The sequence below is a fragment of the Nylanderia fulva genome, unplaced genomic scaffold, assembly GCF_048542155.1.
Source record: "Nylanderia fulva isolate GAGA-0341 unplaced genomic scaffold, ASM4854215v1 Scaffold198, whole genome shotgun sequence".
Taxonomy (NCBI): domain Eukaryota; kingdom Metazoa; phylum Arthropoda; class Insecta; order Hymenoptera; family Formicidae; genus Nylanderia; species Nylanderia fulva.
In genome coordinates this window covers 114,245-186,333 of record NW_028190249.1, presented here as the reverse complement: position 1 = coordinate 186,333, position 72,089 = coordinate 114,245, and the positions used below count along the sequence as shown (strand labels likewise).

Sequence of the window (72,089 nt, the reverse complement as noted above, 5' to 3'; positions counted from 1 at the left end):
GAGTGGGAAGCAAAATTAAGAGACGTCTAATACGTATTAAATAATACACACCACAAGTCTGTAAACACTTCTCCGAGTAATCTGTTATTAGGATATAGTCAGCAAAATCATAGCGATAGGGATCTGTGCGAAATTATTGATACACTAACAAAAATTGATACCAATCTAGTGGAAAAGCGAGCGGCGATGCGAGACAGAGCGAAATTAGCAAATCAAGCGATCCAGGAGTTATAAATAAATCTTACTATGATAAGCGACACAAAAAACCGTCGCTGTATAACGTGGGTGATCTCGTGATGATTAAGAGATTGACAGTTAAATCAAGGACGAATTCGAAGTTGCTCCCAAAATATAAAGGTCCTTACAAAATTAAAGCCGTGTTAAAGAAAAATCGGTACGTGGTAGCCGACAAAGAGGGGTATAATAGAACCCAGAAACCGTACAATGCAATATTGTCTGCGGATAAATTAAAACCGTGGATCCGAATAGGTGATTGCTCTGAGCCGACAGAAAACGAAGACGAGGACAATAATAAAGACAAGGATAGTGATAAGAATAACGAGGAGAATTGTGACGCATGATTGTAAATACCGAAGTTATTGTAAATCAAGATTTATTGTGTAGTTACAAGGAATAATTATAAGTATACTTTATTTATTCTCTTTTTGAAAAATATATATACATCTAAATTGTATTTGTATCAATATGTATGCGAGCGTTGTTCAGGGTCGAACACGAGGTCAGGCTGGCCAAACTGTAAGGGTTCCCGAAAATTTGAAGACCGAAATATAAAGCGTATAGATACGTGATTGATAAGTAGAATTGAGAGGGATGAGAATCCGCGAATTAAGCGAAGCGCTCCCTTTCGAGAGAGGGGGATAAGAGAATCGAGGCCTCGAGGTAACGCGGTATTCGAGAGAGCGGGCGTTCTGTTGAGAGTGTCGACCAAGTCGGGTCACAGTTAGTAAAGCGAGAAAAATTTCTGAGAAAGGTCAAGTCGGACCATCGAAGATCCTTGAGCTGAGTTTACTCCAACGCCGTATCGGAGCAATTTGTCTGTTAAGCAAAATATATTACTTTGCATTTCAAACACGGAAACTGATTAGTAACCAGATCATATCCCGGACAAGCCCTTCCTTACATATTTAAAACGTATATGAAACATTTTTGAATAAATTTGAATGTCTCTGAAATATTTTGTGCTGTGTGGGACCTACTGCGTCCTCGAGTGCGCCCCAATTACAATGAAAAGTTGAAAGCATATCCTAACATTAAGTTGGGTGTAACGCCAGAGCAGATCTGTCACTAACAGTGTGACGACAGATTGACGCAACAAAACTGAGAACAGATTTGTCAATCGTAAACGGAAAACAGATTTGCACGAAATGTTCAGCAAATCGAAGAAAAATCCCAGTAGCACATATATATATATTCGTTTCAGAAACGTTTATATTTAGTTAAAATGTCCAAGTTGCCACAGGGCGGTCGACGTGTTCAGACGTATTTTGTCAAAAAATTTTTTTCTTCTTCGGTCCGTTGTATATACAGACCATTAAGCTCAAAACTATTACTGAAGATAATCTGGCAGCCTGAAACCACGAACAAAAACTGTGCGTTTTATTACCATAAAAAGAAGGTTAAAATTTTAAAATGTCCACTCAAAAAACGTTTAAAAAACGTTTATTTTCGAATTTAAGAAATGTTCAAAATATCACTTTTTACCGTTTTATATACTTTATTCGTGAATTTGCAATAATATAGATATATCCGCTATGTCTGCTCCTAAATCGCATATTGTGCAATAATTTTTAATGCTGATATATTTTCTGTTTACCCATACAACACAACAAGATTGCAGCAGCATTGTGGCAACATTTTATTGCAATATTACAACATTGCATAAACATTGTAAAATGTTGCAGCAATCTTGTTGCAAGATTGCAGCAATGGTAAAATGTCCGCTTTCAGAAACATTGTTCTATAACATTGCAGTAATAATGCAATAAAATATATATGTAATATTACTATTGGATTATTGGAAATGTGCCAAATACATGATCGGATTGAATGGTCTGTACCTAATACTTTTTGCGTGAATTTTATTTTTATAATATTTCTGAAATATTGCTGCAACGTTGTTTAAACTATATTGCAAATTCATGCCTATATAATATTTCTGCAATATTGCTATGCAATGTACAATATTATTACAATGTTGTTGCAATATTGCTGCAAACTTGTGTGCTGTATGGGTAATATATGACATTTATGAAATATTGCAAATTGCAAAATATTTCTTATTTTTTATTTTTTTTATTTATTCGGACCTTTATTTGACCAATTTTTAAATAATCAGTTTAATCTGTTAAGATTGTCAAAAGAATTAAACTGATAAAAATTATTGATTGTAATAGCTATATATAATTCTCTGACTAAAATTTAATAGCGAGCTATATATATATATATATATATATATATAGCTCATCGAGTTCCTTTTAAAATCAATGAGTGATTAGCGGAAATTTTTCACTTTTCACGTTTCCACTTTAAAAAAAGTTACACAATCGACCCCCAGCTTACGGCGCACAGCGGTCCCAGCAAACACAGTATATAAATGTTATATACTTAAGCATGTTACATGTAACGTATATGTTAGTTGTAATTTCCCACTCATAGATGTAACATTTTTAATATTACATATATTACATTGTAGTTGGATTGTCATTATATCCCAAGATAGCACTGACTTATCAGTATACATATCTGCAGCAGATCCTGCAGATTTGTCGAAACGTTATAAATTGACAACAAAAAGCACACAGATGTGCCAAAAGTATAGTTTAAAAGATTATATACGTTTTTTTTTCATAATATGATTTGACTAACAAAAATATACATTTATATATTATAATAGATTATTTTCACTTTTTTCAATTATTATGAATTAATAATTAATATTAAATGTTTTCTTATTTGCTTTTAATAATATTTTATAGGAAACATTGCAAAATTTTATTGCTTTATTATAATGCAATCACATATATAGTTCCTTTATATTTACCCCAGCAAACACTGATATATAATTGTTACATTGCTATAATAAAACGGAATATAACAGGTAATATAACGTGTACGTTACATGTAACATCCATGTTAGTTGTAATTTCCCACTCATAGATGTAACATTTTAATATAACATATATTACATTGTATATAGTTATATTGTAATTATATACCAAATAGCACATTGATGTATTGATAAGTCAGTGCTATCTTGGGATATAATGACAATATAACTACAATGTAATATTAAAAATGTTACCTCTATGAGTGGGAAATTACAACTAACATATACGTTACATGTTAACATGCTTGAGTATATACAGGTAACATTTATATACTGTGTTTGTTGGGTACATGAGATCATAGATGTAACATTTTTAATATTACATATTTTACATTGTAGTTATATATTGTCATTATATCCCAAGATAGCACTGACTTATCAATATATCAATGTGCTATTTGGTATATAATTACAATATAACTACAATGTAATATATGTTATATTAAAATGTTACATCTATGAGTGGGAAATTACAACTAACATGTTATGTTACATGTAACGTAGACGTTATATTACCTGTTATATTCCGTTTTATTATAGCAATGTAACAATTATATATCGGTGTTTGCTGGGTATATATATATATATAACAGAACTTTAATCTAACCTAACCTAACCTAACCTCAAATCCAATCTAACCTAATATAAAACTCGAATTCTATCGAGCTCGTTCTTCGCCTCTCTCGCTTCTTACTTCTCGCCTAACTTTGAACAATTTTGACAGTTCTACTCGACTCACATTGTACATATATTGTAATAATATTGCATCAACAAGGATTGAAAAACCAGAATGGAATCCACATCTAGCAAGGTGAAGTATCATCACGATTTAATAATCCTTTCTCTTTTATTTCATGTACGTATTGTTCAATGCAGATTTTATTGTCAAGTACTAATTTTTGCATTAAAAAAATTTTTTTATTTATATTTAATTTTTTAGATTTTAAATAGTTGTTATTTATCTTTCATTTTTTAAAATTTTGTCTAATGTTTTTAACGTAAACAGTACTAGTAAACAAATATATATACATATATATAGATGAATAATTATAAAAAGCTAATTTATAGGAGGATCAGAATAATCCGGAAGATTCAGATTCTTCAGAAATGGATGAGATAGAACCAAGGCTAAAATATGTAAGGATACGCAATGATTTGGAACATATTCTACAAAACGATGCGGCTAGTTGTATCGCTGTACATCCAAAGGTGAGAATTATGTACAATAATAAAATTTTAATTTTAAAGAATTTAAAGTATTTAATAAAATAGTTTTTTTTAATTTTAAAAGTTAAATAAATAAGAAAAAAAAATTTTTTCTATACTTATTAATTTTTTCTTCTTAGTTTCTTTGTTTAGGATCACACTGGGGAATGATCCATCTTTTAGATCATCAGGGCAATAATGTAAAATCGAAAACACTACAAGCACACACGGTGGCAGTTAATCAGATCTCCATAGATGATAATGGAGACTTTATCGCTTCTTGCAGCGATGATGGGAAAGTTTTTATTTATGGCTTATATAGCACAGAAAATAATCACAATATGAGCATGGGCAGGCTGGTTAAAAGTATAGCAATTGATCCAAATTATTACAAAAGTGGCAGTGGTAGAAGATTCATTACAGGTTTTATCCATATATATATATATATATATATATATTAATTTTTAAAGTATTAGTATGTATTTTTAATTATACATAATAAAAGTATTTAAAATTCATAGGCGATGACAAGTTGATGCTCTATGAGAAGACTTTTTTGGCCAGGTTGAAGTCGACAGTACTTTGTGAAGCGGAAGGTGGAGTGAAATCTGTTGCATGGTCTGGTCGCTTTGTGGCATGGGCCTCAGACACCGGTGTGAGAGTCTACGATCTTGATGCTAAGTGTTCTCTGGGACTTATCAAATGGTCTCGCACTCCAGAGTAAGTATTTATAAAAATTAGCAGGTATAATATTTTGCATGCTGCAAAATCGAAGAATTTTTAATGTTAAAAAAGATGCTAAAAAAAATTGTGAATAAAAGAAAACTTTATTTTTATGTTATCTCATATAGAACATTGCCAGAACATTACAGATGCAATCTGCAGTGGTCAGATGACAAGACATTGTTGATTGGATGGGTGGACATTGTACGCATTTGCCACATCAGAAAGCGTACCATGCAGGAAATGGTAAACCGAGATTTGCCAGAGTTTGTGGTAGATCCAGGTAATTATGTTCCAGATAGCAAGTATATGTCAGTTTAACGTTTGATGATGTCATTAGACATCCAAGTAACGTTATTTCGATATTTGATGATGTCATTTCAATGTTTAATGACGTCATTTCGACGTTTAATGACGTCAAGTTGCCACTTGGGGTTCATCTGTTTTTTTCTTGAACATGCTTCAATACACAAATGTTAAAGAATCACTGCATGGCTCAATTTGATTGAATTATCAAAGTATTCTGAACACTATGAGGTATGTTAAATTATTCACTTAATGAATCACATTTTGCTTTTCAGTTTCAACGTTTCAAGTAGATTTTTATATATCTGGTATAGCACCGTTGAAAAATCAATTGGTATTGTTGGGGTGTCTCAAAGAGTTAGACGACGATGGAAAGAATCAACGTCCAACTCTGCATGTGGTTGAACCAAAATATCAAGATTTTTCAGTGCTATGTGCAAACTCACTTACTTTACGCGGCTACAAAGAGTACAGCTGTAATGATTATCATTTAGATTGTTTGAAGGAGGAAAATAGGTGAGTAATAATAAAATTAATTTAATATACATCGGCCATTAGAATTTATTTTCAATTATAGTTTTGTTCAATTTTAAACGATTTTTTCGCAATAAAATTATCGAGAGTATTAAAGAGTCAAAATAAAAGATATATTTTTTATGTTATATAATTTTATAATTTTATAATAATGCTCTATTAATAATGTTGATAAAATTTAATTAATTAATACATATAATAATACTCGTATATAATATTATAATAGTATAATATAATATAATATAATATTTAATATTATAATATATAATATTATATTATTTAAAATGCAAAAGAAAAATAACTTTGAATACACAGACATATTTTCTTATTTTTTGAAATTTTTGAATAATTTTTAAAATTGATTACATTTTCTTATTTTGATCTATTTCTTACATAAACATTTTTTATAGGTTTTTTATTGTAAGTCCAAAGGATATCGTGGTAGCCAGTTTATATGATACAGATGACAGAATCGAGTGGTTATTGAGTCATGGAAAATTTGAGCAAGCTTTGGAAGCAGTAACAACGAATAATGGCAAGGATTGCAAAAGGCATACCGTATTAGACGTGGGACGAATTTATTTGGATCATTTGTTGGCATATGAGAAGTACGATGAGGCTGGAAAACTTTGCCTTAAAGTTTTAGGGCGAAATAAAAAGTTGTGGGAAGAGGAGGTAAGGATTTACATTTGAATGTCACAAAAGAAATTTTTTAACATGACTCGAATTTTTCTGAGACAGGTTTACAAATTTGCCAGAATGCATCAGTTACGTTCCATCTCATCCTATTTGCCAAGAGGTGACGTTACTCTTGATCCGCTGATATATGAGATGGTGCTGTACGAGTATCTGAAGATGGATCCCGATGGTTTCTTGCAGCTGGTCAAAGAATGGTCCCCGAGCTTGTATACAGTCGCCGCGGTGGTTAACGGCGTGTTGGAGCATTTATTAGTCCACAATCAACGGCAGAACGTATTATTAGAAGCGTTAGCCATTTTATACATCCACGATGGCAAGTACGATAAAGCGCTCGCCATGTATTTGAAGCTGCGGCACAAAGACGTTTTCCAGCTGATTCAGAAGTATCAGTTGTACAATTCCGTTTACGACATGATCGAAGGCCTGATGGATCTGGATACGGAACGTGCCATACAATTTTTTCTGGAAAAAGATAGGGTACCGTCTGATGTGATCGTACAGAAATTGCAGCACAATCATCGTTATTTATATCTGGTAATGGCATAATTTATATTATTCATATAAAAAATATAGGAAGGGATAAAAGTTCCGGAACGGCGAAATATCTCAGAAAATATTGATTTAATAAAAAAATGTTTTAAACAAAAAGAGTAAGGCTTAAAAGAAGCTATTTGATGGTTTTATCTGGTTGACCTTTAGATGACCTTGAAAAGCCCAGTCAAGGTCAACATGAAAATTTTAAATAAAACCCTCTATTTTTTATTACATATTCTTGTAGCTGATGTCGAGACTTTTCCAAAACGCGCACTTTTCGAGTTATGAGAGTTTGAAATTATATAACTATTTCTTCTTAGTATCTAGACGCCCTAGACAAAAGAGACACTAAGGATTCCAAGGGCAAATATCACGGTTTATTAGTGCCATTATACGCTGATTATTCAAGAGATAAGTTATTGCCGCTTCTACGTCGCTCTGATAATTATCCAATACAACAAGCCCTGGATATCTGCAGCCAACATCAGTTTTATCCAGAAATGGTGTATTTGCTGGGCAGAATAGGAAACACTTCTGAAGCTTTAGCGCTCATGACGAGAGAGCTCGACGATATGGAGAGCGCGATTGCGTTCTGCCAAGAACACGATGACGAGGAACTGTGGAACGATCTAGTTAATTACTCACTCGACAAACCTAGTACGTATCATATTGTTGCGCGTGTCGGGATTTTAAGAGAGAATCTTTCTTAACAAATTATAGATGTGCAGATAATACAAATTTTAGATGGGCAAATCCAATTTTCACTATTATAAGAAAATAATTTCACGGATTTTAGCGGCAATTACGTTTCTCCTTCAAAAGATTGGTACCTACGTTGATCCCCGACTTATGGTACAAAGGATAGAACCTACTCTGGAGATTCCAGGGCTGAAGAAAGCATTGGTCAAAATGATGTGTGACTATAATCTGCAAGTTTCCGTGCAGGAAGGTTGCAAAAAGATATTATCTAATGATTATTTTAATCTCCACGAACGACTTGTTCGTTGTCAGCAGAAAGGCATATTTATTGATGGTAATATATGATTTCAAAATTAAAAAATCTAAAATTATTGATACAGTAATGCATATAAAAATTATGTATTTTTACTGTAAAACCCCTAAATTTGAGTAAAGAACTGAGCATATGATTAAATATTTTAAACATCTTAATAGATTGCATTCTGTAGGAGACACATTAATAAATAAATTCAAATTTAATGTAATAATTTTTTAATATAAAATAATAATTTAATAAATTAATAAACTGCTGTTTATTATATAAAATTGTTATCAGTTTCTTTTTCTTTCTGCAGATGATCAAATGTGTGGAGCTTGTCATAGGAAGATAATTGTAAGAGGTAATTATAAATAAAAGTGTTAGTAACTAGTTATAATATAAATATACAATTATATATAATTCTATTTTTAATTATTTTCTTCAGAGTTGCGGAATATAGTTGTATTTTATTGTAAGCATTGTTTTCACGAAGATTGTCTACCTAACTTTGAATTTATTGTATGTATAATGTTTTCTCTTCTACATATTTATATTATTCTATTGTTAATGTATCAACATTCACCTTTCAATTATCGTCATGCTTTCCATTTTATAGGAAAATTGTGTGATATGCAACTCGCAGGAAGTGACGCTCGGCAGAAAATGATAAAGGTAATTCTTATGTGACATGTGCAATATCCAAAGTTTAAAATGGATTATAATGTCATATGTTATTGTGCGACAAAAATTATGTTGCACACACTAATGTATAAACAAATTTTTTATATAATAAATAAGTTGAAATTATTTATAAAACAGATAGGTTTTAATTGAAAAATTATAATTTTGAATGAAGATCTAAAATAAAACTTTTTCTCACAATTCATGTAACCAACTTTAATAGATTTTGAGAAGAGAAAATATTGTTTTTTTTATTATATTTTTGTTTTTTATTTTTGTTAATGTATATCTTACAAAACTTCTCATGGGTTCAGAAAGTTTGTAGTGTTTTCGAATAAAACAGATTAAAAGTAAACCATTGTTTTCCCAAAAATGGAACCTAAATCAATCATTGGAAATCTTTTGTAATCTTCTAGAAGCAAAAAATAATTATTTATCCAAGTAAAGTTATGAAATGTAAAATTTATTATCGATTATTGAAACAGTTATAAAGATTTTTAAATTTTATACCCTGGATATATTTTCAAAATAAAATATTGTATTTTTATATATTGAAAAATAAGTAGAGAATTTAATGTGTTGATTTTATATAATTTACATTACACATACAAGATGTGCCAAAAGTCTGGAAACGGTTAAATATTTTATAAACTACGCATTTTAGAAAATAATATTTTAAATAAAAGTTGTAGCGCTTCTACAAACTATCTATTTACTAGTCTTATCAATTTGATCATAGGTAGCAATATAATTTACAATTAGTAGTTATATATTTTTTCTTAAAAACTACTATCCATTTTTTCTTTATACCAATTAATTCCTTTTATTATTTTATGCATAAAAGTATTAAAATAACCTAATCAAAAAATGAATATTTTACAAGATATTTCATAGTTTATGTAAGATTATGTCAAAAAAAGTGTAAATATAAAATATCTTAAACTATTCACTTTTTGACTTTCAACTTTTTATGGTGAATATTGCGAGAAATCGATATATATTTATATAAAAAAATTATATACTAATATCACTAATAAAAAGAAGAATCTTTCTCGCAAAGGTCCAGTAAATTTTTTTAATAATAATCTTAAGTACGATATTTTTTATACTCTTATTAATAAATTTTTTTGAAACTTAAAACTATATCTATCAGTTGATAATAAAGTTTGCCAAATTAAATTATAAAATATTTCATAAAGTATTCACTTTTGATAATTTTATCCTTATAACTTTTTATGCAGAATATTGCGAGATCTATTTATACAAAAAAATAGTGATTTCATTTAAAAAATTCAAAATAACCTTGCCTTGACCTCGGCATCGTCATTTATAATCAATTCAATTCAAACAATTATTACTCTCAATTGAATCTTTTGAGAACAACTATTGAGGAGAAACGTTCTGAATTAGTTTTCAATCGAAAAGGTGTTATCTTTCAACAGGGGGTCGATTGTGTATCTTAGATGAGTTGCTCACGAGGAGAAAATTACAAAAGTGAGGAAATTCATTAGAGTATATACTATAATACATTAATACAGGAAATTCATTAAAGTATATACTATAATACATTTGTCGAAATATATAGTAAATCTGTTCACTTTTATAATTTTCATCTCGTAAACAAACCCAAGATATACAATAATCGACCTCCAGATCTCACGTTTCTATAATGACTCAAAACTTTATGATTAATTTTATTTACTTATAATGTATACTTATAATTAATTTCATTTTATTTTAGTGCAACAATTTATTAAAGTTTAGCACACTGGCTGAATTAAACAAATTGTTAGTTGTTTTTAAAATCTTCTACTTGTTGAAAAATAATATATCAATTGATTAGCTTCACAAATCACTTAACACACTATTTTAAAGCAAAATGTTAGATCTATCTAAGTAGAATATAAAACTTATAATGATGTTATCATGGTTTTATTCATCACTTAAAAGTTATCTGGAGTAGTTTAAGATGACAAAAGTGGTTTAAAGATGACAAAAGGATATGAATCATAGATTTAAATATTTACCCTTTTCCCTTGTAGAAATTTATACTTAAATACTGATATATAGTAATTTAAGTACTCAAACTAAGTGATTAAATACTCGAAATAAGTGATAAATTATGGCGTAACTATAGTGATAAATTTCTATAAGGGTTGTCGAATCATTTTTAAATTATTAAATCTAATATAAGATATATTAATTTTTATATAATTTTCAAGAAATTTATGTTGCTTGAATATTGTTAGAATATGTGTGAACAAATAGAATAAATAAATAATTTTAATATATAAATTTTTTTTCCAAAATGACTTTTATTATAAGTGACGTTATTTCATGATCACAATACAAAAGTGCAGACAATAGAAAATATTCACCAAAGAATAATATCTATTTGCAGGAATAATATCTATTTTCTGCTCCTACTCCTAATTGATGAATAATTTTTCACTTGAACGATTATACCTGTATGTATACATGACCGAACTATAATGGTCAACTTCTATATAGATATCATGGAAACTTACATAGTTTGAAAAATTCGCCGTATACTAACGCCCTCTCAGAAAATCTAACAACCGAAAAAGCATAGTCGATAACGATAAAAATACAATCATTTGAAAAAACTATTTATTATGTCACTGTCGTATTATGACACTGCTAGAGATATTAATTTGATTTTTTTTTTAATTAAATGAGACAAGGTGCCTGAAAATTTGAGGGATAAAAAATGTTGGGGGTTTTTAAGGAATAAAAGGAGGGCCTCGCATTTTTTTTAAATGAAACTACTATAATTTTTTCATATAAAATCGATTCCTTGCAATTTTAGACAGAAAAAATTATAAAGATAAAAGATAAAATAATCAAAAAATGAATACGAGATATTTTTTTGTATGACATATAAATATTTTACATAAACTATAAAATATTTCGTGAATTATTTATTTTCTGGTGATGTTACCTCAATATAATTTTTATGCACAAAATAATTTTAAAAATCTGATAATAAAAAAATAATTTTTGTTTTTAAGAAAAAGTATGTAATTTGCAACTTACAAATTTTTTCTTTTACAATAATGTAAACATAAAAATTATATAAAAAATTAATTACTTATTAATATTTAATTTTTATACCTTACATATATTATATTTATAAAAATCACAACAAAATCACAGAAAAGAAAAACACGCTAAGTATATTTATTTAACATTGCATGCAAATATATCTTTATAAAATTTTTTTAAGTTTAAAAAAAAATTAAAAATATATTAGAAACATATAGCTCAAAAATAAATATAAAATCAAAGCTACTCAGTCAAATATAGATGGTGTATTAATTTTGTAGATTATTAGCTGAAAAGAATAATACGAAAAGAATAATTTTAAAACATTTTATTTTATTTCTTAATATCAATTTTATATATAAAGAACTGTTACTTTATATATATTTTGACAGAATTATTTTCGACAAAACTAGCAACTTTATTCAATAATATCACAACGTTTCGACCATTGGTTTTGGTTCTTTTTACATGAACAAAATTATCAAATAAATATATTTCTTTATAAAAATAACAAAATTAAGAAATATATATATATATATATATATATATATATATATATAAATTAAACTCTTTCAAACGCTAGTCGTAAAATAAATTGACAGAATTATTTTCGACAAAACTAGCAACTTTATTTAATAATATCACAACGTTTCGACCATTGGTTCTAGTCCTTTTTACGTGAACAAAATTATCAAATAAAACATGCAATTATCACAATAAATTGACCATAGTTCCAAGAAACCGATATAATTTTGGATATGAAAGACAAACGTCAGGTGACGAATCGTTCTATCGAGGAGACGTTTGTCTTTCATATTTAAAATTATATCGGTTTCTTGGAACTATGGTCAATTTATTGTGATAATCATGTTTTATTTGATAATTTTGTTCACGTAAAAAGGATCAAAACCAATGGTCAAAACGTTGTGATATTATTAAATAAAGTTGCTAGTTCTGTCGAAAATAATTCTGTCAATTTATTTTACGACTAGCGTTTGAAAGAGTTTAATTTATATATATATATATATATATATATATATATATATATATATATATATTTCTTAATTTTGTTATTTTTATAAAGAAATATAATTATTTTTAAATTTTGTTATTTTTAAAGAATTTTTATTTTGAATGGTCTATCTTTTTAATCCTTTTATTTTTATGACATTTTAAATATATGATACAATACTTATTGTATTCGTCTTGTGATTTTAATTATTTTTTCATGTCATTAATTTATATTTCTTGTTTAAATTTTATAATTAAGAACTAAATGCGAGAAGATATATTTGATGTTTATTTTATGTTTAAATTAAGTAAGTAAAGATAGAGCATCAATAGAATATAAGTTTAATGTAACGAGAGCGTAATGTGGTATAAAAGCTCCGTTTTCGTTTCCTACTGGCCTAGTAAAATCGACGTGCATCCGAGGTCGCTCGAAATAGCATCACCATTTGAAGACCAACAGCTAATAGCTAATAGCAGTGAGTTAGGAACTAGGAACGGCAACGAGAGAAATATATATGTATATGTATACATATATAGAAGGATATCTATACATAGGAAAAAAAAATGAAAAGCCGGAAATTGCGATTGATCGAGATTAAATGGGTTCGAATAAAACGTATATGCTAACTTTTATCGCATTTCATGGATATTTGCCATGTCAGTGTATCATCGTAGAAAATAATTACACAGGAAAAATAAGCTTCTGAAATAACAGTGGAACTTGATATTTCTCACATTTTTGTCTCGATTTCTATTTTCATAAATGTGTGTGTGTAATAATTAAATAAATTTATATTTAATTGCTACTTTTATATAACACACTAGAATGACAAAGTGAAATATAAGTAAACATGTCATTATTTAAATCGAATATGACCTATATTTTAATTATTATTTCTTCGTGTAATTATATGTTTGAAAGTAAAAAAAGTTTTTTTTTGTTAAAAAAACTTTTGACATTAGTTATATCATGAATTATCCAATTTCGTTAAAAAAATATATAACTTCTAAAATTTCAAAAGTTTTATTTTAAATAAAATGATTCGTTTTTTATATAGGTAAATCGATTTTCTTCATTACTCCGCATTTAAAGTACAAAGTTAAATTTATCAAAAAATAGATAATTTAATAAGCTTCAAAGATAATCATAATAAGCTGAAAATTTTATATCAATAAAATATATTTTAATTCTAAATATTTTTATGATAACCCAGCGAGAAATGATGGTCGAATCGACATTAATTCGATGTCGTTTCGATCAATTTGACATCGATATTCGACGTCGAACCGACGTCGATTTGACCATTATTTTTCTCTGGATAAATGTATCAAATGTGTAAAAAATTTGTTCGAAATTTGTAATAAATATGATCAATAAATATAATATGATAAATAATATGATCAATATGATCTAACTGCTTATATGATCAATAAACTTTACAAAATGAAGAATATTGCATATATGATACATTTTAACTCTATATTATTATCAAATTGAATACTTAAAACGTCGCTAGTGGTATTTAAAATAGGAACGATATATTAAATTCGACCCAAACTAGCCAAAGAAAATTTTTATTTTATTTCCACAACGTTTCGACCATCTGTTTTTGGTCCTTTTCAAGTGAGAAATTTTTTAATAAAAGTGCAGTTAATTGACACTGTTGTCATTATTAAACAATGTGATTATATCGATCTATATTATATATTAATAGCCGTAATTTATTATAGTAGATCTGAAGATTGCGTTTATTATTGTCTATTATAATATATAGAATATAATAAAATTTCTGAATCTTAACGCTTAATCAAAATTATGTAAATTTCCCTTACTATGAAATATTTCAATGACACATAAAAAGATGCCATTTGGATACTCTTTCATAACATTTTCAATTTACGCAAATCCCAGATAGTCAAATCCATCAACAGCACATGCAGTATGTAAATTTAATATATTACATATATTATATTGGCAAAATTCCAGCAGCAGCCGAGTATATATATAGTGTTCCATTTCATATAGTTAGTGTCGACAGAAATGCAATAGAAAACGAGCAAACCTTGCATCGTGATATAATAAAACGCAAAAATTGAGAGAGTAGAACTTGCTAATAGAATTTATAAATATTGCGTGTTTGTATAAATAAATATATAATAAAAATGTGTAAAAAAATTAAATACGCATATATATGATATTATATAATTAATGGAATGTATACTCAAATAGCAAAGTGACGTCGTTAAACGTCAAAATAATGTCGCTTTGACGTCTAATGACATCGTTTTGACGTTTAATGACGTCAAATTTTTCTACCTGAGTAGGTCATCATCTCAAGGTCATACTTTAAGACGATCTTAAATATAAAGCGGGATCTATAATGACAGCTTGAGTATAGAGTACAAGAGTAAGCAGTAAACAAGACGAAATGGGATTTGTTCATTTTGTTACTCCCGACGAAATGAACGAATCCCATTTCGTACTGCTTACTGCTTACTCTTGTACTTTGTACTCCTGCTGCCATTATAGACCCGCATAAGATATTAGACTATAAATATCGTCCTTATAATCAAGTCGTGTCCAATATGGACGCGGGATCAGACGCATATGCGTACCCATACAGCACCGATAGATTGCAAAAACATTACAACAATCTTTCACCGCAATATTGCAATATTGCAAATTCACTGCAAAATGTTGCTACATCATTGCTGTTGAATTGCAGCAATGTTAAAATGTCCGCTTTTTGGAAGATTGCAACAAAATATTACAACAATATTGCAATGTTATGAATTTGCAATATTGCATTGTTATTGCAACCATAATCTAATGTTGCATATACAGGTATATACATGTAAATAAATCATTAATAAAAATACGTTGTAGTTAATTTATATATATTACAATATATAAATTATAGAATTTGGATTACATGCAATATTTCCGAAATATTAATGTCATGTTGCTACAAGTGTGCTGGAACTTTGTGCACCTATATTTCTGCAATGTCTTTATAATGTTGCATTGCAACTTGCAACATTACAACGTTGCTGCAATATAATTGCAATAATCTGTGCTGTATGGGTATAGTTACGCATCATATTTTTTGAAAATCATACGCATACACTTACATCTACACTGACACTTTTACACACGCTTACATTTACACGGAGTTACTTTTAAATCTGAAGAAGAGTGAAATATCAATTTTGTTGAATATTAATTATAACCCGTTGATGGCTATAAGGTTTTTCCCTAAAAAAAGAGGTAAAATTCGAATATATGCGCACGGATATATATATATATATATATATATATATATATATATATATATATATATATATATATAGTATCATGTTTATATATATTTATAACCTCCAATTTATTTTTTTCTCTCTTAGTTATAGTCTCTTTTATTTATTAATTTTCTTGTCATATACTGTATTTCCACAAATAGCAAAATATATGCATTCTGCCCTTATAGAAATTTATCACTAGTAACGCCAATTTATCACTTATTTCGAGTACTTAAATTATTGTATAGCAGTATTTTAAGTATGTACTCGAAATAAAGCGGGGAGCACACACTCTTACATAAGCGCATAAGCATATGCATAAGAAATTCGATTGGTTGAATTTCTTATGCATATATGTTTATAGACCAATCAAGATTCTCATGTTTACGCTTATACGCCTATGCAAAAATGTGTGCTCCCCGCTTAAGTGATTAATTGGCGTTACTAGTGATAAATTTCTACAAGGGTGTACTCATATTTCTTAAAACATGATGACAAAATTAAATAGACACAGATGCAGGCTTATATGCTATTCAAACCACGGATATATTATATCTTTAAAATTTTTGCAAAAAAATGTCATTATAAAGTATATAAATATGCTCAAATTAATATGAGCTCACATTTTTCATCATATGTATGTAACTTGTGCTCATGATATCTATCATTATTATATGATTACAAGACATATACAACACATTTCAATCATATCAGAAGATCATGACTCATCATGGCATGATGAAATCTGATCATCAGGCATTTCTATCTTTATCATTATTAGTACACAATATCCGTAAATTGCAGTATATAAACAGGTAATATCGTCTATTTCTACATATATTGTCTGTACATTTTATTGCTAGATAAAAAATTTATCAAAATAATTGTTTCGATGAAACACTATTTTGCAGATGGTTTAGCCATACTAATGACTAATATATATAGCTAACAGAAAGTTTTATTAGCACATTTGGATATGAAATTAAATTTTCGCAAAATAAACAAAAAACTTTCCGATTATTGTTCTGAAGGATAAAAATATAAATTATAATGTATAATCAATAAAAGAATATATCATATCTAAGTCTAAAAAATTAGAGCTATTGCATATATGTATATATATATATATATACATATATATGTATATATATATATATATATATATATACAGGGTTTACCAAAAGTGTGGCAACCCCTAAATATCTCGGAAAATATACGTTTTACAGAAAAGTGTTTCCAACAAAAGTTGTAGGGTTTAAAAAGATCCACATACTGATTCTATCAGATTGACCTTGGATGGCGTCGTCAAGGTCAGGTCAAGGTCACGTTGATTTTTTTAAATGGCACCCCCTACATTTGATTGCATATTCTTATAGCTTAATTCAAGAGCTTTCCAAAGCACTATAATAATGTTCATTTTTATTACGTACTTTGCGAGTTATGAGGGTTTAACGTTAGAGTACCGCCGGTTTTAACATTATTCAAGGTATACCACATGGAGGTTATTCGCTCGGATTTGCATCTGTTGTGTGTGTGATCCAGTCAACTATAAGGCAAGATCGGTCATGGATCCAGCCAACTAGGACAAGATCGGTCGTGGATCCAGTCAGCAAAAGCAAAGACCCAACCAAATTACAATGGAGCATTTAAAGACCTGGAAAGTAATCGACATAGTAAACATAGTAAACAAATTTGTGGATGCTTATTTATCATAATAATTGTTCGAAATGCGTGTGCGTGCGTGCGGTGCGTGTATACAGAGATTAGGTTAGGTTGCACCAGACAATTGCAGATGTGTTTTAATGTGTTAAAGTAAATGCTGAAAGTGGCTGCCATTGACTTCCTGACAATATGCTAATCTTTGGTAGAATGTAGAAATGGCTTTACGATTCGTTTCAAAAGGTATCAAAGCCATTTCATTCTTTATTCGCTGTATCAATTCGTTAATGGTTTTAGGTTTTGTTCTGTAAACCTTACTCTTCAGGTATCCCCATAGATAATAATCAAGAGGAGTTAGATCTGGTGACCGAGGTGGCCAATCCTCTCCTCCCTCATTTCTGTTCACTCCTCATCTCCGTTTTGCAATTCTTGAACGTATTGCAATTTATATGGATGGAACTTATTCTTCTTTAAAATTCTCCAAACCGACATGGGAGCAATATCGTGAGTTTGAGCGACTCTCGGAACACTAGAATTGGGATCTTCAACAAATGTCTGCAGAACATCAAGTTGTTTTTTTTCGTCGGTTGCAGACAATGATCTTCCTGATTTAGAGCGATTTCTTACGCTACCAGTTTGTCTAAAACGTTCTATTGTTCTTAACACAGTGGACTTATTAATTCGACGGTTCGGATACGTGTCATTAAATAATCGAACGACATCAGAGAACGATCTTTCGTTATCACCCCATCCACGCATCATGAGGATAGTGATTCTTTCACGTTCCGACAACTCGCGAGCCATTTTTAAAACGTTTAATTTTAATTAATCGTACGTTGTATTTGGACGATAACAATTAATTTCTGCTTGCTCAAAGCTGCAGTTAGAAGGTGCTCGTTCTTTGATAGCTTTATACATTCTTAGTTGAATGTTAAATGCGAGTTAGACTGCATGTATCGTGCGTCACATAGCGGTAAATAAAGGAACTAACGAGATGTTTTATACACGTTTTATGGAGTAGTTTTTTTGGTAATTTGACTTCAGCGAAATATGAGGATATGTTGAGGAATCAGATACTTTCAGCAATACAAGCAATAACAGGTGAAAACTTCGATCAGATATGGTTTCAGTTGGGTCTTTGCTTTTGCTGACTGGATCCACGACCGATCTTGTCCTAGTTGGCTGGATCCACGACCGATCTTGTCTTATAGTTGACTGGATCACACACACAACAGATGCAAATCCGAGCGAGTAACCTCCATGTGGTATACCTTGAATAATGTTAAAACCGGCGGTACTCTAACATTAAACCCTCATAACTCGCAAAGTACGTAATAAAAATGAACATTATTATAGTGCTTTGAAAAGCTCTTGAATTAAGCTATAAGAATATGCAATCAAATGTAGGGGGTGCTATTTAAAAAAATCAACGTGACCTTGACCTGACCTTGACGACGCCATCCAAGGTCAATCTGATAGAATCAGTATGTGGATCTTTTTAAACCCTACAACTTTTGTTCGAAACACTTTTCTGTAAAACGTATATTTTCCGAGATATTTAGGGATTGCCACACTTTTGGTAAACCCTGTATATATATATATATATATATATCACATTTAGAAGTCTAAAATTAAATTTTTCAAACCTTAAAATACCTCGAAAACTATAATACTTTTTTTTCTTGACAGTCAATTACAATAACACGTAAAATGATCGTGATATCAGACTTTGTCATATGCAGAAATGTGCAAAATACTATTTTATAGTTGTTGATTGATTATAAAGGGAAAAGATATAGTTTTCGAGGTATTTTAAATGTGTGCTAAAGCCATCCCCAAGGTGTTTCATCGAAATCTTTTTATTTCAAAATTGCATCTAAGAATTTTATAGTGTTTTCTCGCCTCTGATGAGATCTCATTATTCCAAACATGGTCGGATCGAAGAGCTAGGATGAGCTTTAAAGTTTAAATTGTTTCGTTTTCACAAAGTGTCAAATTTGTGAAAAAATATTCATATTTTTTTCAAAATTTCAATTTTGAAAATCTAAAAAATATTTAAACAACATTTTACAGTGATATTTAACGTACTGTCTATGTGAAGACTGTTTTATTTTTTTGTAACTCGTAACTATGCGTAATAGACAAATATTTTAGATAAATAAAATTATTTCTTAATAAAAACTATTCGAATATTTAAAATTTTATACTCCATCTTATTTAAAAAAATGAAGAGTCCTCTCATACGCACATATTTTTATCTCTCAAATGTTTAGGCAAAACAGCCTGTCACATTTAATTTTAAAAAATTGAAGCTGCAATGATGGAGAAAATTGCAGCTTGTAATACTTTGAGGCGTTTTCCATCAATGAGTCACAAATATAGACACAGTATCAGACACTGGAAAGTTGTGTTAAAGTTGCTTGTTGGAACACCAAGCTTGTTTAATTCTCAGTATAGTAATATATCGAAAATTCAATCAATCATGCGGATCCGATTATCTATCAGACTCGTACTGATACTTGTATATATGTACAAGTTGTATTTACAACTTGAAATTTCCCTATGTTCGTCAAATAATTGGCAGTCATGAATTAAACACGAAATCTCTCAACTCACCTTTTTAGCTGTGTATACTTGTGTCGAGGTGTGTCGTTGTTGAAAAAGCATTGTCTGTGTCTCTTGCTGGAAAACAACCTTTATGTAGGATCCTGTATATGAGCATGGAAATATTTATTCATTGCATACCGCATTTAAATATATATACTTCAACGATAACTTTTTTTGCAAAATGCATCTTCTTAATCTTGATGTGGCAATATGATGCAGAAAAATCCTTGTGTTAACATACGATGTATTACGTGTACGCTTAATTTATGTCGGTCGCGGGATGAAGCAGACCGTGATGAGGAGGGAGAGAGAGAAGGAACGGGGTATTATTGCGTAATACAGAGTCTGTGCAACAACATTGCATCCCGTTGATGTAACTCTCAAAAATACCTACGGTGCGTGCACTTACAGCATTTACACTTAACGATGATTGTACATATATACGCATCAATATGTACATCATATGCGTGAGCATTTGAATTTGCATGAGAATCACGTCGTGCGTTGTTTGCGGGAAACTCAAGGTAATTCTTTCAATGTCTATATAACGTGTTTGTGTTACCTTCAAGGTTTTCCTGCAACTCTGAAGATAAATAGATGAAATTAGGTTATCTGCACTCTAACTGTCGACAGATGAAGGACTATGAACTCATTGAACATTTACACATGTTTTCGTTGTATTACATATTGATGTTGTTTTGTAAATAAATATTGTACATTTATATATTTAGAGAAATAGAGAATTCTGTTATTTTTTTTCATCGAAGATAATAGGGTAGAAAATCACAGAAGGTAAAAACATAATAACATATATAATATGCACATAAAAACATGCAATTTACAAATTATACAGAGTGGTTCAAAAGTCCGGCAATAATCAATATTATCTCCGAAAATAGTGGTCCTATGAAAAAATGTTAAATTGTAGGGCTCAAAATAAGGCACTTGATGGTGACCTTGACTTTGATCTAGGAGTCCAATTTAAAGGTTATTTAAAGGTCAACTTAATTTTTTTTTAATAAAACCCTCTTTTTTCATTACATATTCTAGTAGCTTACTTCGAGAGCTTTCAAAACATATAATAAAACATTTTTTTATTAAGTACTTTTTGAGTTATAAAGGTTGGAAGTTTACAATTTTTTACATAAAATGTAAAATATCTTGCAAAATATTCAGTTTTTATCACAAAATGCTATTTTTTTTCAAATATAATATATGTAAAGTGCATAAGGCTAAATATTTAATCTGCTTTAGCTTCTCTAATTTTATTAATTTTTAAAATATAATTTCTTTAAAAAGATCATTCAATTTATATTTTAGCTTCTCTATATTTTGATTAATTTTTCCCGATATTTTGATTTTATTGATAGCAATTATAAATATCATAGACGATATGAAGAATATAAAACCCAGAATATCCAATAAATGTTCAGTTTTGGTTTTTGTTTAATCCAAAAAAGTTCATATTGATATAAGATAAACTTTTTAAGAATATATGCATAATTGAATGTTCAAAGTACATTTAGACGTTTTAAATATTTAAAAATATCTTATCTATACCTACCTACTTTAAAAAAATACGTTCAATGTTTGAAATAATTCCAATTCTAACAGTTTCAGAACAACGTTCCAATTTTAGTCCTTAAAATAGACATTTTTCGATTGCTCAGAAAAGTAACACTGCGGACATTTTTAAAATATCTCTAGATATTTCTAATACGTATAAAACGTCTAATTTTCGATATATGTTTTTAAAATGTCATTGTGATGTCTTGCGCCTCTATTATGGGATATAAAAAATAAAAATAAAATAAAATAAAATAAATAAAGTAAAAATCAGTAAAATATTAGAAAAGACCCTCCTATTATTTTCACGAGATTATCATTAAACCGCGAAAATTCGTGGCGTGTAGTTCACAAAATTTGCAGCGATTTACATCTCCGCGTCACTTTGCTACCTACGTAAGCTACTCGGTATAATGTGTGACGTCTTCCCCTCATCTCCGCGTGCAAATACATCAAACGAAAGGGGGGAGGAGGAGAGGGGGGGGGGGGATCGACATCTCCCTAACCCAACGACGTTGGCGAAGGCGTCGTGAATCAGTCTGTCGTGCATCGTCAAATTGTGATCGTCGTTGCGTGGCCATTTAACGTTGCACTCGGTGTATACAAACGTATATATATAATCATCTATACGTACGAAAATAATTTCTCTCTCTATCAAAAATCGAGCACAGAATTCTTTCTTCCGAAAAATAAACAAAAACAAGTTAAAGCAAGATAATAAAAATTGTTTTGGCCAGTTTTAACGATTCTTCTACAAAAATTTGAAGGAAAAGTATTTTTTTACTCTTATTTTTATTTTATATTAAATAAATTTTTCAATACCTTTGACATATAAACCTAACTGAAAGTTAAATTATATGTTTAATTGTGTGTGAAAAATAAGAGAACTAAACGCACAATTGTTTAGTATTCTATTATTGGATTTGGAAAAAGAAGTGAGGAAAGACAGTTCTATCGAACGTATATTTTTCGTGTATTCGTGATACATACATCAATATTATTGAACTGATTGTGACATCTTTAAAATGAAACGATTACTATTGCTCGCCCTTTTGGCCGTCGTAGTATTGTGCCATGAACCATTCCAAGTGATATTCGAGTGGAAGTCGCTCGACTTCGAGTGGCCATCGGAGGAAGAACGGACAGCCGCGTTGGTGCAGGGTGATTATATAGCGGCGAACAATATCCTCACCACCGTGAAATTCTGGCGGGGGAAGATGTATCTGACAATACCGCGGTGGAAGGACGGCGTGCCGGTGACGTTGGGCGTGACTTCCGCGAAACCAGTGAACGGAATGACGGCCCCGAAATTGGAGCCCTTTCCCAACTGGGACATGCAGAAGTTAGGCGATTGTTCGGCGTTCCAACTGGTCCACAGCGTGGAGATCGATCCTAAGGGTCGCATGTGGGTGCTGGATACCGGCCGGGCCAGATTCCAACAGGGAACCAAGTACGACTGCCCAGCACGACTGGTGATCCTCGATCTGGAGGACAACGGTAAGGTTCTCCGTAGCTACGAGTTTCCCAATCAAGTGGCTCGCCGCGGCGTGACGTATCTCAACGACATCGTTTTGGATCATGAGAACGGAGGCATGGCGTACATCACCGACAACGGCCACGACGATCCCGGCATCATCGTGTACTCCTTGCAGAACAATACCTCGTGGAAAATTCGACACGAGTCCATGAAGGCGGACTCAGACGCGATCGGATTTATGGTGGGGAAGACTCACGTGCACGATGCTGTGCATGTAGACGGCATAGCGCTTTCACCGGCAAGCAATGACAATAGGTACTGTCTGCTAAAGCCAAGTTTTTTCTTAGGGAAAGTTAATCCAAAATCGTAACGAATACTAAAAAGTGTGTAAATTACACAAATTGCTTCCTCATTATTTTATTTTTCTGTTATTAAACTTCCTCCGCAGAAGCAAGCTGGTTTTTCAATTTTGGCTTCCTCATAGAATTTCCTATACAGCACAGAACATTGCAATTACATTGCAGCAATGTTGCAATCTTGCAGCAATGTTGCCCAATCTTGCTGATTTTTCAATTTTAACTTCCTCATAAAAAAGGTAAGAATCTTCTCTCGACCGTACTGGCAAATATTATTTATTCAATCACAACGTTTTGACCCTTCTTTGAGTCCTTATCAAGTGATCTAGATATACATAGACAGAGATTAATACAATAAAAAACAAAATTACTTTACTAACAATATTACAAAATGATAAAAAGAAGCAAAACATACTTGTAAAAATAAAAATAAAATTATAATTTTAAGATGTCAAGAACGAACATAGTGTCGGTTTGACAACACGTCAAGATTCTTAGACGAGTTATTGGAGACTAAACGATCTTTATTATTTTGTCGTAGATATTACTTAGATTGTCGGTATCCTTTTGTCCATTAATAGCGTTATTATTTTTCTTAATAAAAAACATTTCAGCGATTTCTCTTTTTCTTACGTGTTTTTCACTATGCAAAATAACAGGCGAAGTCCAGTCAAAATCGTGATCGAATTCAATTTTATGTTTGCTGATAACTGATAAATTACTCGAATGCATTTTGATGTTGCTGAAAACATAAAATTGAATTCGATCACGATTTTGACTGGACTTTGCCTGTTATTTTACATAGTGAAAAACACGTAAGAAAAAGAGAAATCGCTGAAATGTTTTTTATTAAGAAAAATAATAACGCTATTAATTTACAAAAGGATACCGACAATCTAAGTAATATCTACGACAAAATAATAAAGGTCGTTTAGTCTCCAATAACTCGTCTAAGAGTCTTGATGTGTTGTCAAACCGACACTATGTTCGTTCTTGACATCTTAAAATTATAATTTTATTTTTATTTTTACAAGTATGTTTCGCTTCTTTTTATCATTTTGTAATATTGTTATTGTAGTAAAGTAATTTTGTTTTTTATTGTATTAATCTCTGTCTATGTATATCTAGATTACTTGATAAGGACTCAAAGAAGGGTCAAAACGTTGTGATTAAATAAATAATATTTGCCAGTACGGTCGAGAGACGATTCTTACCTTTTTTAAATTCTGTCTGGCGATTCTCAAATATCTACGTTTTTATTTCCTCATAAAACTTCCAATACTCCAAAGAACATTGCAATTACATTGCAGCAATGTTGCAATCTTGTAGCAATGTTGCAATCTTGCAGGTTTTTCAATTTTGGCTTTCTCATAGAACTTTCCATACAGCACATTGCAGTAATGTTGCAATCTTGCAAGTTGCAATGTAACATTGTAGAGATATTTCAGGAACATACAAATATTTCATGAGAATGCAACATTCCAGAAAGATTATAAAAAATATGATTTAATAATCGCTAGTTCTTTTATCTACCGCTATGCGGCGCGCGATTTTCTATCTATCTCGTATTTAAATTTTAGATAGAATTACATAATGTAATAGCATAATTTTATTTGCAACTGTGTGCATCTTATTATTAAAATGCTACTATGCAATAATTTTTACGTTTGTATTGTATTTTAATTAAAATGTTATCATTGATATACAGTATGTGCGTATGACATATATGTATACACTTCACAACATTATATCGTATTAAATCTTCATTAACTAATAAAATATTTGATATATAAGTTATGGTCAAAGCCCGATGAGCGCGCGTTTTTAGAATTGACTGATCAATCCTGCGAAACAACCAAGCGTGTTGGTCAAAATTCGAAATACTTTTTTGTGTTTCGGCTTTTGACTAATACGTTTTTAGTCAATCCTAGGAATAACTAATATGGCTGGTTCAAGTTAGAAACTAAAAGAGTCACTTTTTGCATTTGCACAATTTAGAGTTACATTTCTTGTTACAATTACATTTTTAAAGCCTTGACCCCCAAACTTTGAATCTTTGATACTAACTTCTCTTAATGATAATTCTATATGTCAACAATATTAAATAAATTTTCCTTACATTCTTGTATCTGATTCCTTGAGAAAAGTATATTTATAACTGTCAAATGTATTGTGCAATTCTAAATGTCATAAATCGACTGATTGCCAGAATAAGTAATATATTTATTATAGATTTAGGATATTTCGATAATTATATTGCTTCATTTTGTTATATTACATATATTACGTACTTTCAAATATTTTATAATATTCGCTATACATGCCAATAAAGTTTCTTATAGCGTGTCTAATTTGAAAATGTTTTTTTTAATGACAAGACGATCAAAATTCTGTTTTTTCTCGGGTGATCGCTGCAAGACAAGATAATTTTATTTTATACTAATTATTAAAAAATATTAAAATATTTATGTATATTTTTAAAAAGCGTTTTGTTTTAAATAAATTTTGTCATTTTGTATTGATATATAATATTTTACTAAAAGTATATTTTTAAACTTTAAGAAAAATAACTACAAAAATAAAGTAACTTACAAGCTATATTACATATGTCAACAATAAAAATATCGCAGTCAAAAATCTTGGTTATATTTTTTTAACAGTCAAAGTCCGAATTAAGCCATACATTTAAGATTGACTAGTCAAACTCCGAAGTGATTTTTTTAGTTTCTAACTTAAACCAGCCATATTAGTTATTCCTAGGATTGACTAAAAACTTACTAATCAAAAGCTGAAACACAAAAGTATTTTGGACTTTGACTAACACGCTTGGTTGTTTTGCAGAGTCAATCCTAGGAACGCCCGCACATCAGGCTTTGACTATAACATATACATTTCAAAAAAGCGATACAGTAGAAAAATAGAAAAAATGTGAAACTTCAAATATTTATAAGCAAATATTTATAACGCTAATAATTATGATATTAAAGTGCTTCGAAAACGAAAATAAAGCTTGAAATTTGTATTTTGAGAAAATTTTAATGTTGATTACGTAGAATAATCAATTTTTTGTCATGGCAAATGATAGAATAATAATTTGCAAAATTGATTAATAAAAAGACTAATTGACGTAATTTGATGGGATAAAAAGCGCGCGAAAGTTCAAATTCTTCCCTTAAAAATGTGCTTTTGCAGAACTCGACACGATTATTTTTTGCTGAGTTGTGTAAATCTGAAAAAAATTGATTTTATTACGTAAGTTATGATTTATATATTTGCTAATTCAAAATGTTTCGAAAACTTCGAGAAGTTCTTGAAAGAGTCTGCAATAAGATGGACAAAAATAAGGGCAGTGTAAGAATAAGTATATGTTTCGTCATATGAAAGAGATAATACGAGTCTGCGGAAAACACACACATATAATTAACATACATTTTATCTTCAACATACAAACACACTTCATTAATTCAATGGAAAATAACACTATAGTATATAACCAAAAATTATTTTAAACTATAGACAAAGTTCTTACATTTTTGGATACTGAAAACGATAAGAAAATCCAAATTTCACTAGCATGTCAAATTTCTAAAATAATTAAGGTTTAAGGGGTTATACCTACCTATGTGAGGTCGAAAAAAACATGTATTTTTAGGATTTTTTTAACTAAAAGATTTTTTAAAATAAATGATTAATCATTCAAATGTACATTTTGAAGATTCTATAGTATTTTTTTAATTACAAAATAGCCTAGTTTACATCGTAGAAACTTTTGATACGGATATCAAACTGATCCGAATTAAACGTTAGATACGCTCTTGTTTACATCGATCGTATTAAACTTTTTTTGCAAGACACTTTTAGCATGATATTTATTCTTCGTACACAAATATTTGTATTAACTACATTAACCTGTAAATTAACTATTACGATACGCCATAACGATGACAGTTTTTTTTTTTTTTTTTTTTTTTTTTAAAGAAACATACGTATATCAGCGTTTACACCGCGTTGAGAATATTTAATACGTGTATTAGTTTGGTCTGATACTCACTGCTTTCGAATATCGTACTATTCTGATACGCCAGCATTTACAGCGTCAATACCAAACAATTTAATACAAAATATAGTACTTAAAACGCGTATCAAGTGTTCAGTGTAAACTAGGCCAATATAAAAAACAAAATATCATAGTGATCTCCCCAAGAACATTTTTGTTGTAAGTTTTTTGCGGTGACCACTGTAGCTTTGAGCTCGCTTATCTGAAATGAAAAATTCGAGCGAATTTATAGTTAGTACATTAGTTTATCTAGTGCACGATCGATTATCTCGAAAAATTAATTTGGGACAAAATGGCGGTTGTTTAAAGTTAAAGTATCGATTTTCGACCAAAAAATCGTTTATTTTTATCTGTAAAAAAACTACGCAACGAAAAATAAAAAGCAACGATCGGGCACTAGATAAACTAATATATATACTAACTAATTTTGCTCGAATTATTCATTTCAGATGAACGAGCTCAAAGCTACAGTGGTCACCGCAAAAAACTTACAAAAAAGTGCTCTTGCTGATATCTTTTTTGTTTTTTAATATTTTGTAATAAAAAAATACTATAGAATCTTCAAAATGTATACATTTGAATAATTAATCATTTTAAAAAATTATTTTTAAAAATCTTTCAGTTTATTAAAATAAAAGATTCGTAAAAATACATGTTTTTTTCGATCTTACAGGTAGGTATATAACCTTTTAGTGTGTAAAAACTGGCTTTTTGCGATATTTGAGATTTTTTTGTGAAAAAAATTAACGTTTTGATCAAATATAAATGTATATTCAACATATATATTTGTATGTATATCGATTGTAGAGCCTACTACGATATCTTTTTGCGTCAACGAAAATTAATTATTTGTTGGTTAGGAATAGTATCCTTGGTTTGGATTTCTATATAATTCCTGTGTTATCCCATTTTAATCTCTCTGTAAAGTTATATGCGAGAAAAATATCGTTCCGAAAGTCTATAGCTTTACAGGGGGATTAAAATAGGATAACACAAGAATTATATAGAGATCCAAACCATTGCAAGGATACTATTCCTAACCAACGAATAATTAATTTTCGTTGACGCAAAAGCTAGGCGAGAAAAATATCGTTCCGAAAGTCGGCTATAGCTTACAGGGGGATTAAAATGGGGTAACACAAAAATTAGAGATCCAAACCGAGGATGTTATTCCTAACCAACGAATAATTAATTTTCGTTGACGCAAAGACATCGCGATAGGCTCTACAGCCGATATAACATACAAATATATATGTTATGTATTTATTTGGTGAGCCGAATCAAGAGACACGGTAGTGTCTCGCGACCAGTTAAGGACGTAGCCGAGACACCGTGTATCTTAACGCGAGTCGGACATTTGAGTCTTTATAATATTTCGAATTCTCAATAACGGCTGAAGCAATCGAGTTTATACTAGACTTAATCGATAGATTGAGTTTGAATTATATAATAAAAGTGTCTTTATTTCTGCTCTACGTGATTTGTAAGCAGAGATATAAAAATGCAAAGTCGAAATATGAAAAATTTCTTTTAAGAAACGTCCCCGTCATCATTGTCATCATCGACCACGCAAACATAGTAGTATCGTGCTACACGTATTCACACGTATACAACACATGCGCACACATATATCACACGTACACAACACATAAATAGATGCATGTATTGGAAATGTCCATCTCGCACGTTTTACAACAGACGGCGATAGTTGCCCTCCGCTATATTGACAGCGTGCGGGGTTAGATATTTTCAATCAATCAACGTGCGGGGTTAGATATTTTCAATTTCAATTTTTACATTCAATTTTAATGTTATTATTTGCAAATTTATGGTCATAATATTTCAATAATATTTCAATTATATAAATGCCTATGTATGAGTATGCATATATTTTTAATAATAGTTGCCCTCCGCTATATTGACAGCGTGCGGGGTTAGATATTTTCAATTTCAATTTTTACATTCAATTTTAATGTTATTATTTGCAAATTTATTGTCATAATAATTTATGTGCAAGTTTACAGTCTGTGATACAAAATCAGATATTTTGCTATTATTTCAATAATATTTCAATTATATAAATGCCTATGTATGAGTATGCATATATTTTTAATAATTTTCTTAATTAGCTTCTATATTTTTTTCAGTTGTACATCAAGCAGGTAGCATTATCAGCTCACTTGTGAGCATGGGTTGGGCAATGGCTAGTTATCATCGCAGCATTCGATTAGCTTAACAAGATAAATCTAATATCAGTGCTATAGGAACTATTTTACAATTTTTCTGGCATTTTCTTATTGCAGGTACATATATATCCAATAATTAATATACAAAATTAAATATTATTCATCACACACTTTGTATCAAAATAATATATTTTTTAAAATTTATTTTAAATTTATTTAATCATTTTTATCATTGTGATTGTAGTGGCAAGGATCTTATTGCTCAGTGTCATTGCAAGCATCTGGCCTGTATATACCATAATATATTGTGTAATACATTGGCTAAGTATGACAATATAGATTTTGATAGATTCCCATGGAATATTGGAATTTTGTCGGACTTACAGTCATCCACCACATATGCAGCCTACAATTAAAGAACGCATTTATTCCATATGATTTGCTTCCGTTATTGGAATATTTAAAATAAAAATTTTATTAATAAATTTCGATGAAATAATTTATAAGAGGTTGAAGAAACTATGAAACAAATTCAGTCTCATAAAAGGGTAGTTGAAACAATAGTGGTGAATGCAGAAGGTATTACATGAGATCATTGACATGATTTACTTGTAGTTGTAAACAAAAATTTATAAAATTATATTTGTTTTAGGTATTCCTATAAAGTCAACATTAGATAATACGACAACATTTCAATACGCAGGTTTGATAAGTCAATTGTCAAATAAAGCTCGTTCTGTCGTACGTGACTTGAATCCAACAAATGATTTAACTTTCTTGCGCATACGTAGCAAAAAACATAAAATTATGATGGCACCAGATAAAGAATTCATATTAATAGTAGTACAAAATCCAGTTGATTGATATTTAAAAGAAACAAAAATATATTTCAAAGTTAAGATTTATTTTTTTGGTTGTTAATTTAATCTGTATGCTACATTGGATGTTAATATCTATTCAATTAAATAAAGAAAAATAAAAGAATAAAGCTTAAAAATTATACAAAATGCAGTATTTAATTACTAATTTAACAAATTATGAACTTTTAGAGTTTTTAAATAGTGCTTTCTTCTTTGGTAACAATATTATATTTTTAAGTTTGATAATTATGAAAATATGTATATATAGTAATTCATGGCATGTTTATTTTTGTATTTAATACAATTATAAATGTACATTTCTCATCAATAAAATATCACAGTATCTTTTTTATAATTTAATTTTAATATTGAGATTGTTTTTATTCAGTGGAAAAAAAAATGTGTAGTTGGTCCCTATTAATTATACATACATATAAGAGTGTCGCACAAATAATTCTATGCAGTCTTTTTAAGATAATATAAAAATACTTATAAATATAATCAATTAAAATACATATAATCAAAATTGTATGTATTAAAATTCAATAGCATATAAAAAAGATTTTTTAAAATTATATATATATAATAAAAATCCAACATTTTATATATATATATATATATATATATATATTTATTTATTGTATATCATAAATATATATTTATTTATTTATATTTATCTATCTTTTTTTTATATATATGGTAGAAATACAATGTATGAGTTATTTTATTTTGCAAAATTTTTGAAAGTTAAACTATTAATTACAATGAAATTATTTCATATAATACCGAGATTCTTTTCATAATAAAGATTAAGAGAGAGTTAGATTTTATCATAAGATTTATAAAAGTCATAAGATAAGGTTAATTGCATATTGTATAGTTTATCTCTCATTTTTTAAAGTAAATAAATATCAAAGTTACATTGCTTGAACTGGTGCGTTTGAAGTATGTTGTCTTTTTGAGGGATGCAAGACAATATAGTACAAAAGCATTGCTGTAATTCCCAAGAAAAAGGAAATGATACAAATAATAAAGATTATATTAAAGTACTAAGCCTCTTTAACTGCAGGAGGACAAGCATATTGCCATAATAAATTTGCTGCAATATTTTCAAAAAAGCAGATAACATAGAAAGATAGATGTTTTCAAAATGTTTTGCTATCTACAGCATTGAGATATATAAAAATGTGCACTATGCCAATAACGGAAGCAAATAATATGGAATAAATGCGTTCTTTAATTGTAGGCTGCATATGTGGTGGATGACTGCAAGTCCGACAAAATTCCAATATTCCATGGGAATCTATCAAAATCCATATTGTCATACTTAGCCAATGTATTACACAATATATTATGGTATATACAGGCCAGATGCTTGCAATGACACTGAGCAATAAAATCCTTGCCACTACAATCACAATGATAAAAATGATTAAATAAATTTAAAATAAATTTTTAAAAATATATTATTTTGATACAAATTGTGTGATGAATAATATTTAATTTTGTATATTAATTATTGGATATATATGTACCTAAAATAAGAAAATGCCAGAAAAATTGAATTTGCTTATTTATTTAAAGATGCTTATCATATACAAAAATGAATGATATAATCTCTAAAAACTCACCTTTAAAAAAAGGTAAAAAAAGGCGACCAGTTAAGGGCACGCCATTAACAAAAATTATCCATTGCAAACCCATGTACAATAGAATTGTATGAAAAATTATCGATTATAAACCCATGTACAATCGTAACAAAAGTAATGAAATAAAAAAAAATTGCGCCAAGTGAAAGTAGAAACTTGTACCAGTGGAAAATTAAAGTTGCAGACATATATAGAGTCGTATAATGAATCAATAAAAATTTAAATTTGCAAATGTAGAATTGTACCATAAAAAAACTTATCTTTTAAAAAAAAAGATAAACAAGATGCCAAGTCCATGCGCCATGTGAAAAAGTGTTAAACAAAAAAGTATTTTTAAGTAAAAAAATCTATCAATTGACAAAAATTTATGTTCTAAAATTAATATCTCTACAAAAAGTAATGTCCAATTATTGCGCGAATAAATAAACATTTTTATAAAAAATTAAAATTTAAAAACTTATGCAAATTTAAAATTAATATAAAATAAAAAGAAATAAAAAAATTTTAGTTAAAAAAACTGGGCGCGCTGCAATGAGTTTAAAAGTAACAATTTAATTTTAATATCATTAGAATATTATTTAGCAGCGCGCCCAGTTTTTTTAACTAAAATTTTTTTATTTCTTTTTATTTTATATTAATTTTAAATTTGCATAAGTTTTTAAATTTTAATTTTTTATAAAAATGTTTATTTATTCGCGCAATAATTGGACATTACTTTTTGTAGAGATATTAATTTTAGAACATAAATTTTTGTCAATTGATAGATTTTTTTACTTAAAAATACTTTTTTGTTTAACACTTTTTCACATGGCGCATGGACTTGGCATCTTGTTTATCTTTTTTTTTAAAAGATAAGTTTTTTTATGGTACAATTCTACATTTGCAAATTTAAATTTTTATTGATTCATTATACGACTCTATATATGTCTGCAACTTTAATTTTCCACTGGTACAAGTTTCTACTTTCACTTGGCGCAATTTTTTTTTATTTCATTACTTTTGTTACGATTGTACATGGGTTTATAATCGATAATTTTTCATACAATTCTATTGTACATGGGTTTGCAATGGATAATTTTTGTTAATGGCGTGCCCTTAACTGGTCGCCTTTTTTTACCTTTTTTTAAAGGTGAGTTTTTAGAGATTATATATTCCTAATATATATATATATATATATATATATATATATATATATATATATATATATTGTTGCATTCCCAACAAGATGCATTTTTTAATTTTAATATTTTATTTTTTAACCGTGTTTGAAGAAAGATTAAAGCTAAAAAAAAATTATGCATATAGATATGCGTCTGGGAAAAAAAAGGTTTTTGGAAGAAAATTATTTTTTTCAAAATTGATTTTATCAGTTTTATTTGTCCCCCTTTAGATCATACAACTTTTGTCTGGAATGTTTTTTCGAAAATGCATTTCCCGGTAAAAAATTAAATATATATATATAATTATATTTTATATAATTATACATATATATATATATATATATATATATATATATATATATATATAATCATATAAATATTTATTGTTACTTTTGGGACATCCTGTATATAATTTGACATAATTATATATGAACCCTATTTTTTTATTACATATTCTTGTAGCTTATCTCAAGAGCTTTTCAAAATACTATAATTAAGTTATTTTTTATAAGGTATACTTTCCGAGTTACAAAGCTTAATTAAAAGTTACAGTTCTGAAAGGCTTTTCATATAATATTACAATTTTAACAAATCTCAAAAATAAAGACGAATGGAAGAAATAATCCATATGTAAGGATGTTGAAGAATACGAAAAAGCTTTCACTAATTTAAGAGATCACAACCATGAACAATAATGAAGTTTATGACAAGATTTTTCAGTTGCGATAAATAATTAGTTTGTACTGGTATCATACAAAACGCATAACATTCTTGTACATCTAATTAGAACTACAGTGTAGAAGTACTTTGCATTTTCAAATGTGACTTCTAAAAACCACTGGGTTTTCAGGAGATTTCGTCTTAATAATATCATAATGATTTATTCAGCAACTTATCTTAAACAATATGAGCTCAATTTTCAAATGACCCTTAGGAATACATTGACTCGTAACACTATTACATGTCGAAGCATGTAAAATTATCCATTCATCCAATTTCTGGAGTAAAAAATATAGGATTTCCTACTTAAATAACGCTAATACTATACTGGCTGTTAGGTAGTATAACTTTCAAGCCTTATAACTCGGAAAGTACCTTATAAAAAATAACTTAATTATAATGTTTTGAAAAGCTCTCAATGTAAGCTACAAAAATATGCACATTAATAAAAAATATAGGGTTCTATTTAAGAAATTCAAGGTGATCTGCTTATTCTGACTTTGGTAACGCCACCCAAGGTCAAACTGATGAGATCAATTAATAGATTTTTTTAAGCCCTACAACTTTTGTCTGAAACTTTTTTCTGTAGAACGTATATTTTCGAAATTTTTAAGGGATCCGTTACTTTTGGGACACCCTGTATATTTATATATATGAAGAAATATATATTTATTATATATATATATAATAATATTATATATATATATATATATATATAATATATATATATATATACATATATGTATAATAATATAAATTTATATAATTATATCTAAAAAGTACTTTTATCTATAATTTTATATATTTCTATATTATTTTATATTATTATATATAATATATAAAATTTTTTGCCGGATTGTTTTAAAAAATTCAAGGTGGACAATTAAAATGAGACACCCTATATATGAATATACATTTATAGTGGAATCTATTACAATAAGTTATATTGCGTATATGTATATCGATAGCCCTACAAATTATGAATATATATAATTATATAACTTTATCATCATAGGCGAATTATTTATTACTACCTCAGCGCAAAACTCATCTGCATTTTATGGAAAATGAGTAATAGATTCATGACACCTGATCAGAATTTCCAGATAACATTAATCTTTTTTCACAAAAAAATTTTAAATATTGCAAAAAAATATTGTATCAAGTATATTTCACAAAAACACATTTTGGAGGGAAGAATTTTAATTTTCGCACTTTTTAAAACAAAATTTATATAAAAATAGTTTTTTGTAGGCAAAATGTAGTTTACAAAACTTGAGTAGAAGTTTTCGAGAAAAATTTGTTATCGAGATTCAGAGTGTCAAAGATATGTCATTTTAAGAAACAAAACAATATAGGGTGAATGGCCATATTACTGGCAGTGTCCATATTACTGTCAGTTAATATATTTAAATGGTTTTTAGAATCTAACAATAAATTAATAGTAAATATCTTGTATCGCCAGTGATGAATAAAATTAAAAATAAATGTGAGACGACCCAACTGGCTTAAATTAATTCTTATTATTATAAGTTTGATGCCATGTACAAGAAAAGACAACGTTTCGACCTTAGGTTTAGGTCCTTATCAAGTCTAAAATTAACATTAAAAAATACAATAGATGTACATACAAGAATTTTGATTTTTAAGAAAGTAAAGCGCAAACCAAGATTATAATAACAATTTAAACGTACCTTACAAATTCTTTAGTGTAATATATAATTAATATAACTTGAATTAATATAACTTGATACGTTTATTAAACCCCGAAAAGACAAATTACCTAAAGCCGATATGACCGAGATAGTTTATAAAGTTGACTGCAATGACTGTGACGCCACATACATCGGACAAACTAAAAGACACCTTAATACTCGGATTAAAGAACATATGAATAATATAAAAATGCATGTCAGCAATCAAAATGTTATAAGCAAACATAGAAATGATTTTTCGCATGACTTTAAATGGACAAACTTAAATATTTTACATCGAGAAACAAACACTAGGAAAAGAGAGATTGCTGAAATGTTTTTTATAAAAAAATTTAATAACACGATCAACCTACAGAAAGACACAGAGAATTTGAATCCGATCTATGATAGAATAATCAAAGCTGTTTAATTTAGTTCGTCTTTACCATCCATACTGAACGTTTACGTGACACAGTATTTATATTGAAATATGTAAAATGAAAAAAATTAATTATATATTGCACTAAAGAATTTGTAAGGTACGTTTAAATTGTTATTATAATCTTAGTTTGCGCTTTACTTTCTTAAAAATCAAAATTCTTGTATGTACATCTATTGTATTTTTTAATGTTAATTTTAGACTTGATAAGGACCTAAACCTAAGGTCGAAACGTTGTCTTTTCTTGTACATGGCATCAAACTAACAATAAATGTTACATTATTTTAAAAAATGTTTTAAAATTTTTCAATAAATATACTTATTATCAAAGTGAATAAATAAAAATTAAAGTTAAAAATACTAATTGAAAAAAAAACTTAAAGTTTGAGAAGCATGTTTTTTTCACGGATTGCGTCCATTCTTGTTAAGAAAGTAGAAAACGGTACCTACAAAAATAATTGATTAAAAGTAAATTTTAAACTATAAGTTTTGTTAAAGCGCATTTTTTATTAATATAGCGTTAAAATTGAGCAAAAAAAAATTAAATGATGTGAATAAATTATTAATTTATATAATTAAATATTATTGAGTCAGTAATATGTTCAGATTTTTGGTATTGTTCCTAATACTGTGAACAGTATTACGGACACTAGTGCAATAGTGAACGTACACTGACCGGCAGGAATGGTGTCCGACGTCAGAAATGTACGACGGAGGGAACGAAACACCGATAGACAAGCGCGACCCGCGGTGTCCGTATGTCCGTATAGCTGTCTCACTCGCATTCCTTCAATTTATAGTCGAGTGAGTGAGACAGCTATTGGACACCACTAAATGACACCACGTCTTGTATTGCTTTCTCTCTCGATCATACGATGTTTAAGAGAGATACAATATCGGAGTACCCTCTACTACTTTCTCCTTCGCTCCTTGATCTCCGCCGCGCTTCAAGTGACACATTCAATGTCGCGCAACGTATGTGTGCATATGATCTTCGGCTGTTATACACGTATACACATATCTGAAATCTGACGCCGGACACCATTCCTGCCGGTCAATGTACATAATACTGACAGCTAACTTAACCTATTTACTTGTATCATTCATATGACGTAACATTAATTTAGGTTATGAAAAATTGACAGTAATAGGGCCAGAATTAGGTACAACATAATTTGGAGGTTGCCAGTATTAGGTGCAACTGCATGTAACCATAATTATTATATTAATTAATGAATGACAAATTAATTTTATTTGATTTTTTTAATCTTATTCTTAAATTATATACTTATAACAAATTTAAAAACCATATGACACTATAATATTATTGGCCGTATACATTTAATCAAATATAACAGAACGACTAATATCATAATATGCCAGTAATATGGCCATTTACCCTATCCTTTTTTAAAGCAAAACGAAAAGATAAAAAAATTTCTAAAATTGATTCCACATTAAAATTAAAACTTTAAACTTCAAAATGCGTTTCTAATTTTTAGTCTACATTAGTCTACAATGATTTTTCGTCAAGTTTCAGCAGTTTTAAAATAGCATAAGTTTTAGGATAGGAAAAGTGTTCCCTATTTTTTTAGTAGTGTGTGTCATACATAATTATTATAGCTATAAAGCTATAGTTATAAATATTTGAGCTTTCATAATTTTTTTCTATTTTTAACTATACGTACGTATCGTTTGTTTTTTTTACGGAATGTAGTTAATAAAATTTCACAATATAACTTATTTTTCGTAATTGTTTTTTTATTATTACAGCAATCAAAATTGATATAACAGCATTAAAAATTAATTAATTTTTTCATTATTATTTAATTTAAGAACTTTTTTTACTTTTAATGCCTTTATGTTGTTATATTAATCCTGTATATTTTAAAGATATCAAAAATAATTTTAATTAAAAATAAAAACTTTTATATAAATATAAATATAATATTTTGATTGTTATATAATAAAAAGAAATATTAATAGTTAGGTATTTTATTAATTGATTGAAATACATTATGCATAAAAATTTTTGCATTGCAGCACTTGAATAGTACGATGCATATAATTGTGCATATAAAATTATGCTATTGCATCAATGTTGCATACATTTTGCGATTGATACAATGTATTTAATTATTCATGACTCTATATATCCTTCTTGTATTAACCTTTGATATCTCATCGAAGATGGCTAGATATATTTTTAGTGCTTAAAAACATATTAGTGTCTTCGTACATGGAAATTATTTCTTTCTATACATCTTATATCCTTTATATTTTTCTTTGTGGTTATCTAAATTTCATTATAATTAAATATTTAAAGTTTCCATTTTTCTATTAGGAGTACAAATAAGTTTCCGCCGTTTTTTATAAAAAATTGAATATTTATTGTAACAGAATGGTAGTTTAAGTTTATTCAAAGTATTGTTCATCACTAGCAACCACTTTTTCCCATCTCTCAGGCAGCATTCGAATTCCACATCTAAAGAACTCCTTATCTTTTGAGGTTATCCACGTATCAACCCAATTTTTGGTATCTTCATATGTTGTAAACCGCTGCTCCGACATAGCATGTGCCATTGACCGGAACAGATGATAGTCGGATGGCGCTATGTCTGGTGAATACAGCGGGTGGGGTAACACTTCCCAATCAAGTGTTTTCAAATAGTTTTTCACCGGAACCGCTACATGCGGACGAGCATTATCATGGAGTAGAATTCGTATGGAACCCAATTTCCTTGTTTATGAATCATTCCTAATGATTTTAAACGATGTGAAACTGCTTGCTGAGTGACTTCTAATGTGAGAGCAAGTTCCTTTTGTGTTTGAGACGAATCTTCCTCCAATAATTCTTCCAATTCTGCATCTTCGTAAATTTTAGGCCTTCCACTGCGGTCTTTGTCTTCTACATCAAAATCACCGTTTTTAAACTTTTGAAACCACTCACGACACGTTCTCTCACTCAAAGCAGCTTCATTATATGCTTCTACGAGCAATCCATGCGCCTCAGCTGCAGATTTTTTTAAATTAAAGAAATAAATTAAAAGTTCCCGCAAATGACGTTTATTTGGCTCAAATTTAGACATTTTCAGCTCAAGAAAATTATATTTTACTAACACGGAGTCACTAATATAGTAAGGTTATGTTATTTTAGAACGAACAGACTAATTTTTAAACCGGTTATCATCTGCAAATGCTAACGAAAACCGCGCGCCGCGACACCTTCCTTAAAACGGCGGAAACTTATTTGTACTCCTAATATTATATTTTTCTTTATTGTACCACTTTTTTGTATTTATATAGATAAAAATGCCTGATGATTAGATTTCATCATATGTCATGATCTTCTGATATTGATTGAAATATGTTGTATGTTGTATGTCTTATAATCATATTATAATGATAGGTCATATAATGAAAAATGTGAGCTCAGATATTAATTTGAGCATATTTATGTACTCATGACATTTTTTACAAAAATTTTAAGATATAATATGTCCGTATTTTGAGTAGCATTTAAGCCTGCATCTGTGTCTATTTTTGTCATCATGTTTTAAAAAATATAAGTGCAATCCCTATAAGCGCATAATATTATTTAATATTTAAGCAATATTCTAGGTGTATTTTTAAAATATTTAATATTCTAAGAATACGCCTAGAATATTAAATAATATCATGCGCTTATAGGGATATGAGTACAATATGAGTACAGAATACATATATTTTGCTATCTGATTATATTTTAGAATTAAATTTTATTGATTTAATAATAATCTTTATTCAAAGAGAGTTAATAGTAAAATTATATTATATTACTATTATTGTTGTTGTTGTTGTTATTGTTATTATTATTTATTATTATTAATATTATATATACATATATATAGATGTGTACATCTGTGGTTGAAACGTATGTATATTTACGTAATAATGCAAATTGTCTTTCTACTCTTTATATAATAATTTATTTACTTTTATTTAGCATATAGTATACGAGGGTCACTATTTATATTTCGGGAATTGGCAACACTGATGTCATGTGAGTCCATTTGACGGTTCCATCGTAAAGTTTGACATTTTTGACGATATACGTACTCAGAACATTTTGTCATACGGACGCTATTTGTTTATTTTATATTTAGTTGAAAGTTTCGTCTCGGCAAAAAATGGAACTGAATCGTGAACATTTTCGTGCGATGATTTTTTACGACTTTCGACGTGGATTATCACAACAAGAGTCAATCAACTTAATTTGACTTTTGGCGATGAAGCTCCATCAAAAACCACTGTGTATCGCTGGTATAGTGAATTCAATCGTGGTCGTAGTTCGCTGTCCGACGAGTTTCGTGAAGGTCGTCCAAAATCGACTGTAGTGCCAGAAAACATCGATGCTATGCACGAAATGATTAAGCAAGATCGTCATGTAACCTATTGTGAGATTGAGGCATCCCTAAGCATTAGTTCCACCAGCATATATGCGATTTTACATGAACACTTAGCTGTGCGAAAGTTATGTTCGCGTTGGATCCCACATAATTTGACAATCGCTCAAAAAAAGGCTCGTGTCGATTGGTGCAAAGAAATGCTTAAGAAATACAATCGCGGTGCTTCAAAAGACGTTTATAAAATCGTGACAGGTGACGAATCATGGATATATTCGTATGAGCCCGAAAGTAAGCAGCAGTCGACTGTATGGGTGTTCCAAGATGAACCAAATCCAACAAAAGTTGTTCGCGCACGAAGCACTTCAAAGAAAATGGTGGCCTGTTTCTTCGGAAAAACTGGTCATATTGCAACAGTACCTCTAGAGGATCGTAGAACAGTAAATTCTGAGTGGTACACAACCATCTGTTTGCCAGAAATCTTCGGTGAAATAAGGAAAACAAACAAGAGACGTCGGATTGTTCTTCATCATGACAATGCGAGCTCTCACACATCGGCTCAAACAAGAGACTATTTGAGCACTCAAAACATCGAATTGATGGGTCATCCGCCGTACAGCCTTGATTTGGCACCCAATGATTTCTTTTTGTTCCCATCCGTGAAGAATAAACTGCGTGGTCAACGATTTTCATCGCCCGAAGAAGCTATTGAAGCGTTCAAAAATCATGTTTTGGAGATACCTCATTCGGAATGGAATAAATGCTTTGAAAATTGGTTTAAGCGCATGCAAAAGTGTATCGATCATCGTGGCGAGTACTTTGAAAAACAATAAAAATATATTCGCAGCTTAACTATTTGTTTTTGTTCCTATTCCCGAAATATAAATAGTGACCCTCGTATAATGTGAATGCAAAAAATTATCTTACACATTTTTATTCTGTAATTGACGTAAGAAGTGCCACGTGTCCTCCTTTCACATTTTTACTCATTCTTCATCATTACAAAGGGTTTATCTTAGGTCTTTGATCTGTCAGATTTTTCTCTACAGATACTCTCTATAGAAACTTCCCATAAAACATTTTACGTACAAATATCTAGCTATTGCATACAAAAGCAGCTCATACTGCGCAAGCAAAACCTTATCCTAGTGAGTCGTCATAGTGATAGTAAATGCTAGCACACTTTGCGCGCGATCTCATCTCGTTATAAGCATGCAAGATGAGCATATTCAACAAGCATGTTGCTGTCACTATCACATCAGTGGTATATTTATGGCAACTTGATATCCATTTGCATGTGATTTGCTGGTGTATCAAATAATATATAAGCTAACCATTTGCGTGCAATATGTACGACTAAACATATCCCATATGCAAAATTCAAGCGTAAATCTCAAACACATTAGTTTATATGCATAAGACGTGCAAATTTTGCACGCCAAAATTGTTATCTGGGCCACAGATTAGTATGCGGGGTACTTATAATTATAAATAATTTATACAAAGAATTTTAACAAACAACAATGAAATTTTTTTGCTTCAGGAAAATTTACTATTCGCCTTTATCTTCGTTTCGCTTATACTCAATTCCGGTGTCCGCCCTGAGGGACAACGCGACGAACATCGCTCCGTACGTGAAGGAACTCGGACGGAAGACGTCGCAGACCGACGGTATGGCAATGTCGGCCACCGGCGTGCTTTATTTCGGCCTGCTAGCCGACGACGCTATCGCCATGTGGGACACCAAAGCTGTAGCGGCTTTCAACACCGGCCAGCGAATCATCTCGCGCGATCACTTGTTGACACAGTGGCCCGACAGTTTCGCCTTCGACGAGGACGGTAACTTTTGGTGCGTCACCAACAGGTTACAAAACTTTTTGACCAGCCGGGTCAATGTTGATCAACCCAACTATCGTCTCATTCGCACGCACGTAGGTGTTAAGAATTATCAGTATTATGAGAATGGCACGGCGCCGGGTTGGCCGGATTTCACTGCCGGTGCCGACTCCGTCAAATTGGCACTCGCCACATTGCTGGCCGCCATTTTGGTTTTTGTCGCAAAGTAACTTTTATGCGGTAACGTATATCAGATATATATGTATAAAAATGCGCAAATTGGAAACTTGCTTCCTCTATATGAAATATGAGGAAGCCAAAATTGGAAAAACAGTTTGCTTATAAAGGGGGCTTCAGATTCCTTGATTTTCGTCGCGACCATGTTGGATTGTAACGTCAGAAGCGAGAAAATATACACACTGAAAACTTTTGCATGCCATTTTTAGATAAAAAAATATTTCAATAAAACAACGCTACAAAATCTTTTGGCACCTTGGAAAATTGTCCGAAAACTATCCTTTTCTCTTGACAGTCAATCCACAGTCGTAAAATAATTGAAACATATCAGATTTTGTCATGCGAAATGATTGTATATATGTGCAAAGACCAACTTGGACCTCATATTAGTCATATTACAACTGTTGATTAATTATAAAGGGAAAAGATTAGTTTTCGGATAATTTTACAAGTGTATCAAAGAATTTTGTAGTGTTGTTTTATTGAAATATCTTCTTATCTAAAAATGGCAAAAATTTTTCTAACGTCACGATTTCGACATGGTCGGTGAGAATCAAAGAGCCTTAATGCGAATGAACAAAATGGTAAGGAAGCAATGTGCAAGTTTCCAATTTGCACACTTTTTTCACATAGAATAATATTTTGTCATATATTATATATAATATAAGTATGCGTTAGGTACGGATGTACCTATACTTTTTGCATGTTTCTTTCGTAAAATTCGAAAAGAGTGATGGCAAATTTTGCCCATTTTTTGGACCTTGAATTTCAAATTTTTGTATGGCAAATAGTACTATTAGATGAAACATTAATCCCAGTAAAATTTCAAGATGAGCATAGGTTCCGGAAATACAAGGGAATGAAAGTGATGATTTCTAGTTAGGGTGTATGAAAAATTATCACTTTCACTTCTTCATATATCCGGAACCAAATCTATGCTTATCTTGAAATTTCTCTGGGATTAACGTATTATCATTTAGTACTATTTGACATAAAAAAAAGTTTGAAATTGGAGGTCCAAAAATTCGATTCTATAAAATGGGCGAAAAAACAGGTCTTTTTGCCATCATACTCTTTACAATTTTTTTTAACAAATTCAAAATTTCATAACAAATGAACTCTTTCAACCATCTTCGCCAAATTCAATATTAACCGTTTTCTAATAATACTCCATTTATATAAAAAAATTTAGTCGAATATCTCAAAATTTACGAAATTGGAGCAATTACAAATATTTTTCAAAAAATACAAAATTTTATAAAAAATGAATCCTCTTTCACTAAATAACATATTTCACACAGCATAAAATTCAACAGAAATGTTGCAGAAATATTTCAAAGTTTCAAACTAATTTCTAAATAAACATTAAAATGACGTTAATTATCTCTAACAGAATACACATTCAAAAAATATGATATCCATTATAAACAGCAGTTCTTAACCTTAGGGTTCGTGATGATGTTTTCACAAGCAAATTGTATATTTATTACTTTTTGCCCATTCTACGAGAGCATTGATAATATGAATGATAATATTTTCAACTAATTAATGTTAATTAATAAATAATATTACATTACCAAATATTTGGAGGACCGCATGAAAATAATGTGATGAGAAGGAATTCGCATCGTAAAAAAGATTAAGTACCGCTCTGATCTACATAGAAGATATAATTATATCCTTTAAATATCCTGACACATCTTATTTTAAGCAAGTGTTTTAAAGATCTAACTTAATTCGTCCTATTTTTACCCCTATACTTTCATGTCAAAGAGATACAATATGTATAATAAAAAACAGAAATGCGCATTTACTCTTTCTCTTTAAAGAATAATTTTCTTCTTCAAAAACAGCAACACACTTCAGGAATTACCTGAGAAACTCTTCAAGTATCAAGGCAATTTTATTGTTACCGAAAACGCAAAAATTTTTTTAAGAAAAGTTACTTCAGAAAATATTTTCATTGCATATATACATATATTTGTGTGTATTGTTGTTGTTGTGTGTATACATATATTGTTTAAAAAAATTCAATTCTCTTAGAATTTTTAATGTCTTACGAGCAAGCTTTTAGAGGTAAACAATATAAAAAAAATTATTGATCAAATTTAAAAATAATAAAAATAGAAAGTAAAATTAGAAAGTAAAAATTATTTTTTATAATTATACAATCGAGAATTGACTATTAATAAAATATATTTATTTTGCCATTATTTTCAATTGTATTAATCAATCAATAAAAAAGATCAAATAAGAAATTAAATAAGAAATTATAATTGCTTTTAAAAATAATTATTGTTAGTATAAATATTCGTCGATTTTCTTGTTCAATGATAAAAATAATATACATTTTAAACATTTCTCATTGTTTCATTATTTAAGCACGCTCGTAAATTAATATAATTTTACAAGATTTTTGAATTCTTTAATTATATTTTTAAACTAAATTCTTAGAATATTAGTTATAATACTTGCATGCCAAATTAGAGCATTGTAACTCAAACAATTCTTGAGACGTTTAAATTTTCAGAAAAGTATACACACACACGGACATATTTAAAAAAAAAAATGATTTTTTGATGTTTTGAAATATTCTGAAAGTATTGGCAAAACAAAAAAATTTTTTCAAATTTTTATGCTTCACAAATGTTCCACAAAAACAAAGCTTCCTTTATGAGAAAGCAAAAAAGTATGTAATTTGCAACTAGCAGCTACATATATTTTTATTTTAAAAATCCAGTAAATAGAGCTTTTTAAACGCTATAATTTTTCTCTGAATTTTTTCGATAATACGTATGTTTTGTAAAATTAAAAGATTTTAACTTTTTGTACACCTTGTACGTTAAATTTTTAAACCCTACGCGCATACAAAAGAATTACTTACAAAAATCGATATTATATCATATTAACTTTTAAGTGTGCAAAATTTTTTTTATAACGTTTAAATGTTTAGATATAAATTGAAAAAAAAATACGAGAGATTTGTAGAATAAAACAAACAAAATTAAAAAATGAAAATATACAATTCGAAATATATTTAATTTAATCGAATATTTCTATTCTATATACTATAATGTATTTGCTGTATTTTTATTTTGCTTTTATTTTTAAACTAAATTTTGCCTCTTTGCGTTGCTTAATTTTTGCTGGAAACTATAAATGAATATTTTTAACTTTAACTTTATAAAGCCACGCCATTTATATATCAGGCGAAAGGATGGCCCTGATATGTATATTTCCAATTCTTGTAGATTAGGCTGTAGTATGGCAAACTTGCATGGTGCTAACAAATGTCGTGGTACCGGCAAGGCAATTTCTACCAGGAAATTTTTTAATAATATTTTTTAAATAATATTTTTCATTATTTGTGTTAAGGGTTTAATTAAATATGTACTTTTCAATTATTTAATCAGCAATATGATGCACGAATATATAAATACAAAATGTGTGCCTAATCAAATACATTCTTATATATGTATATAGATATCGAAAATACTAAGACATTAGCCTATCCTAGAATTATTAGAATTAAAGAGGGAAAAAAAGAATAAAAAAATTAAATGTTGTTGAATAATATAGAATAGAAAAATTCAATGTATAAGTATCTCATAGCGATACTGCGAAAAATTTCACAGAAGTAATATATATATATATATATATATATATATATATATATATATATATTACTTTATAAAAAACTAAAAATTAATTAATTATATTATCAATTTATAATATTTTAGAGAGGCCAAAATCTCTATATTAATTGAAATATATTTTCTTTTTACACATGTAGGATTAAAATAGATATTTAAGAGAGCTAATCAATTTTCGTTATCAGAGTTTTTCGTGGATATCGCTCGCTTTTATATGTGTCGTGTATAAAAATAGGTGTGTAAAAATGTGTTCTTTTCTATTTTATTATTTATGACTACGCTTCGAACTTAATTAAAGCGCGTCGTGATTTCAAAATATAAGGATAATTAAAATAGACGTATTTTTATTTGAATTGTACAGCTGCCAGCTATTTATTATGAGATAAGTATAAGATGAGAATAACGCACAATGAATGTGAATTTGAAATAATGTTTGCATTCAGCAGCTTTGTATTCTTTCACATTTGTATTCAGATTTTATAGACACTGAATGTGGTGAATGTAAAATTGTCGAACACAATAATTATTTTATCGAAATTATTTTATAAGAAAAAAAAAGAAAAATGAATTGTATATTGATAATATAATAATGAATTTTTAGTGAATTTATTGAGAATACAGATTTAATGAACGAATCGATTTAAACGAATAAAATGAAACTTATCGTGATTATTTACAATTGTTATTTATTTGTTTATTTGTTTATTTGTTTATATATTCACCAAATTAATTTATAATAAATCACTCAAACAGCATTAATAATGGAGAATGATGTAAAAATATTTTCTTTATCCATATATTATATATAAATAGAAAAATTTTACTTATATGTATATTTATTTATAATATCGATATTAATTATTTATACATATCTTTAATATCTGTATATGTTAACCTGTTTTTCTTTTTCATCTTTATGTTCTTTATTTTTTCTTTCTCTCTTTTTTTAATGTTTTCCTATTTTACGAACATTATTGTTGATGGCTCTCAAGATATCAATATAATATACGCATATATCCAAAATAAGTCGGCCGAAGAGCCAACGCACGCAAAAATTAATTCTTTTCGCAAATTTTTTAAACTTAATTAAATCTTGGCAATCTGTCAAGTTTAAAAAATTCGCGAAAAGAATTAATTTTTGCACGCGTTGGCTCTTTGACCGATTTTCTTATTTTCTTCTTTGCTTTTTTTACTCTTTTTCCATCTCTATCTTTAAACCTAGTCCTACATTAAACAACTTCTATACTCAAATAAACACGTTATTTCATGTTACATTTTTGTGTATAAAATATTTGTTAATATAATATATATGTATATATATGTATATATACATATATGTATATTTATATATTATGTATGCGTGTATATATGTATATATAATAAGATAATATCCATTTATTATTACTATATTTATTATTGTTATTATATAATTATTATTAATAACAAAAATATCAATAAAGACAAAATTCGAATAAAAAGTATTTATTTCATATAATATATGTGTTCTCTTATATTTATTCCATTGGTATCAGTAAATATCAGAGTTGGGTAAGTTAATAATTTTGTAAACTAAATTAAGTTAAAGTTATAGTTCCTTTATAAAATTAATTTAGTTATTTAAGTTAAAAGTTACATAAACAAAAAATTAACTCAGTTAAAATTAAATTAACTGAAGTTAATCAAAGTTAATCAAAGTTAATCAAAAGTCAATTTTTAAAAACATTATTTATATTAAATTAGAATTTTGTTTGTTAATTCTTTTAAAATTGATAACAACAAATAACAAAGAAATTTTGATTTTTATATAGAAATATATTTTTTTGTAATTACAATTGATGACAATAATTAACATAAAAATTAATAATACTTATTTAATTTAAAAATAATACGTTTATAATTTTTATAAAAAAAACAATAATAGTACTTTGAAATAAAAAAATTTAATTTAGGAAAAAAATTATTAAGTTTGAGGTAAAAAATAACTAGTTGAAGTTAAAAATTAATACATTTTAAATTAACTAAGCTAAGTTAAAAGTTATTAACATTTTAACTCTTTTTAACTTTTAACTATAATTAACTATACTTATTACCCAGGCAATATATGTATATGTACATCTTACGATGCTGCACAGATGGAATGTTCCATTCGCTTTTCGAATGAGTCATCATACGCCTCGTTTTTCTCTCGCGGTTTTAATTCATCATCATCCTGTAAATAAGACCGTGTGCATTACCCAACGTTAATAAGCGGTATTCTCTTTCTCAGAAAACACTATATTTCAGATCTCCGCATACTATTCAATTTGACTAAATACAGCACATTGTGCGAATCAAAACTGGATTAAATAGCAGGTACAATTCTCGCGACTCTCTCAGGTTTGTAATTTATTCGCTTTTTGAATAGCGCGGCGGTCAACGCCTACAAGAAGTTGCGTAACACGCATATATATATACGCGTGCGAATATATATAGTATATTGCACATTGCACGTCGTTGCACGTATCGTAAAAGTAGAACGATGCTCACGCACACGCATCGCGAAAACAATTGTGTAAAAAGGTTTTTTTTTATTCTTCTTTTTTTTGTGTTTCATGAAATATTCACCTCTATTGAGGCAAAATAGAAGTATATAGAAGTGCTTTTTGTTATCATATATTTTAACTTTTCCGGGCAAATATTTGAAATTAAGCGCAATAAAAATATTTAAATAAAAGCGAGAAATTTAAATAAAAGTTATAGGATTACGAAAAAAAACGTTTAAATTAAAGTTGTAGGATTATATATATAAAAAAGGTAAAATTCTTCTCTCGACCGTACTGGCAAATATTATTTATTCAATCACAACGTTTCGACCCTTCTTTGAGTTCTTATCAAGTAATTTGTAAAAATAAAAATAAAATTATAATTTTAAGATGTCAAGAACGAACATAGTGTCGGTTTGACAACACGTCAAGACTCTTAGACAAGTTATTGGAGACATTTATACATTAACTTTAATATTTCATTTAACTCATTTTATTTCGAGAAATTTAAATTATTCAATAAACAACAAAATTTAATAATCCCTGATACAAAAGGTACAATTAATAAAATTTACTTTTATTCAATTAATTTATTTATTTTACATTTTTATTCACATTACCTACATCTATATTTAATTTAATTTTTTTTTTTTAATACTTCAACAATTCAAAAACTAATTCTATTTAATCAGTCTCCAATAACTCGTCTAAGAGTCTTGATGTGTTGTCAAACCGACACTATGTTCGTTCTTGACATCTTAAAATTATAATTTTATTTTTATTTTTACAAATCACTTGATAAGGACTCAAAGAAGGGTCGAAACGTTGTGATTAAATAAATAATATTTGCCAGTACGGTCGAGAGAATTTTACCTTTTTTAAATTCTGTCTGGCGATTCTCAAATATCTACGTGATTATATATACATATATATTATATATATATATATATATATATATATATATATATATATTTCGACAGAGAATCCAGACAGCACAAAATATTTATAAAATATTTATAGAATATTTATAATAATTATTTTAATATTCTATAAATATTTATCATAAATATTTTATAAATGTTTTTGGAGGCTTAGATTCAATAGATCATAAATATTTATTATAAATAATGATCAAAAAATATTTTATCTGTCAATTTCATACATCAATCAGAAAATATTTACGATAAATATTATGGTAAATATTATAAATATATTTATCAAATCATTATAATACAGATTTTTTAAAATTTATTTTCTTTAATAAATACTCACAAGGAAAGATCTTCAGCTGTTTCACCGTTTTTGTGGGTGATGCCCATAACATATTCTGCAAGTTACAGCCCTTATCTCTGCCGTTAAAAAATAAATGGTATAATAATTTTCTCGCCTATACAGTGATGGCAAAAATTCCGTAATAGTCAAATATTTTGAAAAATAATGACTATGAAAGAAAATGTTAAATATAAAAGTGTTAAAAAATAAAAAATAGTCTATTATGTGGTTATATTAATATGACCTTCATGTGACCTTGAAGGACACTGTGAAAGTCAACTTTGAAATCTTAAATGGAAACCCCTATTTTTTATTACATAATTGTGTTGCTTACCTCGAGAGCTTTTTAAGACACTACAATTAAGTATTTTTTTCATTGAAACTTCTTATTATTTATTAGATTTTATGTATTTGATTTTTGTCGTGAGAATTATATAAGGCTCGCAAAAACGGAAATTAATAAAATTAAAAATATCATAAAATTATTTCTATTTTTGATCTACATTCTGCAATAGAATATCTTTTAACAAATAAATTTACGTATATATCGATGTGTACGTAAATTTATTTGTCAAACTACTTTGTTGCCTAAGTATATTCACAGTGTATGTTATAATTTTATATTCTATTTTAAAATAAATATCTAATAAGTTGCTTATAAACATTTTTTACACATTTTTAATTTTTTATAAATAGTTAATAGAGTTTGAAAAACACAAAAACTTCAATCAATCAAATTTTAAATTAGACTATATCAACCGATCGTTCTAATTAAAAAATTGTTGATTATGTCTTTTTAACTCATGATTTCTTACTGAGTATTTATTAAAGAAAATATAAATTTTTAAAAATCTATATCATAATGATTTAAAAAATATATATGTATAATATTTACCATAATATTTATTGTAAATATTTTCTGATATTTATAATCAATATTTATGATCTATTGAATCTAAGACTTCAAAAACATTTATAAAATATTTATAAAATATTAAAATAATTATTATAAATATTCTGTGTTGTCTGGGCAATTACGTTGAAACACACAGAAGAAATTATATATATATATATATATATATATATTTAATAAATATTTTATTACTCGAGAAATGTGAAGGTTTTTGTTTATTTAAGATTTGAAAAGCTAAAGATATTATAACTCTCTCGCAGCAGAACAATAAATATCTTATTAAATTACAAGCCAATATTTGCAATTTATCGATAATATTAAAAAAAAAATTTTTTTTTAAATAGTCTTTCCAGACAGCACATGGGTGTCTGCTGGAAATCTAAAGAACATCCAATATGAATATAACAAAATAGGATATCCTCAGGATATCCTATTTTAATCCTAAAACCTCCTCCGGATGTCCTAAGAAAGAGCAAATAATCGCTCATTTTTTATCCTTGAATCATCTTCAGGATATTGTGTAGGATATTCCAAAGACTTTTATAGAATATGAAAAGGATCTATTTATACTGATTTTTATATCGGAAAATGTTTACCTATACAAAAAAGTATAAAAATATGAAAAAATTACTAATATAACAATATAATTCTTCGATAATGTATTATTGAAGAACTATTATTGTTATACTAGTTTTTCGTATTCTTGAAGTTTTTTCAAAAAAATACATATGTTCGAGATAGTTATCAAAATTAAAAAATTTGAAAATAAAACAATTTTAGATTGTGTCATAGCATATAACTTATTGTTTAACAAAAATAATCATATATGGATATTAAATTTTCATAAAATATATTATAATATAATATCTTAAAACATCCTACCCTGGACTATCCTGGACATTTTCAGGATAAGGATCTTGAGGATGTCTTGTACTATTTAGGTTTGTATTTTTGTATTTTGCATTTAAAATATTTTTTAGAAATTATTTTACAATTTTATTTAAATAATTTTTATTTCCCATTTATTATTGCAAATAATGCACTTTTCTTGCAAATTAAAAATTATGCGAGATATCAATTAATATGCATATACAATTAACGCAATGGTAGTGCCACTATATTGTTATTACGTCCATTGGTTTTAATTATGAAACCTTGTAGAAGCAAAATGAGCAGGAATTATCTCTTTGAAAAATTTGTTTTTTGAAATCGCATTTCACTTCTAAAAAGCATTGTAATCAAAATATCATCTTAAATCTTTAAAAAAACTGAATATCTCTAAACAAAATATAGGCAAACAAATTATTATAATTTTATATGTTAATGTACATAATTCAAATTAATATTAAAAAAAATAGAAAGTATAAAAAAATAGTGGGTATGGTAACAAAGAAATATAAGTAATAAAATTGTAAAAATTTAAATATAAATAAATATGAAAATGTAAGAAATATTTAAAAAATTCTTTATTTTAAAAAATAATTTTTAAAAATAATGTTTAAAATATCTATTTTTCATTTTCTATTGCATAAATGTTTAAAAAGCATTTTGCAGTTTTAAATAAAAAAATTCTAATTATTTTGCATTTTTTATTGCAAATGAACACCTATTTGGCATATCTCTAAGCGTCATTATGATATGTATCATAATATTTAAGTTATTACATAAATGGATGTCTAAAAAAGCATTTTGCAGTTTAAAATGAAAAATTTCTATTATTTTGCATTTTTTATTTCAAATAAATCAGGATACCCATTTGACATCTCTGAACGTCATTATGACATAATATTTAAGTTAATTAATATATTTATTTCCTGTATTTTTATTTTTTATTTATTTGATTTTATTTATTCGTCATAATCTATAAAGTCTTTGTTTGACTTATATTGTATTTATTACGAATATTTTATTATAAATATATTTACAAATATAAATATTTTATCGAATAGTATTTATTTAACGTTTATTAAAATTATATGTTATCCTAATTTAAATCTAAAAAATTTATTAATTTTAAATAATTAGATATTCTATTTAATTAGTTATACATTATTATTTATTATTATTACAATTCATACATTAATATGATTGATTAGAAGATATATTTGGTTAACAAAAAAATCAAAATAAAATAAAACTATTTGCATTAAAAAACAATTTTTATTGAAAAAATAAAATTAAATAAAACAATAATATAGTGTAATAAAAATAATTTGTACTAAAAATAATAAAATAGTTAATTAAAAATAAAACATTTAAAAAATTTAATTTTATAAAATTTTCGAAAACAAAATCTTAAATACATTATTATATAAAATATATTGTAAATAATATATGTATTTATAGTCATATTGTTGCACAAATATTTTAGTTTAATTTCTGCTTATTTTTATTTCTCGGTCTTGATACAAAGATAGCTATAATTCTTGCCTGCACTTGCCTGACATTGGCCCAATTTACACCGAGCATTTGATACATATGAGCATCACGTACCCGCAGAATGATTCTCGGAGAAACAATTCACATATATTTATTTTGGTAAAATATATTTTTCTGTTAATAAAGATTTAAAACTAAGAAATTATTCTTATTATTTTCTCGACTATATATGAAACAAATGATACATAATGAATAAATACTATATATGTGCAACATAATTAATTTGTCATATTAGAAACTTAAGTTTGAATAATTAATAGTTCAATATAAATAGGCATCAAAAAACAATTTTTAAAAATAATATACATTCGAGCATTTTAAATATATATACATATGTAGTATATAGAAGTATATAACATTAATATATCTTGTTGTATTTTTCAATTTTAGAAAAAGAATATTTAAAACATATATTAATTTTTTCATAACTGTTATTGATTTATTATATTAATTTATTCTTGAAATAAATGTCTTATATGTATAAGTATGTACAAATATTTATATGTGATTACAAAATGACAAATATTTTCAACTAAAATTCAATATTTTTAATATTAATTCATAAAAAATATATTTAATAATTTTTATAATAAAGTCTATGATATGAAAACAATGTTTGATGTGTACAGTTTTTTATATCAAATTTGAATAAAGCATGCAGATTAAAATAACCAATAATTACATGCCATTTATCATCCTAGAATTTAATTGTAATTGTAATTTATAATATATACAGGGTGATTCAGAATAGTGTAAAAAACTTTGACAATATATGAAGTCATTTGATTTAAAAAAATGCCATTATAACAAAAAAATTCTGTTCTCGAGCAATTTTTAAATTCCTATAACTATGTAAATATCGAGAACCTATATTCGTATGACTTTTTTATTCAAAACAATCTCCAATCTGTCAAAATCTTTAAATTTATTCTGAATCATTCTATATATCATATTTTAAATTTAAATGTATATAATTTTTAGTTATGTCGAATTATTTTTTTTTAAACTTTAAGATTTAATAGTATAATAAATGTTATACTACAAATTATGTTTTTGTAAAACTTTTATTAGCATAACACTGTAATTTTGTTATACGTTAATTAGCAGTAACATGATTACTGATTTAATCTATGAAGTAGGTCCAGAAATAATATGTAAATATGCATCCTGATTGATTACATTCATTATTTCTGATTACTAATAATTTCATTGTTTTTGTAGCAAAAGATATAAGGTAAAATAACTTTTATGAGTGTTTACATAATTCTGGCAGTATTTTAATTAATCTAATTCGAAATAAACAAACTATATTTTTTAATTAATCTATTGCAATAATAATTTAGTGTTAAATTTTGCAAAAATAAATTGTACTTAATATTTTGTTTTCATCTAAGTACTTTTCAGTATTTTTATAATTTAAAAGTCTCATTTTGAGAAACTGTAACATAACAAAAAGAATAAGGATTGCAAATTTTAAAAGGTTGCTTCCTCAAAAGAATGATGATTGAATAAATCTTTAACAATACTTTTACGATAAATGTGAGTTAATTTATTGTTTCGCCAATGATTCTGCTTTTGCTACTACTTCCTCGATCGGACCGACCATGTAAAATGCTACTTCCGGTAGGTGATCCAATTCTCCGCCCAATATTTTTTGGAATCCTTTGATGGTTTCCTGTAATGGTACTAATTTACCGGCATGACCAGTAAACACCTCGGCGACCTGGAATAATACAATTGATTTCTTTTTAATATACTATATTAAATAATGTATAATAAATTAAATATATTAAATATATTAAATAATAAATGATATGAAACTATGAAGTCACCAGATGATAATTAAAAAATGGTAATAATTCAATCAACCAATTCTGGCAAATAAGTAATTTTATTGAATATTCACAACGTTTCGGCCATGGGTTTCGGCCCTTATCAAGTGCTATAATATAATATTAACAATTATTAGAAAAATAAATATAAAAATAATAAAATCTATAGAAACTTTCACACGTTAATACGCAAACATACCTATGTTCTTAAATCAAAATAAATTACAACTTTTTTAAAAAACAAAAATTCGAGCTTAGAATCTGACATTATATAACATGATAGTATGAAACAAAATAACTATGTTATCGTGTCGATTTCGAGGTCCCTATATACTCACTATTTTGTTCAAACTAGACGACCTTTATTAGTTTTTCATCAACATTATTTAGATTATCCGTGACTTTCTGCAAATTAATTGTGTTGTCAAATTTTTTGATAAAAAACATCTCCACGATTTCTCGTTTACTTACGTATTTCTCATGATATAAAATTTCTGGAGCAGACCAATCGAAATCATGACCATTATCCAATTTATGATTACTAATGACTGAATAATTACTATTGTGTACCTTAATGTTATTAAAATGTTCTTTTATGCGTGTGCCTAATTGTCGTTTAGTTTGACCAATATATGATGAGGAATAATTTGTGCAATTAATTTTATATACTACTGTTTTTTCTTCTAAAGGTAAAGGATCTTTGACACGTCTAATTAATGTATTTAATTTTTTCGGTATGCAGTAAACGCTTTGCATGCCAGTAAATCGTAATAATCTCGAAACATCCTCACTAAGTTCTTTGACATACGGTAATTGTATAATACGGTCAAATTTTTTACTAACTGAATTATCGTTATCCACATTGCGATCGTCATTATTTCGTGTCTTAAGCAATTTTAACCTGTTATTCACAAACTTATTAATAATATCCGATGGAAAACAATTATTCGTCAATATCGATTTTACTTTAGAGATGTTCTTTTGATGAAAACAGTCGTCCGATAATAAAATTGCATGATCAACAAGACTAAAAATGGTATTTTTTTGTATTTAAAGGGATGATTAGAATAATAATTAATATATCTACCCGAGCAAGTGGATTTCATAAACCAATCAGTTAACAATCTACCATTATGTCTGATCACAGTAGTGTTCAAAAAATTAATCGCGTTATCACTTTCAATTTCATGCGTAAATTTTAATCTCGAATAGTAATCATTAAAAGACGACACAATTTCATCAACACCCCTCAATGGGATGATCGTGAAAATATCATCCACATATCTGTAAAACAGCGAAGTTTTGAAACTCAACCTTTCCAGGAAATCCGTCCTCCCTAAGTCGTCCATCACCATATCCGCTAATATGGGTAAGAGCGGAGACCCCATAGGACTACCAAAAATCTGTTCATAGTACCGTCCGTTAAAAACAAAACTTGTCGAATCCATAATGAACTCAATCACATATAAAAATTGGGAAAAAATGAATTTCGTGTTGATTGAGATGTCCATCCAACGCTTTTTTACTCCGCTAATTACTAATTCTTTCGGGGATATTCGTAAATAAGAAAGTAACATCTAATGATATTAGTACTTCATCGTCATTAATTACTTTGTTCTTAATATTCTCGGCAAAGGACCAACCATCTTTAATAAACAATCTCGGTTTTCTAATAGAATTAATAAGTATATTATGGATGTAGTTCGACAAATTATATAACGGGCTACATAAAGACGATACTATAATTAATTTGCAGAAAGACACGGATAATCTAAATGTTTATGAAAAACTAATAAAGATCGTTTAGTTTGATCAAAATAGTGAGTATATAGGGACCTCGAAATCGACACGATAACATAGTTATTCCGTTTCATACTATCATGTTATTATATGATGTCAGATTCTAAGCTCGAATTTTTGTTTTTTAAAAAAGTTGTGATTTACTTTGATTTAAGAACATAGATATGTTTGCGTATTAACGTGTGAAAGTTTCTATAGATTTTATTTTTATATTTATTTTTCTAATAATTGTTAATATTATATTATAGCACTTGATAAGGGCCGAAAACCACGGCCGAAACGTTGTGAATATTCAATAAAATTACTTATTTGCCAGAGTTGGTCGATTGAATTATTACCATTTTTTAAATAATAAAAGTATAATAAATATATTTAATGCTATTGTTTTAAAAGTTAATTAATAAGAATTCTGGTACAAAAGAATTATATTAAACACACAATAAAAGATTACCAATTACAAAAATATTAATTTAAAATATGCAATTTACATAGAAATATTTCAGATAAAAGTTGCTTAATTTCAAGAGAGCAAGCATTCTGTTTCAGGTTTAGATATTTTCAAAATTTTATTTTTTATTTTATTTTAATTTCCAAAAAATCACTTTTTTTAAATGGATTTATATGCTTTTTATACAAATTAAGTCTTTATTATTTTATATATAAAAATATTAAGATAATCGGCAAGTTAATTTACAAAATATTTTATATTTGTAATATATGTATATTAAAACAACTTTAGAATATTTGAAATTATTTATTATTTTTGATAACTCCACCTCCATACTTTGATGTGTAAAAAAGAGAAAAATTGACTTATAAAAAATATTTTGTTATAAAAAAATAAATAAATAAATTTAAAATATTGCAAGCATCTTGGAATAAATCGAGAAATTACAGAATGTTTTTCTGAAGAATCAAGTAAATTTTATCTGAAACATTTGCTATAAAAAAATTAACATTTTAGAATTTAATCTCAAACCAAAAGATACAGTTCCGAAGAATTAATTTTTCGTGCTTGGGCTCTATTGGCCGATTTAAAATATCATATGTTATTCTTAATATTGAGAGCCGATAAAAATATTTCTCATTTGATTTTAGAATTTATTGAAAATGTTTGTTTATTGACTTTTTTATATGATATATTTTATTTTTACCTGGAATGGCTGAGACAAGAATCTCTGGATTTTGCGTGCACGAGCAACCGTCAGCTTGTCTTCTTCCGACAACTCGTCCATACCCAAGATGGCAATAATATCTTGAAGCGATTTATAATCTTGAAGAATCTTCTGTACACCACGAGCGATATTATAATGTTCCGCGCCGATAATATTAGGATCCATGATACGAGATGTAGAGTCGAGAGGATCGACGGCCGGGTAAATACCTGCATAAATCCATACTTGAAGAATCACAAAAATACAGTTGTGCTTAAAATTTAACTAAGACCAAGGAGCGACATTAACACATTCTAACATTGATAAGATCGATGACTAAGACTTAAATCAATTTTTAGAATAAAACAAACTTTACCTTATATAAAAAAATATGTTGCTAATTACATACATCATTTTTAAAACAACTATTTTCTTTATACCAATTGATTGAGCTCATTATTCTGTACAAAAAAGTAAAGGAATGATTACCAAAAACTGAATATTTTACAAGATATTTTACATTTTATATCAAAAAATTGTTCATTTTAAATCCTTTATAATTCAAAAAGTACTTAATAAAAAATATTTTATTATAGTGTTTTGGAAAACTCTTAAGATAAACTACAAGAATATGCAATGGAAAATAGGGGATTCTATTTTAAAAAATTAAGTTAAGCTTGAAATGACTTCTAAATTTGACCTATAGGTCAAAGTCAAGGTCACCAGCAAGTGCCTTATTGTGAACCCTATTTTTGTATTTAACATTTTTTTCATAGGACCACTATTTTCGGAGATAATTGGCCTTGTAAACCACCCTGTATATCTCCGTTTATATAACACTTCAAAAATAAAGACATTTTCTTTATATATTTGAAATCCAAGCTATTGCTTATAAACCTATTAAGAATTCGATCGGCCGTTTCATGAGATCTGATAATGCAGGGTGTTCCATAGGAAATTGCTGAAACTAATCAGCTGTCATTTTTAATGCATGTAGTTATTGAAAAAACAAAAATTGTGTGGAAAAGAGGAAAGTCTACAGTTTTTAATAGATATAAATAAAATGTTTGTTTTATTGATTATTTTATTAATACTAGTTTATTTTATTGATAAAAAGTAATTAAAAAAATGCTAATAATCACATAAACTAACAATAAATATTTTTAACAGTGCCAAATTTAATAGCAGCTATTAAAAGGATCGTCAATAACATTAAAAATGACATGTTAGAAAAAGTTTTTACGAGTTTTCGTAAAAGAACAGAATTTTGTACAAATTCAAATGGTGCACACTTCAAAAATATTTATCATTAGTTTACATATGTGATTATTAGCACTTTTTTATTACTTTTTTTCAATAAAATAAACTGTTATACAAACATTTTATTTAAATCCATTAGAAACTGCAGCCTTTCCTATTTTCAACACAATTTTTGTTTTCTGAATAACTGCATGCATGCATTAAAAAATGACTGCTATTAGTTTCAGCAATTTCCTATGGGACACCTTGTATGAGGTACTCTCAAAAATCCGATTCGCGTATAAATATGCAGAGTCTCGCTGCAAGTGGTCTTGGACTATCATTTTTTTATTTTCGGAGCAATGTGTTACCCAGTTCAGCAATGGCGCGCGATAATACAGTAGTAGCGTCCAAGTGAGCAAAGGTGGTGGCAGGTGCGGGATCTGTCAAGTCATCAGCAGGCACGTAAATAGCTTGCACAGAAGTGATGGATCCCTTCTTTGTTGTGGTAATACGTTCCTGCATGGTACCCATGTCCGTGGCCAAAGTGGGTTGGTAACCTACAGCGGATGGAATACGACCTAGCAAGGCAGATACCTGAAATATATATATATATATATATATATATATGTGTGTGTGTGTGTGTATTATACAAGATACTCGAAAAATGCGTTGATATACAGGGTGTTTTCAGATTAAATAGCCAAACTTAAAATACGAATTTAGGATCTCAAAATAAACAAATATTTTATCTGGAAGTTTGCTCGTAAAACGCTTCCTTGGAGGGATATTGACTTTTAAAATTTCGTCCCGAAAATGTAAATTTGTAATGTTTGACACAAGATGGCGCTAGTGTCACTCGCAACCACTGGTCTTTGTTAAATTTTTATATCTCTTTCCTCACCTCGGAACCAGCCTGGGTAAATCTGAAAATGTTATCAATGAACAGCAGTACATCCTGCCCTTCCTGGTCACGGAAGTATTCGGCGACGGTGAGTCCGGTGAGAGCTACGCGAGCACGAGCGCCAGGCGGCTCGTTCATCTGCCCGTACACCAGCGCTACCTTAGAGGTCTTATCTTTAAGGGAAATGACGCCGGACTCGATCATCTCGTGGTAGAGATCGTTGCCCTCACGCGTCCTCTCACCTACACCGGCAAATACCGAATAACCACCATGAGCCTTAGCTACATTGTTGATCAGCTCCATGATGAGTACAGTCTTGCCGACTCCAGCACCGCCGAACAGACCTATAGTGAATAATATAAAGATAATTTATATTTTATAATTTATTAAATTATAATTTAATAATAGTGCGAATGGTCTTGGCTCAATATTTTCGACCAAGAAGAAAAAAAACAAGTTTTCTTGTAGTTTTTAAATTAATTCCATTACAATAATCGCCTCACCGATCTTTCCACCCTTTGCGTAAGGAGCCAGCAAGTCCACGACCTTAATGCCTGTGACTAGAATCTCTTGCTCGACAGACATCTCTACAAATTCGGGGGCATCTGCGTGAATGGCGGCCAATTTATCCGTAGGGATAGGTCCGCGTTCGTCGATGGGTTCACCAATGACGTTGATAATGCGACCCAGAGTTTCGGCTCCCACAGGAATACGAATAGGATATCCAGAATCGAAAACATTTTGACCACGTACCAGACCTTCCGTACCTGCAATACGAAATTTATAACAGGTTCTAATTTTGTGCTAAATTTTAATTTAAAACACAATAATTAATGCTTCAATTACAGGATTTTAATTTATGTAGATCATGGATTGAAATAAACTCGTCAGGAAAAAATCTATGATTGGAAGAAAGTACTATAAATATAATTCTAATGAAGTAATGAAATAATAATTTTACTAAAAAGTGTGATTAGCTGAAAGTGTCTGATTCATCCTTTAGAAATCAACGTTTTGATCTTTAGAAAATAATGGGAACATAAAGGACTAAAATGCAAATTGAAATTTATAATCAAATTCAATAGGACAAAATAGGCTTTAATATTTCTGTTTTGGAAGAAATAAAGCCTTTATATAATTCCAGTCCCGTATGTGACTTTTTGAAAACATGTGAATGCTGAGAATATCTGCAAAGAACATTCCTTTCTTTTTTTACTATAATATTTTATGATGTACTTTAATTGGAAGAGTTTACATAAAAAAAGCTATTCTCAGAAATCTGCAAACAATCTAGCAATACAAAATTGTCTAATTATTGCCCCATTTATAAGTTTGAATTATAGTATTTTGACCATTTTAATGTTAGAGAAATACACATATTAAAAATTCATAAGCTTTATATATTATATAATATTCACAAAGTATTACCATCCATGGCAATAGTGCGCACTGTGTTTTCTCCAAGATGTTGAGCAACCTCAAGTACCAGCCTGGGTGTACGATTTTGCACCTCCAAGGCATTAAGAATTGGTGGAAGGGCATCTTCAAATTGTACATCAACCACAGCACCAATGACAGCAACTACCTTTCCTTGCGCACCACCTTTTGTCGCAGCTGCAGCTTTCGCTGCGTAATCTCTTTCTATTTGAAATAACACGTAAAGAAACGTAAAATAACACATAAAGAAAGCTTTATATATAATTAAATCAATAGATTAAATATCTTCCTTAATCTCCTTATCGAAAAAAAAACATTAAATAATAAAATACGAGGATTGACTTGACAAATTCTAGAAACATATTACATAACAAAAATATATACTTGTATATGTAAATACTGTAATTTAATATAATTTTGTCATATATTGAAACATATTCTGAGAAAATATTCAAATAAAAAATGGGAAAATCCTTCAAAGAAAAATTATGCGTCTTTTCTCATCATAAAATGAAAAAATAATTAAATAAATCATAAAGTAAAAAATTCTACATACAAGTATATTCTTTATCCAAATATATGTTTGAAGAAATGTTATATTACATAACATAAAAAATATTGGCGTATGTAAATGCTGTAATAACTTATTATCTATTAAAATTTTTGCAAAATCTTGTTTAATATAATATTATATTATATATTGAAAAACATTCTAAAAGAAAATATTCAAAGAATAAAAAATAAATAGGAATGACGCGTTTTCTATAATCGTAAAAAAAAAAAAAAAAAAAAAAAAAAAATTTTACATGCAATAAATTTTCTGTAGTATAAAATAATTGCATTTAGAATCAATATCGAATAACATGAACGAATGTGACTTTTGGGCCGCCATATTGCAGAGTAAGAGTCCGCATCTCTTCATCGATTATATAATCGCGGACGAATATATTTTTCTCTACATCTCAATTATCTATTTAAAATGTCAAATTTAAATATATATATATATATTAATCATTTTTTAAATCGTGATTTTAAATGGTCCTTGATTATTCCAGGAATGTTTTATTCGATGAAGGAGCGGTTCGCAAAAATCTGTCGACGAGGCTTCTAATACTTTGAATTAAAAAATATTAAATATTGATAATGCAATACTCACTGTTTACAGCGAAGGCGCATGATGCCTTCGTCACCTCATTCTGAATGAGGGAGGGTTTAGCAATCCTCAGGGCACCAGCGGCCGCCTTCGATACCGCACTCAACATCATGGCCGGTCGATTAAAAGAGACTGACCTGAGACAAGTAGTCTCGTCAAGTGAAGTTACTGCGTGACTAGTGTCACAGGCCGGCCAAATTAAAATTGCCCGCGCACGCGCAACGATGACATTTGCGCGAGTCCCTAGAAGTAACTAAGGATTCTCGCATGCGATTGGACAAATATTCAATTCCTCTGCCAACTCTACGGCGATCAGAAAGTCATCTTTTTATAAGTCGACTCTGTCACTTATAAAAGTCGACCGAAAAGTCCCTAGAAGTCCCTATCTTCTAGAGACTTTAAATTTTGAAGAGAAATGCAAGAGCAGAAAGAAACCTGAGAGCGGCCACCGGGATTCAGCGGCCGCGTGTACTAGTGCGCCCCCTGACAAAGTGGACATAAACTACGTCGTGACGCTCGGTCAAAAGTACGGTAAATGGTTCGATTCCGCGATATGGTTCATGTCTGAACTATTCAGCTAACAATAAGAACCAAATTGAGAACCGAACTGCTGAATCAGACAAGGACAAACTATCCATCGCTCTGGCTTTGTCTCATCTCACCGATGCGTCTCGTGGACGGCCGCAGGCACGAGGTTTCGCCTTTCGCGCGTAGCGTTCGCGTAATTCGAGGGCTATAATTTTTATGACGTTAACTTTGGGCAATATATCAAAAAATAATGTACATATCTTTTTAATTTGTTTTTTATTAAAATATTTTATTTATTTTCCAGCCCAAAAGTCATTATATAGAGATGACTTACTAAATATTTGAGATAGAATAAAAATATTTTGCCAGTAAAGGGATAGGACGTAAAGCTTACAATTAATTATTTTCAGGAAAAATTAATTTAAACAATATATGGCAATTTTTATATTCGACTCGGTTAAATTGATTTTCGAGAAATCGGCGTAGTACATACATTATAAAGTCTGCGGTTATCATGCTGTTGACTCGGGTGCATTCCTGTCACTGACACTTTTTTTATTTATGCAAATTAGAATATTTAATTATGTAAAACAATTAATTTAATTTTTTTAACTTTTTTAACTTTTACAATAGCGTTTTATTTGCTTTATTTTATAAAATAAGATTATATAAAATAAAAATTATTCAGTTATGTATCTGTATAAAAAAATTGCAAGTGCAAAAAAAAAAACAAAATTGTTAAATTAATTTTATTTTACATAAATAAATATTTTAATTTACATACCAGGAGTGTAAGTTGAAGTTTGCCGGTTTTTTCGTTAAAAAAACATAATTTTCAGGGGAATCTCAAAATATTTTTATTCAAAGTATTGACCATTTGATTTTACACATTTGGTCCATCTTTCAGGCAAATTATGGATACCATTCCAAAAAAACTTTTTTTCTTTCGAGGAAAACCATTCGACGAGCCATTTTTCAACTTCTTCAAAATTGACGAAGTGCTGCTCTGCAAGTGAGTGCCCCATAGATGCGAAAAGGTGGAAGTCGGACGGGGCGAGGTCTGGAGAGTACGGCGGGTGCGATAATATTTCCCAATTAAGTGTTTTTAATATGTCCTTCACGGATCTAGCGGTATGAGACAGCGCGTTGTCATGTTGCAAAATAACTTTGCCATGTCTTCGGGCCCATTCCGGTCGTTTTTGAATCAACGCATGATTCAAATTGATTATTTGTTGTCGATAGCGATCCGTATTTACCGTTTCACCAGGTTTTAATAGTTCGTGGTACACCACACCATCCTGGGCGTCGATTGTGTAACTTTTTCTAAAGTGAAAATGTGAAAAGTGAAAAATTTCTTCCAATCACGCATTGATTTTAAAACAAAATCAATGTGTGATTGGAAGAAATTTTTCACTTTTCACATTTTCACTTTAGAAAAAATTACACAATTGACCCCCTGGTCCCACCAAACACAGAGCATTGTCTTACGGCCAAAGCGATTGGGCTTTGCAGTGAATGGGGCGGCTTCACCAGGTGAATGCCATGATCTTTTTCGCTTCGGGTTCTCAAAAAAAATCCATTTCTCGTCACCCGTGACAATCCGATGCAAAAAAGACTTCCTTTCAAACCGTTGAAGCAGCATTTCACAAATGGTTTTTCGATGTTCCATTTGCCTGTCGTTCAATGCGTGTGGCACCCATTTTCCATACTTCTGGATTTTTCCCAAGGCTTTTAAACGTTGGCAAATTGCTACTCGGGACACATTAAGTTTTTCTGCCAATATTTGTTGTGATTGGGTTGGGTCTTCATCCAACAACACCTGCAAATCCTCGTCTTCAAACCTTTTCGCTGCGCCAGGATGTTCATTGTCTTTCAAATCGAAATCTCCACTTTTAAATTGACAAAACCATGTCTCACATGTTCTAATCACTGGAGCATGTTCACCATAAGTTTCTACTAGCAAACGATGTGCTTCAGCTGCTTTTTTCTTTTGATGAAATAAGAAAAGCAGCGAATGCCGCAAATGCTCTTTATTTGGAACAAAACTCGACATATTCATTGATATAAACGACTATGACGCTATTATTTTGACAGAATGAGACTTGGGTGTTTTTGGAGGTTAATGTCAATAGAAAACAATCGTGTATATAACAAATCATAGAAATGCCTACGTCCTGCTAGCGACACCTACTGTAAAAACCGGCAAATTTCAACTTACACTCCTGGTAAATGAAAAAAAAACAGTGTGAGAGATTTTTTGTTTCTATCATTTTTCGTCTCATATTTCACATGTTCCCAGCAAACACAATATATAAATGTTATATACTTAAGCATGTTACATGTAACGTATATGTTAGTTGTAATTTCCCACTCATAGATGTAACATTTTTAATATTACATATATTACATTGTAGTTATATTGTCATTATATCCCAAGATAGCACTGACTTATCAATACATCAATGTGCTATTTGGTATATAATTACAATATAACTACAATGTAATATATGTTATATTAAAATGTTACATCTATGAGTGGGAAAGTACAACTAACATAGATGTTACATGTAACGTACACGTTATATTGCCTGTTATATTCCGTTTTATTATAGCAATGTAACAATTATATATCGGTGTTTGCTGGGTTACTATAGAAAATAAAATTTTGGTATTTTGCATTTTATCGGTTTGAAAATAATTTTATAATGAATTATTGAAGCTTTTGCGATTAAAATGACACCAAACACGACATAAATCGGATAATTTTTAATTAGACAGGTTATCAAATTTTAATTATTTATCTAATAATGCACCCGAGTCAACATGATAACCGCAGACTTTATAATGTATGTACTACGCCGACTTCTCGAAAATCAATTTAACCGAGCCGAATATAAAAATTGCCATATATTGTTTAAATTAATTTTTCCTGAAAATAATTAATTGTAAACTTTACCGCCCTATCCCTTTACTGGCAAAATATTTTTATTCTATTTCAAATATTTAGTAAGTCATCTCTATATAATGACTTTTGGGCTGGAAAATAAATAATAAAATATTTTAATAAAAAGCAAATTAAAAAGATATGTACATCATTTTTTGATATATTGCCCAAAGTTAACGTCATAAAAATTATAACCCTCGAATTACGCAAACGCTACGCGCGAAAGGCGAAACCTCGTGCCTGCGGCCGTCCACGAGACGCATCGGTGAAGTGAGACAAAGCCAGAGCGATGAATCGTTTGTCCTTGCCTGACTCAGCTGTTCGGTTCTCAACTTGGTTCTTATTGTTAGCTGAATAGTTCAGACATGAACCATATCGCGGAATCGAACCATTTACCGTACTTTTGACCGAGCGTCACGATGTAGTTTATGTCCACTTTGTCAGGGGGCGCACTAGTACACGCGGCCGCTAAATCTCGGTGGCCGCTCTTAGGTTTCTCTCTGGCAAGAGTTAGTCATCTATTTTCTTATATATCATCTGCATAAATATCATGGATAAATATCAACTGTGATAGTATAAAGTTCATCGAGTTTGTCATTTCTGTGTTGAAATAAATTATTAAAATAAGATTATAAGCAAAAAAAATGTTTAAATATAATTCAATTTGATTATACATCATTTTTTGTCGTGGCTTTATTGTAGACTAGATAAGATTGCACAAGATGATCTTATTAGGAAATTTTGTAAACTTTATTGTGCCTTTTTTAATTTTAGGTAAAACAAATTAGTTATATATATTTTCAGTACTTATTTTACACAGTTACGAGAAATATATGTAATAATTAAATTATATAAACAATGTTTTTGCAAAATATATATCAAATTTATATATATATTTGTAATACACATTTTTTAAGTATATTAATTTGATACAGATAAATAATAAAATTCTGCAGTTAATTTTTTAAGCGAAAACATTTAATGATTATATGTATTCTAGTTTCTAGTGTAATCAGCAATGAAATTGTGGAAGAAGTTCTGACAGAAGCAATATTGGAAGATTTTACTCAACAAGTACATACAAACGAAGAAGAGCCTATAAAAGTAGATCCTGAAGTGATGGAAATTAATAACAATGAAATTACAGAAGAAATCATGACAGAAACAATATTGAAAGATGCTTTTACTCAGCAAGAAAATACACAAGTACATGCAAATGAAGAAGAATCAGTAAAAGAAAATCCTGAAGTGGTAGTTAACGCCACTAATACTGTCTCAACTAATGTTACAAAAATTAATTGTTCAGCGGAGAAGATATACGGTCCTGTTGAGGTGCAACATATAAAATAATATTACATATAAAATGTGTATTGAAGAAATAATGTTTCTAATTCCTCTTATGCGTTATAGATTGTCAATGCAACGAGACTTATGGAGCTACTAATCTTAGAACCTGGTCCATCTAATCGATCAAGGAACGACAAAGATGGCAAGCAGCTGCCAGGAACCTGTGTTGTAGTATTATTTTATGCCAGATGGTGCATATTCAGCAATCAAGCTGCGCCACATTTCAATGCCATACCACGTTCATTCCCTCATATCAAAGCTGTAGCTATTGATGCTATAAAACACCAAAGGTATAAGCATATATATAGAAAATATACAGGTGTCCCATTTTAATGTCCCATTCCAAATAACTTTTTTATTTTTGATTGTAGAAGAAAATGTTTTAGACAAAAATTATATAATTTCGAGGATGCCATTAGTTTGACCTTGAATAGTTGCTTGAAGGTCACCTTTGATTACTTGAATAAAACCACCTATTTTTCATTTTTGATTGTAGAAGAAAATGTTTCAGACAGAAATGATATGGTTTCGAGGGTGCCATTAGTTTGACGTTGAATAGTTGCTCGAGGGTCACGTAAAGGTCACCTTTGATTTCTTATGGAACTATTTATATTTTTTTATTGCATATATATTCTTGTAGCTTATCTCGAGAGCTTTCCAAAACCCTATATAATAAAGTATTTTTTCATGAAGTACTTTTTGAGTTATAAAGGTTCGAAGTTAAGAATTGTTTAACATAAAATGTAAAATATTCAGTTTTCAATAATCATACCTACTTATGTCCTCGAAACCATATAATTTTCTTCTACAATGAAAAATAAAAGTTATTTGAAGTAGACATTAAAATGGGACACCCTGTATAATAATATAACACAATATTAACTATTATATAATATAAAATATATAACGCGGGTTCGATTCCCGCTTCAGCGACTTTTCGGACCTATATTTTTCGCGCCTATTTCTCCATATGTAAGTTTCGAGATTAATTTATATATGGAACTTTGTGATCTCAAACCAAGAGGTACAGTTCCGAATAATTAATTTTTCGTGCTTTGGCTCTGTTGGCCGATTTAGAAAAACATCATATTTATATTCTTTATATTGAGAGCCGATAAAAATATTTATTTCTGAATATAAAATATATTTTATTTGAAACATTTTTTTTTAAATGCATTATATATAAGATACTCTACTTGTTATGTTTGAAATTTAACACTTTGTATATTAAATATATAATTGACCAATAATTATAAATAAATATAATTAGAAAATATCTATAGAAAACTGGAAAATAATTATAAATATAATTAGCAAATGTCTATAGAAGCGAAATATTTTCATATTCAATTTTTTTAATTCAGTTTTTGAAATTGATAATAAACAATGTCTTCGTTTTCAGCTTCAATGCTCAGTATGGAATAGTTGGAGTGCCAACGTTGATGCTGGTTCACAATGGGAAACCCGTCGCTAAATTCAACGATACTGTCTACACTTTGGAATTGTTCGCCAAATTTGTGTCTCATCTGACAAATCTGCAACCAAATGGCTCGCTGTACGTTACATCGGCGGATTTCATGGGGCCGATTGCTAGCACACCTTCTAACGAAATGGATTATTGTCTGGTATTGTCATGGGTCTTTATTATTGCTTGTGTGTTGTACTTTACATCGCGCAGCAGATGGTGGCAACAGGTTGTCGAGCTTATTCAGAATACCTGGCGTGAGAGTAACGCACAACACGAACATGTCGATTAAATAGCAGATTTTTTTATTATTGAATTATTTATTTATAAAAAAACTTTGTAAATATGTATGTATAAAATATATCATGTAAATGTATAAAATATATCATGTGTAAATTTCTATATATAAAAGAAAAAAAAGAAATATATACAAACAAATCTGGAGTTATTTTATATGTATCTATCAAATATTTTAAAAACCCTAAATCAATTTTAAAAAAAAATTTTTTTGTATAAAATTCTAGAATAAAATTTATATATATATATATATATGTGTGTGTGTGTGTGTGTATGTATATGTACATAATTTTTATTTCATTATATTTTATAAAAATATTTTTTTAAAATAAATTTTATTTGTATATCATAATAATGTAAATATTAAAAAAAAAGACATTTTTTAAATAAAAGTTTTCTTATTTTTAGCTCCGGGAGCTTAGCCGGTTGACTTAGACTTTTTTAATTTTTTATTTTTTTAATCGTTTGTTGGTCGTTTATTGGTGATTGTTGGCCTAATTACAACATTTGTTGGTTTATATTTCTTTTTTAAATTAAAAAACAAAAATTAGCGTGAAGTTAGCCGGAAAAATCTCATTTTTAATTAAAAAACGGTCTAATCGATGCATAATCGTTTGCTGATGATTGTTGGTCTAATTATAGCGTTCGTTCATTATTTGTATTAAAAACGAAAAATTATCTCACATTGAAGCTACATCTACAATAGATCATGCAGTCACATTAGAATATAAAACAATAATCGAATATGATTGGTTCATTTTCTTACGACTTAAGGGGATGCCGGATGATGTTTTTACCGACCGAATGCGAGAATATTTAGTTTTTTTATATAACTTTTTATTGACTATACTGATCAATAAATCCTTTTCCACGATTAAAGTACTTATAAAAACAGACCGCGCTAGCTATGTTTGCATATATAAATCATATAAAAATCAAAAATTACAGTTTTGTTATCGGCGGCTTTGTGTCAGTTCGTAATAATACTTATTTAATAAAAAAAGTTCTGCAGTTTGTGTCTGTGCATGAAATATAGTATGCGCGGTAAGGATAATATGAAGAATTATTAGTAAACGATTAAAAGTGAGATTGCAAGTCTAATAAAAAAGTTATATATTAAAAACATTTTTACGCGTATGTGTTGTATACGTATGCATATGTTTAGATATGTGTGGTGCTAACCTATCATGTGTTATGTGTATACGTGCATATGTTTAGATATGTGTGGTGCTAACCCGTCGGAGTTCGGCCAACGCTCCGGCATCAATTTTTTTAAATAGAAATTTTTAATAAAAATTAAAGATGTAAAATTTCATTAATATAGTAATTACCAAGATTGGGTAATAATTATAAAAGTTAAAAAAAAACTGAAAAGTTAATTTAGCTTGCTAATTAATTAATTTAAAATGTATTAACTTTTTAATTTCAATGAGTTATTTTTGATCTTAAACTTATTAATTGTTTTCCTAAGTTAAATTTTTCTTTATTTCTGAATACTATATGCATATTAATGTTTTTTTATAAACGTACTTAAAATTTAGTATTATATTACTTTTTATGTTTATTTGTCATCAATTGTACTTACTAAAAATTATATTTCTATATAAAAATCAAAATTTCTTTATTGTTATTTGTTATTATAAATTTTAAAAGAATTGATAAACAAAATTCTAATTTATTAATATATAAATAATATTTTAGAAAATTAATTCTTTATTTAACTTTAGTTAATTTAATCTTAACTTTACCTTAAGTTTTTGTTCATAACTTTTAACTTCCCATACAGCACCGATAGATTGCAAAAACATTACAACAATCTTTCACCGCAATATTGCAATATTGCAAATTCACTGCAAAATGTTGCTACATCATTGCTGTTGAATTGCAGCAATGTTAAAATGTCCGCTTTTTGGAAGATTGCAACAAAATATTACAACAATATTGCAATATGTTATGAGTTTGCAATAATGCATTGTTATTGCAACCATAAACTAATGTTGCATATACAGGTATATAAATGTAAATAAATCATTAATGAAAATACGTTGTAGTTAATTTATATATATTACAATATATAAATTATAGAATTTGGATTACATGCAATATTTCCGAAATATTAAT

The 72,089-nt window shown here is 28.6% G+C and overlaps 5 protein-coding genes across 8 annotated transcripts; 4 read left to right on the top strand and 1 right to left on the bottom strand.

Annotated features, from left to right (window-relative positions):
* The first annotated feature begins 3,238 nt into the window (after positions 1-3,238).
* lt (vacuolar protein sorting-associated protein light) lies at positions 3,239-9,008 on the top strand. Of its 3 annotated transcripts, XM_085481906.1 has the most exons (14): positions 3,239-3,386; positions 3,852-3,938; positions 4,196-4,336; positions 4,474-4,756; positions 4,855-5,053; positions 5,185-5,339; positions 5,638-5,878; positions 6,307-6,571; positions 6,638-7,129; positions 7,450-7,786; positions 7,926-8,162; positions 8,443-8,487; positions 8,572-8,645; positions 8,743-9,008. In XM_085481906.1, the coding sequence occupies exons 2-14, from the start codon at positions 3,918-3,920 to the stop codon at positions 8,791-8,793; spliced, it is 2,541 nt and encodes an 846-aa protein (XP_085338032.1). In that variant the 5' UTR covers positions 3,239-3,386; positions 3,852-3,917; the 3' UTR covers positions 8,794-9,008. The 3 variants fall into 3 exon arrangements, with proteins under 3 accessions (XP_085338032.1, XP_029166725.1, XP_029166723.1); XM_029310890.2 differs by lacking the exon at positions 3,239-3,386 and having other exon boundaries at positions 3,724-3,938; XM_029310892.2 differs by lacking the exons at positions 3,239-3,386; positions 8,443-8,487; positions 8,572-8,645; positions 8,743-9,008 and having other exon boundaries at positions 3,723-3,938; positions 7,874-7,940.
* A 13,532-nt stretch (positions 9,009-22,540) lies between these two features.
* LOC114937441 (protein yellow) lies at positions 22,541-47,327 on the top strand. Its single transcript, XM_029310895.2, has 2 exons — positions 22,541-23,805; positions 42,540-47,327. The coding sequence occupies exons 1-2, from the start codon at positions 23,039-23,041 to the stop codon at positions 43,060-43,062; spliced, it is 1,290 nt and encodes a 429-aa protein (XP_029166728.1). The 5' UTR covers positions 22,541-23,038; the 3' UTR covers positions 43,063-47,327.
* Positions 29,174-31,223, top strand: LOC146723453 (dynein light chain roadblock-type 2-like). Of its 2 annotated transcripts, none has more exons than XM_085481904.1 (4): positions 29,174-29,672; positions 30,051-30,206; positions 30,334-30,668; positions 30,742-31,223. In XM_085481904.1, exons 3-4 carry the CDS (start codon positions 30,611-30,613, stop codon positions 30,951-30,953), a joined length of 270 nt encoding a protein of 89 aa, XP_085338030.1. In that variant the 5' UTR covers positions 29,174-29,672; positions 30,051-30,206; positions 30,334-30,610; the 3' UTR covers positions 30,954-31,223. The 2 variants fall into 2 exon arrangements, with proteins under 2 accessions (XP_085338030.1, XP_085338031.1); XM_085481905.1 differs by lacking the exon at positions 29,174-29,672 and adding an exon at positions 29,679-29,836.
* Positions 47,328-54,913: 7,586 nt separating the features above from the next.
* ATPsynbeta (ATP synthase, beta subunit) lies at positions 54,914-63,551 on the bottom strand. Its single transcript, XM_029310894.2, has 7 exons — positions 63,391-63,551; positions 62,226-62,438; positions 61,301-61,564; positions 60,798-61,141; positions 60,265-60,490; positions 58,655-58,884; positions 54,914-55,591 (listed from the first exon to the last, which is right to left on the bottom strand). Exons 1-7 carry the CDS (start codon positions 63,497-63,499, stop codon positions 55,418-55,420), a joined length of 1,560 nt encoding a protein of 519 aa, XP_029166727.1. The 5' UTR covers positions 63,500-63,551; the 3' UTR covers positions 54,914-55,417.
* A 3,811-nt stretch (positions 63,552-67,362) lies between these two features.
* bug (thioredoxin domain-containing protein bug) lies at positions 67,363-70,109 on the top strand. The gene is made up of 4 exons (XM_029310878.2): positions 67,363-67,633; positions 67,860-68,191; positions 68,270-68,496; positions 69,609-70,109. The coding sequence occupies exons 1-4, from the start codon at positions 67,582-67,584 to the stop codon at positions 69,961-69,963; spliced, it is 966 nt and encodes a 321-aa protein (XP_029166711.1). The 5' UTR covers positions 67,363-67,581; the 3' UTR covers positions 69,964-70,109.
* The last annotated feature ends 1,980 nt before the right edge of the window (positions 70,110-72,089 follow it).

What these genes read in the sequence shown, in the direction of transcription:
- ATPsynbeta (XM_029310894.2), bottom strand. Translation starts at nt 63,499, where the DNA reads ATGATGTTGAGTGCGGTATCGAAGGCGGCCGCTGGTGCCCTGAGGATT. An exon ending in CGCAAAGGGTGGAAAGATCG is followed by an intron (nt 61,142 to 61,300) that starts GTGAGGCGATTA and finishes TATTCACTATAG; the next exon opens with GTCTGTTCGGCGGTGCTGGA. An exon ending in TTACCCAGGCTGGTTCCGAG is followed by an intron (nt 60,491 to 60,797) that starts GTGAGGAAAGAG and finishes TATATATTTCAG; the next exon opens with GTATCTGCCTTGCTAGGTCG.
- LOC146723453 (XM_085481904.1), top strand. Translation starts at nt 30,611, where the DNA reads ATGAAACAAATTCAGTCTCATAAAAGGGTAGTTGAAACAATAGTGGTG. An exon ending in AATAGTGGTGAATGCAGAAG is followed by an intron (nt 30,669 to 30,741) that starts GTATTACATGAG and finishes TATTTGTTTTAG; the next exon opens with GTATTCCTATAAAGTCAACA.
- bug (XM_029310878.2), top strand. Translation starts at nt 67,582, where the DNA reads ATGATCTTATTAGGAAATTTTGTAAACTTTATTGTGCCTTTTTTAATT. An exon ending in TGTGCCTTTTTTAATTTTAG is followed by an intron (nt 67,634 to 67,859) that starts GTAAAACAAATT and finishes TATGTATTCTAG; the next exon opens with TTTCTAGTGTAATCAGCAAT. An exon ending in AGATATACGGTCCTGTTGAG is followed by an intron (nt 68,192 to 68,269) that starts GTGCAACATATA and finishes TATGCGTTATAG; the next exon opens with ATTGTCAATGCAACGAGACT.
- lt (XM_085481906.1), top strand. Translation starts at nt 3,918, where the DNA reads ATGGAATCCACATCTAGCAAG. An exon ending in TGTTTGAAGGAGGAAAATAG is followed by an intron (nt 5,879 to 6,306) that starts GTGAGTAATAAT and finishes CATTTTTTATAG; the next exon opens with GTTTTTTATTGTAAGTCCAA. An exon ending in GAAAGGCATATTTATTGATG is followed by an intron (nt 8,163 to 8,442) that starts GTAATATATGAT and finishes TTCTTTCTGCAG; the next exon opens with ATGATCAAATGTGTGGAGCT.
- LOC114937441 (XM_029310895.2), top strand. Translation starts at nt 23,039, where the DNA reads ATGAAACGATTACTATTGCTCGCCCTTTTGGCCGTCGTAGTATTGTGC. An exon ending in CCGGCAAGCAATGACAATAG is followed by an intron (nt 23,806 to 42,539) that starts GTACTGTCTGCT and finishes TTTTTGCTTCAG; the next exon opens with GAAAATTTACTATTCGCCTT.